This window comes from Patagioenas fasciata, chromosome W (assembly GCF_037038585.1).
Source record: "Patagioenas fasciata isolate bPatFas1 chromosome W, bPatFas1.hap1, whole genome shotgun sequence".
Lineage (NCBI taxonomy): Eukaryota > Metazoa > Chordata > Aves > Columbiformes > Columbidae > Patagioenas > Patagioenas fasciata.
In genome coordinates this window covers 61,070,924-61,143,012 of record NC_092559.1, presented here as the reverse complement: position 1 = coordinate 61,143,012, position 72,089 = coordinate 61,070,924, and the positions used below count along the sequence as shown (strand labels likewise).

Below are 72,089 nucleotides of genomic sequence, written 5' to 3'. Positions count from 1 at the left end.
CTGATAACACACAGGTCAGAAAACTTGTTAAAGTCTGCAAGATGCTTTCCTTATTAACCTGTTTTCTTTGTGGGTATCTGTTGAAGCATGTTGCAATTTTGGTACGTCTTTGTTATATGATACGATAAGTTCACAGTCTGTTAAATCATGAGAATCCGGTGACTCAAAATGTGCATTTTGTGATAATACAGAAGATCATGAGTAATTTAGTTCTTTCCTGTGTGAATGTGATGGTAAAATTTTGTGTGTAGTAGCTGTTATTTTTCTTTCTAGCACACTAGCTTTATTCCAGTATCCAGACTTGCACAACTCTGTGATAGGCTGTGTCTCATCTTGATGTGCTGGATTTGGCTCTTCTGTATGCACACCAAGTAAAGAATCCTGGTTTTGGGATAACAGTTGTAGCGCACCGGATGAGACACTAATAAAAGCCTTGCCCGGTCCAGCTTGCTGCGGCGGCAGGGGGGCAGGTGCCGGTTGGGCTCCAGCGCGCACTGACCTGTTTTGTCAGGGAGACCCAGCGGTACCTCTGCCTGGCTGAGCAGTAAGCAGTTCAAAGGTGCAATGCAAATATCGAGAGATTGTCTTAAATTAGTGTAACTGTGATCCATCTGCATAATTGAACTTGGTATTCGGTTTTCATATCTGAGATCAGCATTTTAATTTGCATATTTGTATTTGGTACCAAAAGAATTTTGTTTGGGGAGATATTTACAAAATGGGAACCGGTTCCACTGCTAAAATTCCACCTTGCTCCCCCTTAGGATGCATCCTTGCACATTAGTGTAATTGTTTATATTGTTAGCTAGTAATTTTGAGACCAGAAAAGAATTTAAATTGTTAAACTCTGCTTTGCATTGGAAAAAAAAAAACAAATGAAAAAAAAAGGAAAAAAAAGAAAAAAAAAAAGAAACAAACACCTAAATACTTCTATGAATGTGAACTTGGTATTGTATGAAGTTGTATTTAAAAGTTGCTGGAATGTGAACTGATTTGGATCTAGGAAAATGGAATAACGGATTGATGTTTAATATACTGTATTTTGACATCTGTAAATTGTGAAAGGTAAATGGGCCTGAGGAATGTAACAACTGTTAAGCTAATTGGAATGGTGTATAAAACTCAGGTCATTGTAACCGAGGAGTTTGCCAGAGTCTCCCACTTCGTACCAGCGATTACGCCAGCTGCGTGACCTTGGCTATGTCTGAACTGCAGCAAGAAGAGAAAGAAGAAAAAAAAAAATGGAAAAACCTGTTTGCCCGCTGCTAAGTGGAGAAAGGGGGGCTTTACTCCCCCTCGCTCCTTTTTTTTTCCTGTAGTATTGTCATCCATCCTTATTGTGGCACTGTGTTGCTTCTTGGCTTTGAATCAGGGGTTGTTGGTGATGTTTCTTTCTGCTTTTGTCTTGTTTCCTAGGTTTTGGCACATCTGGGGAAAGAGCTCATCATTTTACCTCCTTGCTGAAGTCAGTCTTTTCACACTGATCAGTTTTGGGGAGGTCAGAGTGCTCAGTACTTCTCTGGGTCAGACTGGTACTGATTTGGGTGTGGAGTGCAGCCAGGTTGGTTTGATGTGGAGTTCGAACTGATTTGTTTTCATGCTAGGCTGGAGATCCTGCCATCTCAGATGGGGGCGAGAGGGAGGTTTTATTCCCCTCCCCCCAGCAATGTTACTGCTAGAGAACTGTAATACTGCATGAAGGAGTCTGAGGGTTGAAATTTAAAGGCATTACCAGTGGGTCCATAGTTCTAATGAAGCTGGGAAATTAAACAATTTTTTTTTTTTTTAATAGACTTATTCTGTGGTAACTGGTTGTAAGAGACTTCTTAGTAAATTCACCGTGCTAGTTTTTGAGGTCATGGGAGAGAATGAAAGAAAGGCTGTTTTTTGAGACCAATAGAATGCCAAATCTGGAACAAAGTTTTAATACATGAATTCCTGTAGTTGTCAGAAAGTCCTATACCTCTCTTGGGTCAGGATTTATTAAGTAAATTGTAAGCTCAAATAACGTTTTCTGAGAATTCTGTTTAGTTGCATGGCCTACAAGAAGCTGCTTGGATGGCGCAGATCTGTTTGCTGCAAGTGAGAAATCTCCAAGGAAATTTCAAATGCTGTATTTCCACTAGTATTAACAGCCAATGTTTCGATAAAGCAAATACTACACTGATAGATCTGAAACAGGACTTCAATCCGGTAAGGGAAAACAATATCCAATAAATATGACAGCCAAAATGGAGTCAGAAACTTTGAGGAATAAATTTATGAAAACCTTACAGGCTGACTGCATTCGATTGGACTTGCAGATTTGTCTATGAAACAACCTGTGGCTATTGTGGGACAGTATGATGAGATTGCTATAGCAGATTGACATACCAACTGTTATATACCAGTTGTCACTCTGATCAAGAAAATGCAGGGAATGAATTTAAGTCTTAATATGACATGATCCTTTTGTCATATATGTACCATTTGTGAAATTTAATTCTGATTTTTTTTCTATCTGTAAGCTATGACTTTGTAAATTGCACTAGCTGGTTTTCTTAACAGCACAGCTTTTGGCATGCCTAAATGTAAATTGCTGCAGAACCTGCAAGTCTTTAACATCAGGTCACAGGCCATACTTGTATTTGGTCTGATCCTACATACTTGCACAGTTTTTGTTGATGGCTCTGGGAAGTCTCATAAAGCTGTAGTGGTTTGGTGTGAAGATAACGATTGGCATCATTCTGTAAAAATTATTGAAGGTTCAACCCAATTAGCAGAACTTGGCGCAGCTTTAAATTACTTAGAGCTTTTTAAGGAGGAACCTCTAAATTTGATTTGTGATTTTGAGTATGTAGTCAAGATCCAACGCATGTATCTGATTCTGAACTTTGTTTGTTTGTTTGTTTGTTTGTTTGTTAAAAAAGGGGGGAAGTAAGGGAAACACCACAAAACCAATTGTCAAAAGCATTTTATGTGATGAAATACTTTGCAAATATGACCCAAAACCATGCTAAATCAGAAAGAACCTACATTAGTTATGGTCAAATCACTAGTCAATGGAAAAAGACACATCAGTTGATAACCTGGGGAAAAGGTTATGTTTGTGTCATTACAGGCCAAGGATTGAAGTGGATTCCCGCGAAATGGGTCAAGCCATGGCTGCATAAAGACAACAAAGATTCAATGGATGCAGATGGACAGGAGGGAGATAAGTTGTGAGGACTGTTTCAGATGTAAACTTTGGATCCTAATTCAGTATTATAGATGCTCACAGACCTGGTGGTCTAGAAGCCTATTAGCAAGCAGGTGATGTACCTTCTGTGGAGAATGGCAATTTGAACAGTCAGCAGGAGAGCCAAAAGGGTGATATTACACTTAGATAGTCAATGCAAAAATGAGGTAAAATTATGAGACATGCCTACAAAATCTACAAAATCACGCAGTTATAAATGTTCTACTTTTAACATTAGGATTATGGTTGTGTTGTATTAACTTGTTTGATTATTCTGAATCTATTAATAAGTGCTTTAGGCAAACTAGAACACTACATTAATAAGATTGCCATAGTAAAGTTAAGGTTTGACATATAGCTTATAAGTTTTGGAATAAGTGGGTAGTTATTTGATCTTATTAAGTAAGGCTTAGCTACATTATATGTATTTGTAATTATGTTGTTAATCACATGTTCTGTGTTGCAGTGTATTTCAAAGACGATTCAGCATGCTGTTTAAGGGGCCTGACTAATTCAAGAACAAAAAGGGGGAATTGTGGAGGGGTTTCGTTAGATGGAGATATGTTGTTGAATTAGTCAGGCCCAAAGGAATCTCAAGGCCACTTCGAGAAGCTGAGAACAGAATCTGCTCTGAGAAAGAGGGGCGTTTTTTTCATTAACAGGGCCTCAGCATGACATGAGCCGTCGGACCTATCATCGGTGGGGCTCCAGCGTGTGGACTGCCCATGATACTCATTTAGCGAATCCATGCTTGGAGCATGGACGCGTGATTAGAGAATAGTTGCGTATATAAGGAGGCTTGTTTCTGTAATAAATGGCTTTGCATGATTCACATTGAATCGGAATGCTGAGTCCTTTATCGCTCCAACAACCCTCTGCTACAGGGACAGGTGCTGCATCTCTGTTACTGGGTCCTGAGTCGTGTTTGTCCAACTCATAGAAAGGTTTAACATATTTCGCAGGAAGCCACTTCGGTCCTGTTGGAAGAAGAACACAACCATAACCCTCCCTCAGGTGATTAGTTCTACAGGCCCTTGCCACTGACTGTTGTGCAGGGGATCCCAGTATAAAACCTTTGGTCTCTGAGACAGTGAATCTGGAACACAGAAGTGTTTTTCCACTGCTGTGACAGAGGAGGGAGGCATGGTATGAATCAAAAAATTTAAAGTATATGTTGCATTGTCTAGTTGTTCTCGAGGCATTATATTCCCCCTTTTTTTTTTAACAACATTTGTTTCAGTGTGGAATGCGCTCATTCAATGATAGCCTGTCCAGTGGGAAAATGTGGAATACCTCTGACACGTGAAACACCCCATTGCTGTAAAAAATATTGCATGGATCTAGCAGTGTAGCCAGGACCGCTGTTAGTTTTAATCTGTTGTGGCACACCCAGGATAGCAAAACAGCAGGTCCAGTGTTGCTGAACATCTCTGCTTTTCTCACTCGTATGAGCAGATGCACAAAGCATACCTGAAAAAGTATCTATAGAAACATGTACATATTTCAAATGGCCAAAAGATGAGAAATATGTAACATCAGTCTGCTAATTGTATTAGCTGACAGTCCGCGAGGGTTAACTCTAAGGGAGGGAGAGTTTGTAATCAGACCTTGACATTCCATGCAAGAGAGCGCTATGTCTCTTGCTTGTTCGAGAGTGAGACCAAACGTCTTTTTTAAAGCAGCAGCATTCAGATGGAAGAAAGCATGTGAAGTCCTGGCAGACTGGAAGCAGACTGTTGCTACAGTATAAGAGTCCACAACTGCATTACCTTCTGTTATGGGACCTGGTAAAGTTGTATGAGAGCATATATGAGTAACAAACAGTGGGTGTTTGCAAAGCTGTAATGCAGTTTGCAATGATACAAACATTTCAAAGAGCTGCTCTTGCGAGAATTCTTTAAGAAAAGCGGAGGGGATGCGCTGTAGGACCTTGACTATGTACTCAGAATCACAAATCAAATTTAGATGTTCCTCCCTAAAAAGCTCTAAGGCATGTAAAGCTGTGCCAAGTTCTACTAATTGGGTTGAGTCATCAATAATTTTAACAGAATGATGCCAATTGTTGTCTTCACACCAGACCACTACAGCTTTATGAGATTTCCCTGATCCATCAACAAAAACTGTGCGAGCATGTGGGATTGGACCAAATACAAGTATGGTCTGTGGCCTGATGTCAAAGACATGCAGATTCTGCAGCATCTTACATTCAGGCATGCTAAAAGCTGTGCTGTTAAGAAAATCAGCTGATACAATTTAAAAGGACATAGATTGTGAATGAAAAAAAAAATCAAAATCAGATTTCACAAATGGTACATATATGATAGAAGGATCATGGCCTATTAAGACCTGAATCCACTCCCTGCATTTTTTGATCAGAGTAACAGTCAATTCTAGAAGCTGAGTAATAGTTTTACAGAAAGAACTGGGGGAAAATAAAATCCTTTCCAAGTATATCAGTCTGTTTGCTTTTTCATCATATTGCCCTACAATAGTCACAGGTTGTTTCTGGGTTGTAGCTATAAATAGACAAATCACGCCCTGTGGTTAAACCATCCACTGATAACACTGCATAGGCTGAGCATTGTTAATGCTGGGAACTGAGAAAGCAAAATACTGACAATCATCAGGATGTAGTGGAATAGTAAAAAAGTAATCCTTTAAATCAATAATCTGTAATGTCCAATTAGTAGGCAGCATAGTGGGATTTGGGATGCCAGGTTGTAAGGCTCCCATAGGTTTCATTACTGCATTAATTGCACGTAAATCTTGTAGCAAACACCATTTCCCTGATTTTTTCAGGATAACAAAAATGGGAGTATTCCACAGACTTGTAGAAGGTACTATGTGTCCTGCCTGCGACTGTTCTTGAACTAGTGAATGAGCCTGGAGCAATTTTTCCCCTTTCAAGGGCCACTGGTTGACCCAAACCGGCCTAGCTGACAACCAAGTAAGTCTGAGCAGGGGCTTTAGATCAGTGACCCTTAAGAAAAATTTGTGCCTGCAGTGGTTAAAGTAACATGCCATTGCTGTAGCAAATCCCTACCCCAAAGGTTGATAGCAATCTGTAACACATACGGTTGAATCCAAGCTGAGATTTTATCTGGGTCAATATCTTGTAACACCTGAGCACTTCTCATAGGTGTTTGAACTCCTCCAATTCCAGCAATTGCAGCCATAGCTACTTCCAGGGGCCAGTTTCCTGGCCAGTCTTATTTAGAAATGATAGAAACATCAGTGCCAGTATCCACTAGCCCTGTAAAAGTTCTGCCCTGAATTGAAACAGTAAGCACAAGTTGCTGTGCAATAATCTCCTGGGACCACAATACTTGTGGTTGGCCAGAACTCCCAAAACCAGAATCACCTTGCTCAGCTTTAACTGTCTGAGGGCCCCAGTACGGTAAAAGCAACAGTTGTGCAATTCACTGATTAGCTAGAATTTTGCAGGGAATCTGAGTTGCTGTAACCATGATTTTAATCTCTCTGATATAGTCTGCATCAATTACACCAGGAAGGACAAATATACCTTGTACACTAGCACTAGAGCATCCAATAATAAATAAAAAAAATCCATTAGGCATAGGTCCCCATACAGAGGTACCTACTGTATATACCCGGGATTCTGTAATTAACAATTCTGTCACGGTTGCCAAATCCAACCCAGCACTGCCTGTGGTTGCAGAGGTGAGATCATAGACTGTGTGCCAGATTGCAGTACTGTTGCTGCTCCAGGGGAGAGATTGTTCTGTGGCTGAGAGGTCGGATTCCAAACCCTGTTGGATTGCGGGGCATCGGGTTTCGCGTCCCTCTTGCTGATTCCCGGCAGGAGCTTCCCTGTTCTATCAAACTGAGATTTTCAGGAATTACTCCAGTGATATCCTTTCTAACAGCAAGGGCACAACTGCGGTGAGCATCCTCTTTGCTTTTTATAGTACTTTTGAGGACAGTATTTACTGACATGACCCTCATTACCACAAATAAAGCACTTACGACTTGCTTGATTTACACTTAGCTGAGACAACGCAGCTACTAATACTGAAGCCCGATGTGTTTCAGTCCCTATATTCTGACAAACTTTAATGTATTGTGTGACATCAGTGGCTTTACCTTTCACTGACAACAAAGCAGCCTGGCAGTCAGAGTTAGCATTGTCATATGCCAGTTGAAGCAGTAAAACTTTTTCTGCATCCTCATTTTCAACCTGCCTTGCTATAGCGGTTTGCAATCTGTCAATGAAGCTTATATAAGACTCCTGCAATCCCTGTCTTATTGTTGCAAATGAGTTTACACGCTGCCCTGCCTCCAGGATCCGACACCACGCCATAATAGTAAGATGAGTTGCCTGTTCAAAAACCTGCCGCGGAAGCCCAGCCTGTGCCTGTGGAGTGGTATACGGTCCGGCTCCTAGCAACATATCCTGACTTATCCCTACTCCTGATGACAAATTTTCCATGACCTGTTCAATTACAAGATCTTGATACTCTAATTGCTACACAGAATATTGCGCTGGTGTCAAAATTGTTTTAGAAAGCAATTTCCAATCCCATGGGGCCATTACGTATGTGGCACCAATACCTTCAATAATTGCCATTGTAAAAGGACTATGTAACCAATTTTCTTGCACAGATTTTTTTTAACTCCTTAATTATTTCATAAGGTATTCCATCATTTTCTGGTGGTCGTTGTGGTTTGTAAATAACTGGAAAGGCGAAAGAAAAATCGCCGTGCTCCATAGCCTTTTCAAGGCATTTTTGCATCACCCCTTTTTGTTCCGCTGTCTTAGTCATGAAGGGGTTACTGGGTGCTGTATAAGTATCATTAAAAGGAGGTGCTGTGGGCAGAGTTTTAGGCTCCTGACCCAGCTCCTCACAAATTTCTGCCTTATCTTCACACAGCTGTGATGGCATTAATGATGGATATAAATTTTACTCTTTTTTGAGATCTACAGATCCTGACTCGAAAGGATTACTGTTGTCAGTGCTGTCAAGACTCAAATCATTAGCAACCTGCTCATTTGTGTTTTTCTTTTCATCCTCCCCTTTTTGCCCTTGCATTATTTGCTCTGCCGATGCAACTGCAATAGTGCATAGTACACAAATCTCCAAGTTACATGCAAACCATTGGGAACTGCAAAACCTAAATTCTTTTGTGTGTGTAGATGTTCCCGACCTTTTTTCAAATTTTACTGTCAAACGTGCCATCACCCCGAAACCAAGCACAATGCTCTTTCACCCATACCAGAAGCGAAGCTACCTGCTTCTCAGAAAGACGATACCCAGAAGAACGTAATAGCTGCAGTAAAACCTGCAAATACAATTTATGTTCCTGAGAAGCAGCTTGCCCCATACTAATGTAATCCTGCAGTTCTCTCGTTCAACAAGGACTGCTTGTCCCTATTATATCCCAGGGATTAATGTGGTCACAAATAAAATTTACTCACCCGTCGGTTTGCGTGGTCGCCGTCAAACACACTGCTCAATGAAGAGCCTCCAGGGGTCACACACTCACGTAAAGGGCACCACTTGCAGCGATGAGGAACAACACACACCGGGACACAAAGATGCACAGACAGGCAGAGATCTTGTTAGCAACGAGAGCAGAGCTGGGCAGAGCAGAGAGCTGAGCCAGGCTGAGGCCCTCTTTATTAGCCATTGACAGTTTATAGGATTTACAGATATGGGCCTGGACTAAGATGTTTTATCAATAATTGTTATTAAAAACACACCACACTCATGTTATGTCTGTTTCAGTTACGTTCCCACTCCAGATTCTACTGTCAACTGTCCCATCACTTGGAAACCAATCACAATTCTCTTTCACCCATATGAAAAGTGAAGCTACTTATTTCTCAGAAAGGTGATACCCAAAAGTATGTAATACTTGCAGTAAAACCCACAAATATAGCTTATGCTCCTGAGAAGCAGCTTGTCCCATTCTAATGAAATCCCGCAACTCACTCATTCAATGAGGGTTGCTATCCCTGTTATACCCAGGTATGTCTAGCCACAAATTACTACATAAAATTTACACACCCATCGGATTGTGTGATTGCCACCACACACACTAGCCGATTAAGAACCTCACGCGGGCACTACTTGATGAAAAGCCTCACAGGGCTTGCACACTCACACGGGGCACCATTTTTGGTGACTGAGAACAATGCACACAGAGACACACACAGAGTTCATGTCAGCAGCGAGAGCAGAACAAAGCTGAGCTCTCTCTAAATAACTCTTTCTCGATTTATAGTTTTATATATACGGGCCTGGACCAAGAGGTCAACAGGATGGGGTTTTATTTTTTTCAAAAAATGTTAATCCAGATACACCACATTCATCTTGTGACTGTTAGTCCTGTTTTTTTAAAAAACAAGACCAGTTTCTCTTTCGGTGAATTTTCCTTTCAGCTAAGTGCCTTCTAAGTAACTGTAGTTTTCCAAATTTTTTGCCTGCATGTTTTTCTCGGACACTGTGCTTAGTGATGATATCACCAAGGTCAAGACCAATGGAATGCTGAAGAAGCCTCATGTTCAGATTTATTGCTATGACGGTCAAGAATTCCACACATCCCATAACTGAGAGGGAATGTTTGAGGAGGGCGGACAGAACAGGTGACTAAAACTGACCAACTGAGTATTCCATCCCATAATCGTCTAACTCTCTTAGACCATGGCCGACATCTAGAGAGGACCTTGTCTGTCTGCCTGTGATCTGGAAGGCCTCAGGCCCTGCATCCCTGAAATCCAGTTTCCAGTTTGCTGTGAAGTCCCACCCATGACTTCCAGGTGCCTGCCCTACAGCTGCTGGAGCAACGCCAGCTCCACCCACCCAGCTCTGCCACTGCTAGAATGATGCCAACTCCATATCGAGTATTCAAGATTGGTTTTGTATATTTTTTATATATTCTCTATTTACTAGTAGCATTAGTAAAACCCTTTAAAACCTTTCAACTTGAAGTCTCCCTTCCTTCTTATCTTCCTTATCATCTTTCTAATCTAAAGGAGAGGGTGGAGGGAGGGTTAGGGGGTAACAGAGAGCATCTGGCACAGTTTATTCTCGCCTTGCTTTAAACCTTGACAGATTTAATTGGTGGCCTGTACAGGGAAAAAGAAGCCGTACGGGGGAGGAGACCATGCAGGGATCGAGAACATAGGGAGAAAGAGAAGTCATATGGGGAAAGATAAGAGAAACCGTGACAGGTTTTATTGGTGCCGTGACTTGGATTTGCATGAGAAATCATGACAGATTTTATTGTGCTGGAGCAGGGACGGGGTTTGAGTGAGACAGGCTAAGAGCGGTATCTGACAATTACTGTAAACAGCTTACCAGGTAGCGTGAGAGAGCATCGGGCTTTGATGTGCATGGTCTGAGTTTGAGTTCTCTGGTGGGAGGAAACTTTGGGAAATGATAGATCTGTGTGCTTTACGGATCATAAAGCAGACTGTGTTTTGAGTTTGTTTTTGATTTTAAAGGATATTGTTGCAAATCTGGTTGGATTTAATAATGCCTTTTTTGGGGTTAATTCTTCTTGTTTATGTTTTTGTGCAGAACATTACTTTTGGAAATAGAGATGAACTTGTTATAATAGCTGTGGCCCTGGGTTGTGTATCACTGATTTATGTGATTTTAGTTAAGTCCATGATGTATTTCTATTCATCGTTATCACACTTCAGGAGTATGCATTTTTTTAATTCTTTGCTAGAAGCAAAAGAAATTAAAGAGACCTGTGCCTTTTGTTTTCTCAGTTTCAGGAGTGAGATTTTAGGAGAGTTATTTAACTATTCTCTGCCTGTGTCATTAGAGCAAATTACAGATGCTTTTGGGAATTTTGAATATCCCTGGACCTTTGAGAGAAGCTTCTTAGTATTACTGGGTCTCTGGAATGTGTGTTAGTCTTCGCTGGTGATAAAACTTCGGAGGATTGTAGCGGTTCTAACTTCTGCGGCAGGAGTTCCCGCTCATAAAGCTACAAGCATTTCCGTCACTGAAATGCCCATGACAGCTACTGCACCCCCCTCGACAGACTCTGCAGCCACTCTAGTTCCTGACTTGGATACTGCAACCACTACAACTGCAACATCAGTTACTGCATCCACTCAAACCCCCACAACATGTAATGTGGCCATTCAGACTTCAGCAGTGTTAATTGCCACAACAAGGAGGAAGCAAAAGAAAGCACGATTGGAATCCATTGTGAAGGAAGATGAAGAAAGGACAGAGGAGGAAGAAGAGGGTCCTTCTACAACAGAGCAGGGAAAGGTTACTTCTGGAATAAAACAAGATGAAGAAGAGTCAGAGGAGGAAGAAGAGGGCTCTTCTACAGCTCCTTCTACAGCCCTTTTTCAACTCCATCCACTGCTACCCCTGGATAGTACAGCAAAGCAACCAGTGGGTCCTTCTAAAGCAAAGCGACCAGCAAAGGATGAGCTAATAGAACGCTCGTTATCTCTGAAGGAGCTGAGGACTGTGAAACAAGACTTTAGCCATTGTGAAGGTGAGCCAATTGTCACTTGGTTCATTTGATGCTGGGACAGTGGGGCCAATAGTTTGGACTCAGTATTTACCAGTCAAACAGATGGCCCTCAGGATAACTGGCCTCTGGAGATGGTTGACAGGGATAGGAAGCCAAATAGTCCCCTTGTATTCCAAGAGGAAATAGTTGGTGGCTTACTGAGCCATCTGGATCCTCATAAGTCTATGGGACCAGACGGGATCCATCCTAAGGTGATGAGGGAGCTAGCAGAAGAGCTCGCCAAGTCGCTCTCCATCATCTTCCAACAGTCTTGGCTCACTGGGGAGGTCCCAAATGATTGGAAACTGGCAAATGTTACCCCAATCCACAAAAAGGGCTGCAAAGCTGACCCTGGCAACTACAGGCCTGTCAGCCTGACCTCGGTGCCTGGCAGGGTGATGGAGCAGATCATCCTGAAGGCAATCACACAGCACCTCCAGGATGGACCAGGGATCAGACCCAGCCAGCATGGGTTTAGGAGGGGCAGGTCCTGCCTGACCAACCTGATCTCCTTTTATGATCAGGTGACCCACCTAGTGGATGAGGGGAAAGCTGTAGACGTGGTCTATCTAGACTTCAGTAAAGCCTTTGACACTGTCTCCCATAATATACTCCTTCAAAAGCTGATAGCCCGTGGCTTGGACAAGTGCACTCTCTGCTGGGTTAAGAACTGGCTGGAGGGCCGGGCCCAGAGAGTACTGGTGAATGGGGCTGCATCTAGCTGGCAGCCAGTCACTAGTGGTGTCCCCCAGGGGTCAGTGTTGGGTCCAGTCCTGTTTAACATCTTTATTGATGATTTAGATGAGGGGATTGAGACCATCATCAGCAAATTTGCTGATGACACCAAGTTGGGGGGCAGCGTCGACCTGCTGGAAGGCAGGAGGGCTCTGCAAAGAGATCTGAATAGACTGGAAAAATGGGCTGATTCCAATGGGATGAAGTTCAACAAGGCCAAGTGCCGGGTCCTGCACTTTGGCCACAACCACCCCCTGCAGCGCTACAGGCTGGGCACAGAGTGGCTGGAGAGCAGTCAGGCAGAAAGGGACCTGGGGGTACTGATTGACAGGAAGCTCAACATGAGCCAACAGTGTGCCCAGGTGGCCAAGAAGGCCAATGGTATCCTGGCCTGTATCAAAAATAGTGTGGTCAGCAGGACAAGGGAAGTGATCCTTCCCCTGTACTCTGCATTGGTGAGGCCACACCTGGAGTATTGTGTTCAGTTCTGCGCCCCTCACTTCAGGAAAGATATTGAGGTGCTGGAGCGGGTCCAGAGAAGAGCAACAAGACTGGTGAAGGGACTTGAGCACATGACCTATGGGGAGAGGCTGAGGGAGCTGGGGTTCTTCAGTCTGGAGAAGAGGAGGCTTAGAGGTGACCTCATCGCTCTCTATAACTACCTGAAGGGAAGTTATAGCCAGGTGGGAACTGGTCTCTTCTCCCTGGCAGTTAGCAATAGGACAAGGGGACATGGGCTTAAACTCTGCCAGGGGAAGTTTAGGCTGGATATTAGAAAGAAGTTCTTTACGGAGAGAGTGATCAGGCATTGGAATGGCCTGCCCAGGGAGGTGGTGGACTCACCGTCCCTGGAGGTTTTTAAACTGAGATTGGACATGGCTCTTAGTGCCATGAGCTAGTAAATGGGCTGAAGTTGGACCAAGGGTTGGACTTGATGATCTCTGAGGTCTTTTCCAACCTAGCCAATTCTGTGATTCTGTGATTCTGTGACTTAGATGGCAATGAAGCCAGTCAGTTGGGATCCCTGGCCAGAGATGGTGGCATTAGTAAGGCAATTGCAAAGAAGAAACGAAGTCAAAGCCTCTGGAGGAGAATTTTGTCAGCAGTAAAAATCAGGTACCCTTTAAAAGATTATATCATATGCCGCCCAACTAAACGAACTACTATGGAGAGAGGTATTAGGCATCTGAGAGAACTGGCTGTGCGAGAGAGAATTTACAGTGACCCACAGACAATTATAGATCCTGATGAAGTGCCATGTATCCGAGGTATAATGCGGAAGTTTGTGCAGAGCACACCACTGTCTTATGCCCGCACTTTAGGATTACTCACCCATTCAAAATACAATCAATCAGCTGTGGGTAAAGTAGCAGACATGTTGTGGCAGTATGAAGACACTTTCTTCTCCCCTACAAGCCTGTGTCGCAGCTGCAGAGAAACTGTGTGACAAACTGTCCAAGAGGGAGGATAGATCCTACTTGTCACATACACAGGTCCGAGCCACAGCTATTAGGAGAAGATGTCCTTCTGCAGCACCAGCTCGAGAGAAACGCCACATGTTACGAGGTGAATTATGTTTTTTCTGCATGACCAGGGAGAAGATATGAGTAATTGGCATGGAAAACCCACTGCTGACCTACAAGAACAGGTACGTGAGTTGAAAAAGAAAGCTCCCAAGAGAAAAGCTGCTCCAGTTTCCAGTGGGAGGCTTTCCAGACAGAGTAGGAGGGATTCTTGTGTCTCCCTACTAGAGACTGTGCAAAGCACCAATTACTGGGGCTCTGCCTCCAGCCAGGTGGAGGAGAGGGACAATGACAACAGAGTTTATTGGACTATGTGTATTCAATGGTCTGGTACATCAGAACCACATGAGTATAAAGCTCTGGTAGACACTGGTGCACAGTGTACAATGATGCCATCAAATCATAAAGGGTCAGTATCCGTTAGTATTGAAGAAGTGACTGGGGGATCCAAGGAATTGACTGTATTAGAGGCTGAAGTGAACCTAACTGGAAAGGAGTGGGAAACACACCCTATTTTGACTGGCCCGGATGCTCCATGCATCCTTAGTATAGACTCCCTAAGTAGAGGTTATTTTAAGGACCCAAAAGGGTATCAGTGGGCCTTGGGTATAGCAGCTGTAGGGACTGAGGACATTAAACAGCTGTCTAATGTGCCTGGACTTTCTGATGACCCTTCTGTTGTAGGACTGCTTAAGGTCAAAGATCAACAGGTGCCAATTGCTACCATGACAGTGCACAGACGACAATATGGCACCAACCGAGATTCCCTGATCCCCATTCATAAACTGATCCAACAACTAGAGAGTCAAGGAATGGTCAGTAAGACTCGCTCACCTTTCAACAGTCCTATATGGCCAGTGCCTAAACCTAATGGAGAATGGAGACTGACTGTAGATTATCGTGGCCTAAATGAAGTTACGCCACCATTGAGTGCTGCTGTGCCGGACATGTTAGAACTGCATTATGAACTGGAGTCAAAGGCAACCAAGTGGTATGCCACAACTGACATTGCTAATGCATTTTTCTCTATTCCTTTAGCAGCAGAATGCAGACCACAGTTTGCCTTTGCCTGGAGGGGTATTCAGTACACCTGGAATCGACTGCCCCAGGGGTGGAAACACAGCCCTACTATCTGTCATGGACTGATTCACACTGCACTGGAACATGGTAAAGCTTCAGAACACCTGCAATACATTGATGACATCATTCTATGGGGCAACACAACAGCAGAAGACTTCAAGAAAGGTGAGAGAACAACTGAAATTCTTTTGAAAGCTGGTTTTGCCATAAAGAGAGGTAAAGTCAAGGGACTTGCACGAGACATTCTGTTTTGGGGAATTAAATGGCAAGATGGGCATCGCCAGATCCCGATAGAGGTGATTAACAAAATAACAGCTATGTCCCCACCAACTAGCGAGAAGGAAACACAAGCCTTCTTAAGTGTTGTGGGTTTCTGGAAAATGCATATTCCAGATGACAGCGAGATTGTGCGTCCCCTTTATCAAGTGACTCGAAAGAAATGTGATTTTCAGTGGGGCCCTGAGCAGCGACGAGCCTTTGAACAAATTAAACAAGAGATCGTACATGCAGTAACTCTTGGACCAGTCTGGACAGGACAAGGTATTAAGAATGTGCTCTATACTGCAGCTGGGAACAATGGTTCTATCTGGAGCCTCTGGCAAAAGGCACCAGGTGAGACTTGAGGTCGATCTCTAGGGTTTTGGAGTAGAGGATATAAAGGCTCAGAGGCCAATTATACTCCAACTGAGAAAGAGATACTGGCAGCATATGAAGGAGTTCGAGCTGCTTCAGAAGTGATTTTTACTGAAGCACAGTTCCTCCTGGCGCCCCAATTACCAGTACTAGGCTGGATGTTCAGGAGTAAGGTTTCTTCCACACATCATGCAACTGAAGCTACATGGAGTAAGTGGACTGCATTAATCACACAGCAGGCTGGAACACGGAAACCTAATCACCCAGGGATCTTAGAAATAATCACAGACTGGCCAGAATGGAAAGATTTTGGAGTATCGCCTGAAGAAGAGGAAGTGATGCGTGCTGAGGAAGCACCACCGTATAATGAATTACCAGAGACTGAAAAGCAGTATGCCCTGTTCACTGATGGATCCTGTCATCTTGTAGGAAAACATTGAAAGTGGAAATCTGCTATATGGAGTCCTACACGACAAGTCACAGAGACTGATGAGGGATTAGGTGAATCAAGCCAGTTTGCAGAGATAAAAGCCATACAGTTGGCATTGGACATTGCTGAAAGAGAAAAGTGGCCAGTACTTTATCTCTACATGGACTCATGGATGGTGGCAAATGCCTTGTGGGGGTGGTTAAAGCAGTGGAAGCAAAATAACTGGCAGCACAGAGGCAAGCCTATTTGGGCTGCCCCATTGTGACAGAACATCACTGCTCGGCTAGAGAATCTGACTGTGAAAGTACGGCATGTAGATGCCCATGTACCTAAAGGTCGAGCCACTGAGGAACATCTAAACAACCAGCAAGCAGATCAGGCTGATAAGATTAAAGTAGCTGAGGTGGACTTGGACTGGCAACATAAAGGTGAACTTTTCCTAGCTCGGTGGGCCCATGATGCTTCAGAGCATCAAGGTAGAGATGCAACATACAAATGGGCTCACGATCGAGGGGTAGACTTAACTACGGATGCTATTTCACAGGTTATCCATGATTGTGAAACATGTGCTGCAATCAAGTAGGCCAAAAGGTGAAAGCCTGTGTGGTATGGGGGGGGCGGTGGTTGAAATATAAATATGGGGAGGCTTGGCAGATTGATTATATTATACTCCCTCAAACCCACCAAGGGAAGTGATATGTGCTTACCATGGTGGAAGCAACCACGGGATGGCTGGAAACATATCCTATGCCTCATGACACTGCCCAGAACACTATCCTGGGCCTTGAAAAGCAAGTCCTGTGGCAACACGATACTCCAGAAAGAACTGAGTCAGACAATGGGACTCATTTTTTGAGGAAACAGAGCATACTATCAGCAAGTTTGCTGATGACTGTATGGGAATGCAGCACAAGATTGGCGAGGAGGTTAGTTAAATGTAAATACGCTCAAGTGACTTGCACCTGTCTGTAGAAAAAGCACATACATCACACTAATTGTTTTACTGACCTTGTACTGACCTTAGATCGTAGCAAAATATAAAGGGCCTTGGACAGATTGTGCTGAAGTACGTTTCTCATAATTGTAAAGAGTGATAGCCCAGACGCGTGAGAATGGGCTGGATGACCGCCCCCAAGTGCATAGGATGTGTGAACGTCCTCGGGCCTGGTCTTTGAATGAGTGGGAACGTAACTGAAACAAACATAACATGTGTGGGGTGTGTTTTTAATAACAATTATTGGAAAAACATATTATGTAACATCTTAGTCCAGGCCCATATCTGTAAATCCTATAAATTCTCAATGGCTAATAAAGAGGGCCTCAGCCTGGCTCAGCTCTCTGCTCTGCCCGGCTCTGCTCTCGCTGCTAACAAGATCTCTGTCTGTGTGTGCATCTTTGTCTGCGTCCCGGTGTGTGTCGTTCCTCATTGCCTCACCAACATCAGTAAACTATACCTTGCAGTATGTTATGGGAAATTGTATTAGAATACAACAAAACTAATTGAGGAGCTGATGCTCTATACTGAGATTTGATTAAAAATTAAGAGTGAATTTACATTCTATTTAGAAACAAGTGACCCAGCAATGTGAAATATGTCTGGAAAACAATCTTAATACTGTAAATAGGGTACAAATAAGAACAATTAGAAAAGGGACATGTATTAAGACAATATTGGCAAATACATTTTTCTGAACTCCCTAGAAAAGGGGGGTATTGATATTTGTTGGTATTAACAGATCCCTTCTCAGGTTGGCCAGAGGCATTACCCTGCCAAACTAGTAAAGTCAGAAAAGGAACTAAAGCCTTGTTAAATGAAATCATACCCCAATTTGGGGTGCCCACTGTGATGTCCTCTGATAGAGGGCCACATTTTGTTGCACAGATAGTACAGCAAGTCAGTAAAGCATTAGAGATTGATTGGCAGTTGCATACTCCCTACAAGCCTTAAGCAAGTGGGCAGGTAGAAAACTAATCATATAATCAAACAGCAATTAAATAAAATTTGTCAAAAAGATAATTTGAAGTGGAATCAAGCACTACCTTTAGTGCTGCTCAGAATTAGAGTCAAGCCTTAAGCCAAGGAAAACTTAAGTCTGTTCCTTCAAGCCAAGAGATTAAGTTTATGTTAAAGCTTTTTCAGGTCCACCTGTAGAAGAGAAGTGGAATGGACCATTCCAGGTGTTGCTGATGGCCTTTACTGCAATTAAAGAGCCACCTGCCTAGATTCACTATTCAAGAGTGAAGAAAGCACCAGATAAGAAACAGATGTTGTAACCAGTAGACCTACTGCTTCACAGATCTCTCAGCATTGATCTTAGTGACTCCAAAAAGTAAAACTGCAGTAACAAATGCTTTTATTTCTAGTTAGCTTTTACATGAATCTTTAGTGAAAACTATTATAGCCCAAAATGAACTAAAAGAAATGTCTACACAGATCGAATCTGAAACTGCAAAATATCCCTTGTTAGCAATATTGGTGATAATTATAATCCTGACAACAGTGAATTTAACAAATAGCTATGCCGTGCTGCAACACGAGATGATAATATTTTGTAGATCTGTATTGCAAAAGAATTTGCAAGTATCTTGAAAAAGGGTGAATTGACGAGAAGCTGCCAAATTAATGTATACTCTGATTAAGTTATAAAAGACGTACCCATCATTAACCAGTTGACATGAGACAAATGCTTTCTGACCACCTGCAAAACGAGGGGATATTTTTCAAGTTTTAGGTCCTTCTGCATGACAGGAGGGAGACAGAAGATTGAGTAATACATTGTTTAGGACCAGCATGCTTAGTTTATATTTAACTAATAATTAATAGATGTATTGTAAGTAAGAAACTAAACAATTATAACTAACATCATCAATTATTTTTTAGTATAGATGTATTGTATATATTTTTTTTTAATTGTAATGCATATGTACTAATTATGCAAGAGCATCCAGTCTTTGGAGCACTTATGGAGGATGATCCTAAGAGCTCCCCGCGCTGTCAATAAAAGAATGCCGCTTAACAGTATAACTGACTCTGCTGTTAAGTTTATTTCTTCATTTCACTTTATTCATTATTTGTCCCCTACTGAATGACAAATCTCATGTTACCAAAATTAATTATAAGAACAGCTTAATTATCAACCAAAAGACTTAGCAAACTTATAATTCTCAGCATTAAATAACTGCATTACATAAATACTACTCTCCCTTAAATAAGGGTTTCCACATGAGATGTGAAAGGACAGCAGTGAATGCTTAAACATATGCCACCAAGCAGAATTCTCCATCCTTGTGGAAAAATTTCTGAAAACTGATTCATAAAAACAAGAAAGCATACATACACACAAGCATATAGATTTCAGTAAAATTGAAGAGTTCTCTCAGTTTCATGATGAAATTTGTGATCAACATCAAATACAAAGATTGATTCCAAACTCAAAAAACAAGGGAACTTACCTGGGACATCTGAGAAAGGACTTTGAACCTAGTTTTGTACATCCCAGGTTAACACTCACAACCAAGAGACAATTTTCTACATCAAGACAGACAGATGTCTCTTTCATTCATAGAATTGTTTCAGTTGGAAAAGACCTTTAAGATCATCGAGTCCAGCCATTAACACTGCCAAGTCCACCTCTAAACCACTGTGACAGGTGCAGTCGACCCCCTCCAATCAAACTGCAGCAGTTTGGTACAGGCTCCAAAGGAGGTAAAGGCCTGAGCTGCAGCCGGGCCAAGAACTCCTTTTAGGAAACCCACAAGGAAGCAGAACGGCAACTGAACACTGATAAGCTGTAGGTGTAACGAGTTTCATGCATACCTTTCCCACTACATGCAATTTGACTACAAGACAACCACCCTATTCCATAAATATGACAGTCTGGGTGAGCCTACTGTACGGGGATATAGCGGAAGATTTGGTGAGGAGGTTAGTTAAATGCAAATACGCTCAAGTGACTTGCACCTGTCTGTAGAAAAAGCACATACATCACACTAATTGTTTTACTGACCTTGTACTGACCTTAGATCGTAGCAAAATATAAAGGGCCTTGGACAGATTGTGCTGAAGTACGTTTCTCATAATTGTAAAGAGTGATAGCCCAGACGCGTGAGAATGGGCTGGATGACCGCCCCCAAGTGCATAGGATGTGTGAACGTCCTCGGGCCTGGTCTTTGAATGAGTGGGAACGTAACTGAAACAAACATAACATGTGTGGGGTGTGTTTTTAATAACAATTATTGGAAAAACATATTATGTAACATCTTAGTCCAGGCCCATATCTGTAAATCCTATAAATTCTCAATGGCTAATAAAGAGGGCCTCAGCCTGGCTCAGCTCTCTGCTCTGCCCGGCTCTGCTCTCGCTGCTAACAAGATCTCTGTCTGTGTGTGCATCTTTGTCTGCGTCCCGGTGTGTGTCGTTCCTCATTGCCTCACCAACATCAGTAAACTATACCTTGCAGTATGTTATGGGAAATTGTATTAGAATACAACAAAACTAATTGAGGAGCTGATGCTCTATACTGAGATTTGATTAAAAATTAAGAGTGAATTTACATTCTATTTAGAAACAAGTGACCCAGCAATGTGAAATATGTCTGGAAAACAATCTTAATACTGTAAATAGGGTACAAATAAGAACAATTAGAAAAGGGACATGTATTAAGACAATATTGGCAAATACATTTTTCTGAACTCCCTAGAAAAGGGGGGTATTGATATTTGTTGGTATTAACAGATCCCTTCTCAGGTTGGCCAGAGGCATTACCCTGCCAAACTAGTAAAGTCAGAAAAGGAACTAAAGCCTTGTTAAATGAAATCATACCCCAATTTGGGGTGCCCACTGTGATGTCCTCTGATAGAGGGCCACATTTTGTTGCACAGATAGTACAGCAAGTCAGTAAAGCATTAGAGATTGATTGGCAGTTGCATACTCCCTACAAGCCTTAAGCAAGTGGGCAGGTAGAAAACTAATCATATAATCAAACAGCAATTAAATAAAATTTGTCAAAAAGATAATTTGAAGTGGAATCAAGCACTACCTTTAGTGCTGCTCAGAATTAGAGTCAAGCCTTAAGCCAAGGAAAACTTAAGTCTGTTCCTTCAAGCCAAGAGATTAAGTTTATGTTAAAGCTTTTTCAGGTCCACCTGTAGAAGAGAAGTGGAATGGACCATTCCAGGTGTTGCTGATGGCCTTTACTGCAATTAAAGAGCCACCTGCCTAGATTCACTATTCAAGAGTGAAGAAAGCACCAGATAAGAAACAGATGTTGTAACCAGTAGACCTACTGCTTCACAGATCTCTCAGCATTGATCTTAGTGACTCCAAAAAGTAAAACTGCAGTAACAAATGCTTTTATTTCTAGTTAGCTTTTACATGAATCTTTAGTGAAAACTATTATAGCCCAAAATGAACTAAAAGAAATGTCTACACAGATCGAATCTGAAACTGCAAAATATCCCTTGTTAGCAATATTGGTGATAATTATAATCCTGACAACAGTGAATTTAACAAATAGCTATGCCGTGCTGCAACACGAGATGATAATATTTTGTAGATCTGTATTGCAAAAGAATTTGCAAGTATCTTGAAAAAGGGTGAATTGACGAGAAGCTGCCAAATTAATGTATACTCTGATTAAGTTATAAAAGACGTACCCATCATTAACCAGTTGACATGAGACAAATGCTTTCTGACCACCTGCAAAACGAGGGGATATTTTTCAAGTTTTAGGTCCTTCTGCATGACAGGAGGGAGACAGAAGATTGAGTAATACATTGTTTAGGACCAGCATGCTTAGTTTATATTTAACTAATAATTAATAGATGTATTGTAAGTAAGAAACTAAACAATTATAACTAACATCATCAATTATTTTTTAGTATAGATGTATTGTATATATTTTTTTTTAATTGTAATGCATATGTACTAATTATGCAAGAGCATCCAGTCTTTGGAGCACTTATGGAGGATGATCCTAAGAGCTCCCCGCGCTGTCAATAAAAGAATGCCGCTTAACAGTATAACTGACTCTGCTGTTAAGTTTATTTCTTCATTTCACTTTATTCATTATTTGTCCCCTACTGAATGACAAATCTCATGTTACCAAAATTAATTATAAGAACAGCTTAATTATCAACCAAAAGACTTAGCAAACTTATAATTCTCAGCATTAAATAACTGCATTACATAAATACTACTCTCCCTTAAATAAGGGTTTCCACATGAGATGTGAAAGGACAGCAGTGAATGCTTAAACATATGCCACCAAGCAGAATTCTCCATCCTTGTGGAAAAATTTCTGAAAACTGATTCATAAAAACAAGAAAGCATACATACACACAAGCATATAGATTTCAGTAAAATTGAAGAGTTCTCTCAGTTTCATGATGAAATTTGTGATCAACATCAAATACAAAGATTGATTCCAAACTCAAAAAACAAGGGAACTTACCTGGGACATCTGAGAAAGGACTTTGAACCTAGTTTTGTACATCCCAGGTTAACACTCACAACCAAGAGACAATTTTCTACATCAAGACAGACAGATGTCTCTTTCATTCATAGAATTGTTTCAGTTGGAAAAGACCTTTAAGATCATCGAGTCCAGCCATTAACACTGCCAAGTCCACCTCTAAACCACTGTGACAGGTGCAGTCGACCCCCTCCAATCAAACTGCAGCAGTTTGGTACAGGCTCCAAAGGAGGTAAAGGCCTGAGCTGCAGCCGGGCCAAGAACTCCTTTTAGGAAACCCACAAGGAAGCAGAACGGCAACTGAACACTGATAAGCTGTAGGTGTAACGAGTTTCATGCATACCTTTCCCACTACATGCAATTTGACTACAAGACAACCACCCTATTCCATAAATATGACAGTCTGGGTGAGCCTACTGTACGGGGATATAGCGGAAGATTTGGTGAGGAGGTTAGTTAAATGCAAATACGCTCAAGTGACTTGCACCTGTCTGTAGAAAAAGCACATACATCACACTAATTGTTTTACTGACCTTGTACTGACCTTAGATCGTAGCAAAATATAAAGGGCCTTGGACAGATTGTGCTGAAGTACGTTTCTCATAATTGTAAAGAGTGATAGCCCAGACGCGTGAGAATGGGCTGGATGACCGCCCCCAAGTGCATAGGATGTGTGAACGTCCTCGGGCCTGGTCTTTGAATGAGTGGGAACGTAACTGAAACAAACATAACATGTGTGGGGTGTGTTTTTAATAACAATTATTGGAAAAACATATTATGTAACATCTTAGTCCAGGCCCATATCTGTAAATCCTATAAATTCTCAATGGCTAATAAAGAGGGCCTCAGCCTGGCTCAGCTCTCTGCTCTGCCCGGCTCTGCTCTCGCTGCTAACAAGATCTCTGTCTGTGTGTGCATCTTTGTCTGCGTCCCGGTGTGTGTCGTTCCTCATTGCCTCACCAACATCAGTAAACTATACCTTGCAGTATGTTATGGGAAATTGTATTAGAATACAACAAAACTAATTGAGGAGCTGATGCTCTATACTGAGATTTGATTAAAAATTAAGAGTGAATTTACATTCTATTTAGAAACAAGTGACCCAGCAATGTGAAATATGTCTGGAAAACAATCTTAATACTGTAAATAGGGTACAAATAAGAACAATTAGAAAAGGGACATGTATTAAGACAATATTGGCAAATACATTTTTCTGAACTCCCTAGAAAAGGGGGGTATTGATATTTGTTGGTATTAACAGATCCCTTCTCAGGTTGGCCAGAGGCATTACCCTGCCAAACTAGTAAAGTCAGAAAAGGAACTAAAGCCTTGTTAAATGAAATCATACCCCAATTTGGGGTGCCCACTGTGATGTCCTCTGATAGAGGGCCACATTTTGTTGCACAGATAGTACAGCAAGTCAGTAAAGCATTAGAGATTGATTGGCAGTTGCATACTCCCTACAAGCCTTAAGCAAGTGGGCAGGTAGAAAACTAATCATATAATCAAACAGCAATTAAATAAAATTTGTCAAAAAGATAATTTGAAGTGGAATCAAGCACTACCTTTAGTGCTGCTCAGAATTAGAGTCAAGCCTTAAGCCAAGGAAAACTTAAGTCTGTTCCTTCAAGCCAAGAGATTAAGTTTATGTTAAAGCTTTTTCAGGTCCACCTGTAGAAGAGAAGTGGAATGGACCATTCCAGGTGTTGCTGATGGCCTTTACTGCAATTAAAGAGCCACCTGCCTAGATTCACTATTCAAGAGTGAAGAAAGCACCAGATAAGAAACAGATGTTGTAACCAGTAGACCTACTGCTTCACAGATCTCTCAGCATTGATCTTAGTGACTCCAAAAAGTAAAACTGCAGTAACAAATGCTTTTATTTCTAGTTAGCTTTTACATGAATCTTTAGTGAAAACTATTATAGCCCAAAATGAACTAAAAGAAATGTCTACACAGATCGAATCTGAAACTGCAAAATATCCCTTGTTAGCAATATTGGTGATAATTATAATCCTGACAACAGTGAATTTAACAAATAGCTATGCCGTGCTGCAACACGAGATGATAATATTTTGTAGATCTGTATTGCAAAAGAATTTGCAAGTATCTTGAAAAAGGGTGAATTGACGAGAAGCTGCCAAATTAATGTATACTCTGATTAAGTTATAAAAGACGTACCCATCATTAACCAGTTGACATGAGACAAATGCTTTCTGACCACCTGCAAAACGAGGGGATATTTTTCAAGTTTTAGGTCCTTCTGCATGACAGGAGGGAGACAGAAGATTGAGTAATACATTGTTTAGGACCAGCATGCTTAGTTTATATTTAACTAATAATTAATAGATGTATTGTAAGTAAGAAACTAAACAATTATAACTAACATCATCAATTATTTTTTAGTATAGATGTATTGTATATATTTTTTTTTAATTGTAATGCATATGTACTAATTATGCAAGAGCATCCAGTCTTTGGAGCACTTATGGAGGATGATCCTAAGAGCTCCCCGCGCTGTCAATAAAAGAATGCCGCTTAACAGTATAACTGACTCTGCTGTTAAGTTTATTTCTTCATTTCACTTTATTCATTATTTGTCCCCTACTGAATGACAAATCTCATGTTACCAAAATTAATTATAAGAACAGCTTAATTATCAACCAAAAGACTTAGCAAACTTATAATTCTCAGCATTAAATAACTGCATTACATAAATACTACTCTCCCTTAAATAAGGGTTTCCACATGAGATGTGAAAGGACAGCAGTGAATGCTTAAACATATGCCACCAAGCAGAATTCTCCATCCTTGTGGAAAAATTTCTGAAAACTGATTCATAAAAACAAGAAAGCATACATACACACAAGCATATAGATTTCAGTAAAATTGAAGAGTTCTCTCAGTTTCATGATGAAATTTGTGATCAACATCAAATACAAAGATTGATTCCAAACTCAAAAAACAAGGGAACTTACCTGGGACATCTGAGAAAGGACTTTGAACCTAGTTTTGTACATCCCAGGTTAACACTCACAACCAAGAGACAATTTTCTACATCAAGACAGACAGATGTCTCTTTCATTCATAGAATTGTTTCAGTTGGAAAAGACCTTTAAGATCATCGAGTCCAGCCATTAACACTGCCAAGTCCACCTCTAAACCACTGTGACAGGTGCAGTCGACCCCCTCCAATCAAACTGCAGCAGTTTGGTACAGGCTCCAAAGGAGGTAAAGGCCTGAGCTGCAGCCGGGCCAAGAACTCCTTTTAGGAAACCCACAAGGAAGCAGAACGGCAACTGAACACTGATAAGCTGTAGGTGTAACGAGTTTCATGCATACCTTTCCCACTACATGCAATTTGACTACAAGACAACCACCCTATTCCATAAATATGACAGTCTGGGTGAGCCTACTGTACGGGGATATAGCGGAAGATTTGGTGAGGAGGTTAGTTAAATGCAAATACGCTCAAGTGACTTGCACCTGTCTGTAGAAAAAGCACATACATCACACTAATTGTTTTACTGACCTTGTGTGCTTGATGAGTAGAATCTCTGTGTTAGACAACATAGGCCTGTGAGAAACTCTAGGCACCTTATCACTGAGATTCCTGCTTTGTTGTGAGAAAGAGTGGGAGGCTGCGCCTGCCTGAAGCCTTGAAATACAGGTGAGCTCAGCAGGCCCAGTGATCTTTCAGCAGGGCTGAACTGACCAGCGCCTGCGTCCCCGCTTGTGTCACCTCTGCCTGGGAGCTTAGGTGTGGCTTTGGAGATCCCCCAGTAGAGAGGTAACTAAAATAAAACTTGCTCTTTGCAATGCATTCATGGCCTCTGGCTCTTCTTGCAATGTGCCTGCGTATGTGTACACATTTGGCACTAGTCGGCAGTCGCTAGAACCAGCCATGCTGTGGTTTGCAAAAAAAACGGGGACAGGGGAGGCCTCGAGGGTGACTCCCCAAATTCTGGGATGGCCCAGTACGGAGCGCTGGGCTCCCGTGGCTGCTCTCCTGTCTGAATTTGCTCCGCCGGAGGCATGGCCTCAGCTTGATGATGGGGCGGTGATTACCCCCCAGGTAATTCAAGCAGCTATGCTAAAGCTTCCATGGAGAGCAGCATCAACTTCTTCTCGCAAATTAGCGGGGAGATTGGGATGGTTATTTGTTACCGGTCTTAGAGCTCTTGATCGTGATGTTGTTGTATTGAAGAGTAAAATAAGAGAATTGGAAAAGGAGGTTGAGATTTTACAGGATGCAAAGGCGATCGCACAAGAAGTAATCACTGTTCAAGCAGAGAGGTGCTATGAGCTGCAAGATAATGTAGACCGGTTGCTAGCATGTATTGCTAAGGAACAAAAGGAAAAATATGCCAAAAGTGAGTTTTTGTGTTCTCAGGTTTGTGCTCTTACCACAAAACACCCTTGGAATCCCAAGGAATGGGATGGAAATATTTGGAGTGAATCCTCGGACTCCAATATTGAGTCTGAATTTGATCCTGACTTAAATGGCAGGGAAGTGGTGGGAGCACAACCCCCCATACAAATGATGCTGCAGCAGGAACAAGCAGATGAGGGGGGGCAGATTGCACATACTCACTCTCCGAAGGAGTTAACGGCATTTTCAGAGATCTCTCAGCAAACAAGTGGGGAAGGAATTCCGGCACAGATTTTGCCAGCTTGGGATAGTGGAGCTGTGTCTATCCATTTATTAGTAGATGAAAAAGATTTCTTAAGCCCTATAGCCTATGATGATCAGATACAACAGCAATATGCTCAGCTGCAAACTGTCAGAGGTCCAGACAGGCAAGATATTATTGCACCTATGCTGTATCAATGTTTGTGTGCAGCAGTTTTAACAGCATATGCTGAACCTGTTGAATCTGTGTTGCCCTGTGGAAATTGGTGCACATTGGGTAGACAGACAAGGGGAGAGCGGTGGATGTTGTCTACCTTGACTTCAGGAAGGCTTTTGACACTCTCTCACAGCACCTCATAGGAAAGCTCAGGAAGTGAGTGGCCAGAAAATATCACTTACCAATAAGGCAAGGTGTCTCAGTCATCAGAGAATCCTAGACTAGCATTCTAGTCTAAGGAGGAGAATCTTCCACTGTAGACCTTCTAGTCCAAAAAAAACCAACTCACCATGAACCTCCAGCAGGCTCCATTTATACCCTAGTTAAATATGAGCTGTGGTCATTTATGGTAGTGTCCAGAAACTTATCTCAGGCAAGGCATTTCATTGGTCAAGGGTCCTGTCTGTTGACCAAGGGGCATATACATGGCCATACTGGTCCATTAGCTGGTGCTTTCGATCAGGGGGCAGGATGGGGACGGGGCATCTGCCTCAGACTCAAATAAACCCCACGCTGCTTCGTTGTTGGAAGTGTTGGGGGGGGAGACCTGATTCATCGGTTCTGAACACGTGGATTTAGAAACGCGGCGCCTGAAATCTGGGCGAGAGCCTTTAACCCGTGTCAGCCGAGCTGGCCTCCTCGACGGTGGCAGCTCTCACGGACAGCCCGCCGGGACCACACCTGCGGGCGGTAGCGTGGTGGGGTGGTCCTAGCACCCCGCGGCCGCCTGGCAGGCTGTGCTCCTCCCCCTCACGGCGGTGGGCAGTGCCAGACCCCGGTGGTGCCGAGGTTGCTATCGCGACGGGCGGTGCGAGGCCGCGAGGGGGCGGTGCGAGCCGTTCTGGGTCGCGACCATCGTGGCAGTGCGTGGGGGTGACAGTGAAAGTGAAGGCCTCGGGCTGTGGTGAACTGAGACTGAGTCGCTGGCTCTTTCCCATGAGCTCCTGAGTCACTCCGGCTCGAGCACGTCGGATAGTTTCGACCGAGGTCTAGGTGTTGTCCAGGACGGGGGTCGAGGAGACACCACTCCCCTCAGCGATGCGGGTGCGTTGGAGAGCGGCGGCGGAGCCTACCTCGGGGGCAGTGGTGCCCACAGCTCAGGTTCGGCCGAGCAACAGCCCCAAACGGGCGGCTTCTTCTTTCAGCAGGAACCGTTGCGGCCTCCGAAGACAGCGCCGCTGGGCACCGGAAACGCAGGTACTGGCCGCTATGCAGCGGTCCTGTCCCGTCCCCTCCCGTCCCCGCCCTTCTGGAGGCCCCCGGTGCCGAAGGTGTCGGGGAACGACTCCCTAAGGCCTGCCGTGTACCCCTCCTTTGCGCATATCGACCTGCTCTTGCTTCGCTTGTTGCTCCGACACCCCCCCCCCCCCCCCATCCCCTTCTCTGTCCAGCTGAGAGTGGAGCCCTGGGGCTTCCCCCCCTCCCGCCTCCTTCTGACCTGGCCATGGGAACGTGTTCTTTCTCCCATCCCCCCTCGCCTGTGGGGGATGAGGGCCTGAGAACTAAAGCTCCGTGCATCCCGGGTGCCTGCCTGTCTCCTTTCGGCACCGCTTGGAAATGAGCCGCGTAGGGGGTCTGGCAACTGCACTTCTCCTTAGATGAGTGGTTATGTTTCTGGGTTATGGACCTGTGCCCGAGTAAAGGTATGATGTCGTGTTGCAGCCTGCTTGCAACACCTCTCTATTTATCCCTTTCTGTGCCCACGCATCTGTGTGTGTTTTATCCATTTGCTAGCCTGACTGCAGATGGTCTCAGTCTTCCCCTTATTGAAGAACTCTTTAACTCAGGTCTAAAGGTTTGCAAAAAAATAAACCCAACCCAACAGTAACATAAAGCATTGTTTGTTGGTTAGGTGTTTAAGGTAGATATCAGATTCTGTTTTCAATAAATTTTGGAGCTTTCATTGGATTTTTTTTTTCAAATGTGTATGAGAACAATGATAGTGAAGAGTCTTTCAGGATTATGTGAAAAATTAGCGGTCTTCCATTTATTAACCTTTTGAAGTCTTACATTTGTGTCTGAAATCTATGAAAAACCCACAAAAACAGCAAGCATGTAATAAGACTTACTAATTTTTCAGGTTAGCTCTTTTAGAAAACATGTTTTCATAGGGGAGGAGTGGGCTCTTCCCCTTTTTTTTGGTCACCTTCACGTGAACATTGTGTTCATTTACTGTCATGTAGAAAGGCATCTAGAGTTTGCTAAAGTGAGAACTTCACCCATATTTCAGAAAACACAATAAAACAATATATTTGAAGTATACTTGAAATTATATTTATACTATAAGTAAAAGTATATTTAAAGTCCAAAAAGTGATGCATTCTGTGTGTGCTCTGTGTGAATACATTCTAATTTAGTGATTTCTAAGAAAAACTGTTAACAAAAACTTTTCAGAACACCTGCAACAGGCAAGTATTCCCTCTGGATCACAAGATAAAGTTTCAGTTCCTGATTCTGGACCGGAAATAGCTGAATCTCAGGTGGCTGTGGCTCATGTGGTACCATCAAAATTGTCTGTTAAAGCACCTGAGTTTTATCCATCAGGATACAACCATAACTTTAATCAGAACTTCGCAGTGAGTGTTTGTCTTTCTTATTAGTATACACCAATTTACTTATACTCAAATTAACAATGTTTTCTTGAGATCTTGTGTATCAGATAACTCGAATGCTGTATTTGCTGAAGAGATTACAAAAAATTGGACGATAACCTCCAGAGACACAGTCAGAATGTTAAGTGTTAAAGGGTCAATGTTATGCTGTGTGTGAGAGCCTTTCGGGGGGGGGAGGGGGGGGTATTTTGCTATAGCTTGCTGCCCTTCCCTGTTGATTACACCAAGCACTGATTGCGCTCAACATCACAGTAAGCTGTCTTTTTGTCGACTGCCGCCATTGTAGTTATTATACATCTGTACTGCATTTTAAGTGAAAGCTTAGCTGCACTTTTATTCAGATTTCACAGGTATTTGAAGCAAGTGTGGGAGAAAGAAAAGCTAAAGTTCAAGCTAAGCACAGACTTTACCTTTCCTAAATTTACTGTGCCATGGGTATGATTTCCCACAATTGCCTAACTTTATGTATCATCATTTGTCTTTTAATTCCTTCAATGATATTGTATCACCAAAGGGAAAAAAAGTAGGATTTGGCTCATTCCTAGCAGTTAACCTACCCACATACCTAGTATGAAATATATTTCCAGCCAGACAAAGGATAATTTTAGATCAATATTGTAGATTCATCATGTAATAAAAGTTGGTACTTCTTATTTTTAACTCCCCTTGTTTTCCATATTATCGCTACAGTAATTCTACTCCAGAGAAGATCTATGTGAATTCCTGGAATATCCTTTTGTTATGCAAGCAGACAAACTCTGGTACTATATAAAAATAGGTGGGAACTGTTACTTTTACACATAGAATCAAGTGAGAATAAACAATTATACTGAAACAAATAGATTTTTAATAACCTACATAGAAGTACTCAATTTGAATGCTAAACATGGTGGTTTGGCATTTTGAAGTTTTTTCCTCACCAGTAATATTGATGTTATCTGGATGTTACCAGCTTTGCCAGCTTACTGAATAAAATCAGTGTCTTGGATAATACAAGCCCATAGCAAATATACAACTGTTGACAAATATCAATATGAACATGCTTCAGTGAATGGATAATTTAGGCTAAAAATACTACTTTGCTCCAGTACATGTTATCTATAAATAAAGAAAAAATGCCACTTGGAATGGCATGTGTGTGCATGCGTATAATTAAAAAGTCTTGAGGCCAGCAACATTGCTTTTCAGCTGTTTTGCAAAAACACACAACCATGTGGGGAGTTCCTGATTGTTGTGTTGTAGGAATATGCTATCAATATAGGTAACTCATCTATCAATGAAAATAACTCTTAAAATGCTAGCAAAACCTAGAACATTTATTTGGAAGTACGACCCTAATCTAATCAGAGTATACTAGGCATAGAATAGTGATGTTTCAGACTTGTTAGTTCTTCACCATTGCAAAGTTCATTTGTTTGGGTTTTTTATTTTTTACTTTAATGACTGAATTAATTTCATAAACTGGGTCCACCTGCAATAAGAATAAGAAATTTAGCACACTTTACTATTACACAGATTTTTACCATGAGTTTTCACATTTGAATCAAAATGAAGTTTTGAGAAACTTCTTTTTTTCTGTTTTAGAATTAATACTCCTTAGCTTTCATTTGTATTGTTCCCTGGATTTTTTAGATCTAAAAGCTCACATTGTTTTTGCTATTTATTATGCATTTATTGTTTTAGAAATAATGTGTTGATTCTTTGTTTTATTGTACATTACTGTTATTACTATGTATGTCCTAATAACATTTGATTATTAGATCAGTTAATCTCCAGTTAGTTACCTGTGAAGATACTCTAAGGGGTACAGCATCCAAGGCATACTAGAATTTTCAGAAAAACTTTACCAAGACTTTGGGGAGGAAAGATCTCTATGGGATTCTCTGTTTGCATATAGTTGTCTACCCCAGAAGAAGTTGTGGATGTCTATAGTAGAATTGGTGACTAGATTTATGTTTGGATTGCCAGTAGGAAATGTCAGACTTGTTCTCTGGCATGGGTATGTGATGATTATATGGCTGTCGCTCCATCAGAAGGGCATAATATTCTCACTTCATAGTTTTAGGAGTGAGATTTGTATTATCTTGGGTGGAATCTCCCCACTGCCTCCTTTTCTTTTTCTTCAACTAATTTCAAAAAGGAGGTTAAGCAGCCTCAGTGGTGGGGTTTATACTTTTAGCCAAGCAGGAGGGTGCCACTTAACCTCATACAACATGAATAGGTGATATTTGTATGTGTAGCAGTCTTTGTACTTAATTTTGTAATAATTTTATTGTAAACTTGTTGAATACATATAATCTGAAGATGGGGGGGGGGAAGCTTGTTCCTAAGAAGTCTGAAGAAATCAAATCAATTATAAATTATTGGTGACTATGTTCCTAAGTGGAAATGTTGTGAAAACTTCTCAGGAAACTGGTAATGAGCACATGTATTGAAACAGAGCCTGAGAGCTGATTTGGCTCATGGGTATTTTCTGTTGTCTTTCTGTTTTTTATCTTTATGTAAGATAGGGATTTTAGTATCCGCTTAACCTTTTCATTGTAATGTCTTTAAACTCATGAACTGGCTTTTAGTACAAGAGAGGCATATCTATTACCTTTAAGTTAGTGACTCTTGCGTTTTTGTTGTGATCCAGTCCTATAGCCATCAAATATAAAGGAGAAGGATTAGACAGTGTTGGCCTGACTGAGGAATCATTTAAATTAATGGAAAATTTCTAGTTGACTTTCACAATTTTGAATCATACATTTGTGATGAATGTGTAAACTTATAGCCTCCTGTTAGCCAACTACTGTTTATAACCAAGAGGAATTTGCTTTACTTTCCCTCAGTTGATACAGTATATGGTACTGTCTTCTCTGTTAAATCTTAAAATCTGCCAGTGAGAAGAAACATGAGTGGTTTATGTCTAGAAGTTACTGGACTAAATCTAATTAGTTTTAAAAGTATCTAGTGTTACTAATTTAGCAATATACAACATATAATAATGTTTGAATTATTAATTTTTCTCTTCCATTTGTTCTGTTCCCTGGCATAGTTACTAAAACCTAGACTGCCTTTGGAGTTGCATATTTAGTATAGATAGATAAACATGATGCTAAGTTTAGCCTCTGTGGTTAACCTTTGTCATGGTCCACTTGGTGATGGACTCATGATGGTTTGTTTACCTTGATCTCAATGCCAAGGTGTTATAATTCAATCAAACAGTGTTACTTTATTATTTTGCTTGTAAACGGTGCGTGATAGAGAAAGTAGAGAAAAAGGGAAAGCAAAACAAAAGGGGGAAAGAGGGTTGGTTACCACCACGGGTCCAAAGGCATCCCTATCGTCCCAGGTCCCGAACAGCATCCTGCCAGTCCTCTGTCGTGATCCATGATCCTTTGGTGGGGAGATGTCAACGATGTCCAGTCAGGAACCATCTTTTATGCTTCTTCACCCTCCCTCACTCCCATGGGTCGAGGCCAATCTCCGCCTTTGTTTCTCAATTCAGACTTAACTGCGCAGGCTCAAAGAATCTCCGCTTCGCCTGCCAGAACCCATCTGCACTTGCCTGGCCTCGTGTTCAGGGGTCTCTTACTTGTCCGTTGGGTGACCTCAAGACCCTCGGCGAGCCTCTGCGCATGCTCTTCTTAGCTGGCCTTAGTAACAGGGAGGAGGTGGGGGGCAAGTTTGGCTGAAGCAGCAGGTGAAAATCCATCTTCTCGACAGCAGCTATTGTCCCCAGGTCGGAGGGACTTGTGCAACACAATTTTCTCCAAGCCATTGTCTATCTGTTCTTGATGGCAATGTTCAGGCAGATACTGTTCTTTGGACTGACTCCTACAACCTTTTAATTACAAAATGGGAAGAAGAATATGAATACAGGGATATCAGTATACTAAATGGGATTGGAGCCCCTTCCAGAAAAATGACATTTTCCTCCAAGACTGAATTTTTATCAGGTGAGGATGAGGGGAAGCTATCTTCCTCTCTGATAAAGGAGGATTTCATAACAACCTGATGCCTGTCAGAAAGAGCAGCTGCTTCTTTATACTAGCCACAGCAATTGCATCCCCTGCAGTCTGGCTGGAGAGTTTTCAAACAGGTTGTTTGAAGAGATGCCAGTTCAACTGTATGTGACTAAACTGCAGTTGTGCACAATTATGTCATAGTTCTGTGGAACAAAATAGTTTAACTTTATTGTACAGAACCTTTCCTGGGCTATTTGAAATTGCCTAGTAAAAGTTGATTTCCTTTAGAGAAATACAATATTTGGCAAGTTACATGGAGGTTTTTTAGCTTTTATTCTTTGGCTTCATAAGCTCTGAACTGTTAGAATCGTAGAATAATTTAGGTTGGAAAGGACCTCTATAAAGTTCTACTTAATTAAACATCATATTAAATCTTTCAAGTTTTTCTTCTGTTATATTGATGTGTCCCTCATTAGTTTAAGTTGCATACCCTTGCAACATGGGTCTTTGAAGAATTTTGGAAAATCTGCTTTTTTTCCCCCACATATTCTTCACAGATCATGAAATTAATGTCAACACTTGATTTTCAGCAATGTGTATCTGTCTTTTTCCATGGTTTGTATCCAGGGCTTTTATCTTTCAAAGATCCATGTTGCTTCACAGTAGCGGAGGCATTTTGAAGACAGAAAGTAAAAGATATCTCCTCATTAAGGGAAGGATGGTGGAGAGAATATAATTATAAACCTTACCAATGTATTTATGTCCACTAAGTAAAGAAAAAGTCGTTTATCATTTTTAGCTCGATTTTTCATTCCAGTAGATGTATTTTAAATATTTTTAATGTTAAATAGTAGATCAGCTGAATTTTTATTATCCTGTATGTTACCCTTATGTCTTGAATCACTAATTATAAGTCAGTTCTTTAGCAATCCCTATTCAGGCTCCTGCTTGCACTTCTGAGATATCATATGTGATACTTTTCACAATCTTTTATATAGTGTGACAAAGTGAATTATTTGTACTGTATGCTGCTTCCTATGCTATTCCTCTCACATACTATCATTGTAATCATTCAGAATAGCCTTGACTTTAGAGACGTTTACATATGTTCATTTTTGAATGGACAAAAAATTAGCCTTCTGTTCCATTAACAGGAGCATAAACATCGATAAAGTGGTATCATTCTAGTTCTGCCTTTCTTTAGGAACCAGGTGTGTTTACTGTCTGTTTTTTAACCTCAGTAACTGCAAATTAATGCAATACTATTTGAATAGTTTCATTTCATGCCTTGTAGTCTTTCATCCATTGTCAAGATATGCAAATTTTCTGACTTTGAAAGATCAGTTTTCCTGGCTATGTTTTTATACATGGGAACACTACACTGTATTGTATTTTTGTAATTTCTCCCTCTCCTACCTATTTTGGAGCAGTTTTGTGCTCAAAATATTTTGTTTCCAGTTTTCTTTTTTTTTTTTTTTTTTTTCCTTCTACACTTCATATATCTGCAGCATGGTTTGTGTGCATATCAGGAAAGGGTGTTGAGCCTCAGTTTGGTAGTAGTTTTATTCTTAACAGGTATACTTACTTGTTTAGTTTGTTAGTTAATCTTACACCCAACTTCACAAACTGATTTATTTTTAATGTTTTTTGATGTGTTTTACTGGGAGACCCTAATCTCTATAAAAACATGTTAACTAGTTCTTAAGATTATAGGACTACTGGAGCTTTCTGATACATTGAGGTCTATGCTCTCTAAAAATGTTTAAGTGAACCGTGTAATAAACATCACTATCAAGTATGTAGAGTATCGAGAGTTTCTCAAAACTAAGGGCTATATGGCTACGTCTGGAGATAGTAAGTGTAACAATTTTATTTTAGGTTCCTTTTATGTAGCTGGTATATTCTTTCACTGCTACAGGATTCTTCATTTGAAGATGGATATGATGGCTATCTGACTTTGGCAGAATATGTACAAGACTTCCTAAATCACCTCACCAAGCAACCAGGTTGTTTTGAAACTGAAATAGAGCAGTTTGCTGAAACACTGAATCGCTGGGTCACTACAGATGAAACTTTGCAAGAACTTGTTGAACTCTTATATCAGCAGGTAGCCTGTGTATTTGGTCTTATAACATGGATGTTATGCTTCTGTTACCTAGTGTCCAAGATATGCATCCTACTATTATTTGTTACATCATTGTACCTATGTAGTATTTTAACGGTTTGAATTTTTCTTTTTGAACTGAAACGTATAGGGAAAGATTTTTCTCAATAAACTAAAATGATAGCTCAAGTGTGGGATGCTTGTCTGATAAATTTCCCCAGTTTACTCTGTTTCATTTGCTGTGTGTTTGAATCTCCCGGGTCACATACTAGAATTGAAATTACAGCAGTTACTTAAAGGAGTTATATTTGAATTGCTGGATTTATATAGTAGAGACTGGAGAAACTCCTAATGTCAGTTGTATGCTTTTATTCTATCCTACAAAAAATTCTTCATAATACTTGGATATTTTTAATTCCTTGGTATTTTAAAAACATAAATGTATACCTACTGTCCACATCACCCTTTGGGAAATACTCTTTTACTGACAGGCTTCGTTTTTCATTTGAAATTATACCTGTTTCAGAACAGGATAATTGGAAAAAAGGAAAGCTAGTCTGCTAGCAACTAGGTCCAGTCCCATTGATGGCTATAGAAATGAGGACAGAGACACTGAACTGAACTCGGTACTAATTGGGGGAGCCATTGGAAAGAACAGTTTAATTTGTGTTACTAAGCAAATGAGCTGATGTTACGGTCTTCTGGGCTTGCTGCAGAGAATTAAGTCACACTTGTGCTTGCTTTTTATTACATTTGGTGTCTGTTGAGGGTTTAAATTGCAGGGTGACAATAAAACCCTGGCAGATGTATTGTTAACCTACTCTCCCCCCCCCACTTCCCCCTTTTGCCCCTCCCTCTCCCCCCTTCCCACTAAGGACAGGCGATCGGGAGGGAAAGGACAGAGAGAAGAGAGTTGGAAAAATTAAAAATGTTTTACTAATGCTACTAATAAGAATAGAGAAAAAATAATACAAAATATACAAAACCAATCTTGAAAGTTTCAGCAACTGCAGAGCCGGCACCCAAAGTCCTGGATTGGACTCTGTAGCCAACCGGAGCTGGATTCAGTCTCTCACTAGGCCTCAGTTCGCAGGGACAACTAGCAAGGTCCTCTCCTAATGTCGGCCATAAGCAGAAGAGAAAAAGGGATGAGATCCCTGTGATCTCCCACTTTTATATGAAGTATTCATGTGAATGGAGTGTTATACACAGTTGGTCAGTTTCTTGGTCACCTGTTTCTCGTTGCCCCTCTAGCGAGATGTCCATCCATGCTTATCAATAACCTCGCATTCCATTGCTATGTTTACCAAAACATGTGTCTGGTTCTCCAGGAAAATGCAGCTAATATGAAGGCTTTAGGTGAGAGGCAAATTCACTAAAAGATAAACTTGTTTTTTAACAAAACCAGGACAGTGTCTCACTTTCCCAAGTTGCTTTCAAATTCTACTTTGAAGAATGTAAACTTTATTCACCTCTTAAGTGCAGATACTTGCAGAATTTTTTTACTATGAAATAATCTGAGATATGTAGAAGCTGTGTGACTGGTCATTGTACAGAACTGTAGTCTTAATTTTCTCATTATAATACAGAATTGATGCACATTTAATTCGGAACAGTTTAGTTAGACATTAAGATTACCTGTGCTATGTTTGGCAGCATCATTTTCCCATCCTTTATTTAAACACAAAAGTAGTTAATAAAAGTAGTTAATAAAATATGAAAATATTGTATATAACTTTATTGGAAGAAAAAATATGAATTTATTCTATTTTTAACTTTATATAGGTTAAACAAATTGACTCTTATTTAATGTAACTCTTTTAATGTTGCCTCTTCTTCTTTCCCCCTATTTAAAACAAGTTGAATGTTGGCTGTGCCTTCCTTAACTGAGAAGCATTGAGTGTTATCAGTCTGAAATATAAGAGTTTTATGTGAAAAAATAAAACTTAGCTCAGTGCAAAATGCTGTCCTAGTATCCAGAAGCATATGATTTTAGCTTTCTTGTATGTCAGGATATTATAGTGTTTGAGCATCAATCAGTTATGCTTATTCTTCTGTCTTGAGCTTCTGCTCAAGTATTTGTTTCCTCATCCTGTTTTATCACAAAAATTAAGTTAAAATTGCTGAAATATGTTTAAGTATCTGCTTCAGTGATGTTTGAGCAGATTTACAGATGCTAGGTTTGTGAAGGAAAAAGGCTAAAATGAAATAAACCCAAGTCCTTTACAGTCTTCCCTTCATCTGAATATCAGGTATGTTAGCTTGTCTATAAGAACTAATTATCTATTTCCCCCTGTTCTTCCTAATCCATTTGTCATGACAGAGTGAAGTGCCAGTTCTCTTGTTTTCCAAAAGCTGAACGCTCTGACTTTCATGGCTCAACTGTTGTCTAGTTAATACAGTGGATTGTTGCTGTTAGAAGGTTCTCAAGATATGTATTGGTAGACTAGCCTTTATGCTTAGATTGTGAGTTATGAGTTGGAGATGACATGGGATTACCAAGCAACAAGAATTCAGGGAAGACATTATTTCATTATAATGATTGTTTATTAAGATGATGTGAGGTGGCTTTCTTTGGTCTCTGTGTGCTATACCAGGTTATAATACCTGAAACTGAATTGTTTCAGTATTTGATGCAACCACAAATACAAACCAACTAATGAGAAGATAATGGCTCAAAAAAATACAGATGAAGTTTGAAGAAGCTGTGGGTTTTGATTGTGTGGTGTTTTGTGCTGATTTTTGGTTGGTTTTTTTTGTTTGCTTTTAGGAAAGAGAAGTGTAATTTAAGTGATGTATTTTGCCTTACAAAAAGTGGGGGCACCTCTTCTAGTCCAAGCAACCGATTGAACCAAAGCATCAAAAAGCTCATTAGCTATTTCACATGCCTCTTAGTGGAAACTAAAGTCAATTTGACTATCTTAATTACTTAAATTTGTTGAATCTTCTAAACATCTGTTAAATTTTCTAAATATTTGTTGAATCTTCTAAAGATACCATGGTACCTCAGGAAATTACATACCAGTCAGCCTCACCTCCATCCCTGGAATGGTGATGGAGCAACTCATTCTGGATGTCATCTCCAAGCATGTGGAGGAAAAGAAGGTTATCAGGAGTAGTCAGCATGGATGCACCAAAGGGAAATCACGTTTGACCAACTTGATAGCCTTCTATGATGGTATGACTGGCTGGGTAGATGAGGGAAGAGCAGTGGACGTTGTCTACCTTGACTTCAGCAAGCCTTTTGACACCGTCTCCCACAACCTCCTCATAGGCAAGCTCAGGAAGTGTGCGCTGGATGAATGCATGGTGAGATGGATCATGAACTGGCTGGATGGCAGTGCTCCAAGTGTTGTGATCACTGGTGCAGAGTCTGGTTGGAGGCCTGTAGGTAGTGGGGTTCCTCAAGGGTCAGTGTTAGGTCCAGTCTTGTTCAGCCTATTAATCAGTGACCTGGATGAAGAGACCAAGTGCACCCTCAGCAAGTTTGCTGATGATACCAAGCTGGGAGGAAGGACTGACATAACAGAAGGCTGTGCTGCCATTCAGTGAGACCTGGACAGGCTGGAGGACTGGGCAGAGAAGAACCTGATGAAATTCAACAAGGGCAAGTGTAGGGTCCTGCACCTGGGGAGGAACAACCCCAGGCACCACTACAGGTTGGGGTGGACCTGCTGGAAAGCAGCACTGCAGAGAAGGACTTGGGAGTTCTCGTTGACAACAGTTTGACCATGAGTCAACAGTGTGCCCTTGTGGCCAAGAAGGCCAACAGTATCCTGGGGTGCATTAAGAAGAGTGTGACCAGCAGGTCATGGGAGATTATCCTCCCCCTCTACTCTGCCCTGGTGAGGCCGCATCTGGAGTACCGTGTCCAGTTCTGGGCTCCCCAGTTTAAGAAGGACAAGGAATTATGGGAGGGAATCCAGCAGTAGGCTATGAAGATTATTAGGTGTCTGGAGCATCTTTCTTATGAGGAGAGACGGAGAGAGCTGGGTCTGTTTAGCCTGGAGAAAAGAAGGCTGAGTGGGGATCTCATCCACGTTTATAAATATCTAAAGGGTGGATGTCAAGAAGGTGGGATCATACTCCTTTCAGTGGTGCCCAACAATAGGATGAGGGGCAACGGGCACAGACTGAAGCAAAGGAGGTTCCATCTGAACATGAGGAGAACCTTCTTTACCTTGAGGGTGACAGAGCACTGGAACATGCTGCCCAGAAGAGGGTGTGGAGTCTCCTCCTCTGGAAACATCCAAGACCTTCCTGGATGCATTTCTGTGTGATCTACTCTAGGTGAACCTGCTTCAGCAGATGGGTTGGACTAGATGATCTCCAGAGGTCCCTTCCAACCCCAACCATTCTGTGATTCTTTCCAGCAAACTTATGGACTTAGTACAGTTATACTGAGCGCATGTTTGCCTGTAGAAAGTAACTAGCTATAATGCATTGCCATGCTAATGGCAAGATGCCTTTTTCAAACACGTTAGAAGCAGAAGCATGCAAGCACATATATAGTGCTGAGAGATGATCAAGATGTAAAAGAAATGTTCAAAGATGATAAAGCCAAAGGAGAAGTTTAATGAATTCTTAGTATCCCTGGGTTTTTTTGGCACAGCTGATCAAGTTACTTAGACCAGAGCCTGTATCTGAGAAATTATCTCAAATTCAGTTCTTGTTTGAAGAGAGTTCAAAACAAATGAACAGTAATAAATTGCTAAAATAAGGGGATGTTCTGCTTTAAGTTCTAAGAGAGATTTAACATAGACACTAATTAATTCCCAATTACTTTTCACAGAATCACAGAATGTTAGGTATTGGAAGGGACCTCAAGAGATCATCTAGTCCAATCGCCCTGCTGGAGCAGGAACACCTAGATGAGGTTACACAGGAATGTGTCCAGGCGGGTTTTGAATGCCTCCAGAGTAGGAGACTCCACAACCCCCCTGGGCAGCCTGTTCCAGTGTTCTGTTACCCTCACTGAGAAGAAGTTTCTTCTCAAATTTAAGTGGAACCTTTTGTGTTCCAGTTTGCACCCATTGCCCCTTGTCTTATCAGTGGTTGTCACTGAGAAGAGCCTAGCTCCATCCTCGTGGCACTCACCCTTTACATATTTATAAACATTAATGAGGTCACTCCTCAGTCTTGTCCAAGCTAAAGAGACCCAGCTCCCTCAGCCTCAGTGGGTGTTACCGTGGCAAGGGTGGGTGATTTAAAAGCTGTTGTAACTCAACACCCACACTCAGTTCCTGAGATCAGCTGATCGGAGGCAGCTCAGCGGGTCCTGATTAAGCGAAATCTTCAAGGTACAGAGAAGCCTTTTTTGTTTGTTTGTGGTTTGTTTTTTTTTTCCTCTCAATTGGGCACTTTCGTTCTCGAGAGACCCAGAAGCTCCCGGCAGCCCTTGCGAGAGCAGCTGACGTGGAGTGGGCGTTACCACGGCGAGGGCGATCACACCCCTGCCCCTTGCCTTGAAAAAGCCTCCGGGAGGACAGTGATGCGTCGCTGCCCACCAGGTGCTGGAAGGGGCCATCGGCTTGTGACGCAGGTGAGTAGCATCCACACTGTGCTGCAGCAGCGGGAGTGGTAACTCGTGCACTAGGGTGTAGAGGTTGTCACTTTTTGCTAGGTAGACTCTCTCACCTATTGCTACTGTCTGCTGCTGACCATGGTCTCGACCGGAAAGAGAGCTTGTCTGAAGAAGACTGTAGTAACTCAGACAGACTGTCTGCCCCGAACCATGGCTATTCAGGTTTCTGGCTGCAGGGAGTGCCAGAGCCTGTTGCTGCTGGGTGAGGATGGCCAGCATCCCACCTGTGTGAGGTGTGAGCAGGTGCAAGATCTGCTCAGCATGGTTGCAAAACTTAAGGAGGAGGTTGAGACACTGGTGTCCATCAGGGAGTGTGAAAAAGAAACTGACAGGTGGAGTAAATCCCTGGTGTGCCACTCAGAGAGGCTCCAGGGGGATACCACCAAAAGGTGATGGGCTCCTTGCCCTGTCAGGCAGAGGGAGAAGACCTGAGACAGCCCCTGCCCCGTTGCTGTTGGGCAGAGGTAGGGGACAGAAAAGATGACGAGGGTTGGAAGCTAGTTCCGGTTCACGGCTGTGGGTAACCTCCCTCCCTACCTGCTTTGCTTCCTCAGATGCCTCTCTGTAATAAGTTTGAGGCCCTGGATCTTGAAGAAGAGGTAGGTGAGGATGTGGTGCAAGGCCCACCTACGAGGTTGCATAGAAAGAAGCAGTTGACCCCATGCCTCAAGACCGCCTCAGATAAGAAAAGAAGAAGGGTAATCGTAGTAGGCAATTCCCTTCTGAGAGGGGCAGAGGGCCCGATCTGCAGAGCTGACCCTCAATGTAGGGAAGTGTGCAGTCTACCTGGAGCTCAGATCATGGACATCACCAGGACGCTACCCAACCTGGTGCACCCAATGGACTACTACGCATTGCTGATCTTCCAGACAGATGGGGAGGAAGCTGCATCCCGTAGTCTGAAGGGAATGAAAAAAGATTTCAAGGCCTTGGGACAGATGGTAAAAGAGTCTGGGGCTCAAGTGATTTTCTTTTCCCTCCTTCCAGTTTTGGGTGATGATCTGGGATGGAAAAGGAAAATTCAGTCTGTAAACAATTGGCTACAAGACTGGTGCTACAGGCAGGGCTTAGTGTTCTTTGATAATGGCTGGTTTTATAAGACACCAGTCTGAGCAGTGATACGTGGGAAAGGTTTATCTTGCAGGGGCAAAAGGATGCTGGGACAGGAATTAGCAGGGCTCGCTTGGAGAGCTTAAACTAGACTCGAAGGGGGATGGGGTTGTAGCTGGGCTTCAATCAGTGGGGCAGCACCCTAGAATTCATGATGGCTGGGAGACCTCCCATACCCCTAGGGTGAAATCGGTGTGCCCAACTCGCTCTCTGAAATGCCTGTACACCAATGCGTGCAGCATGGGAAATAAGCAGCAGGAGTTAGAAATCTGTGTTCGAGCAGGAGATTATGACCTGGTGGCAATTACAGAGGCACAGTGGGACAGCTCATATGACTGGAATGTGGTCATGGATGGCTATGTCCTTTTCAGGAAAGACAGGCCAGCCAGGCGTGGTGGTGGAGTCGTTCTTTACATGAGAGAGTAACTACAATGTATTGAGTATTGTCCAGGCACAGATGAGGGGCGAGTTGAGAGTCTATGGGTGAAAATTAAGGGGCAGGCTGGCAGGGGTTAAACTATTGTGGGTGTCTGTTATAGGCCACCAGATCAGGGTGAGGAAGTTGATGAGGCCTTCTACAGGCAGCTGAGAGCAGCCTCACAGTCACAGGCCCTGGTTGTGGTGGGGGATTTTAACTTCCCTGATGTTTGCTGGAAGGACTACTTGGCCAGCCAGCCACAGTCTAGGAGGTTCCTCCAGTGCCTTGACGATAATTCCTGATGCAAAGGGTGGAGGAGCCGACTAGGAGAGGTGCACTGCTGCACCTCATCCTCACTAACAAGGATGGTCTGGTTGAAGCGGTAAAGGTCAAAGGCTGCCTTGGTTGTAGCGACCACGAAATGGTGGAGTTCAGGATCTTGTGTGACAGGAACAGAATAGCAAGCAGAATTGCAACCCTGGATTTCAGAAAGCAAACTTTGGCCTTTCCAGGCAATTGCTAAGGGAAATCCAATGGACAAGGCTGCTTGAAGGTAAAGGGGCCCAAGATAGTTGGTTACTGTTCAGGGACCGCTTCTACCAGACTCAAGATCAGAGCATCCTGACATGCAGGAAGTCAAGGAAGGGAACCAAGAGACCTGCGTGGTTAAACAGGGAGATGCTGGGTAAGCTCAAGTGGAAAAGGAGAGTTTGGAGATCATGGAAGGAGGGGCTGACCACTTGGGAAGAATATAAGGCTGTTGTCAGAGGGTGTAGGGAGGCAACTAGGAAAGCTAAGGCTTCCTTAGAAGTAAACCTGGTGAGAGGGGTCAAGGACAACAGAAAGATCTTTTTCCAATATGTGGCAGATAAAACTAACCCCAGAGGCAATGTAGGCCCACTGATGAATGAGGTGGGTGCCCTGGAGACAGAAGATACAGAGAAGGCAGAGTTACTGAATGCCTTCTTTGTCTCTGTCTACTCTGCTGGAGGCTGTCCTGAGGAGCCCCGTACCCCTGAGGCCCCAGAGGAAGTCAGGATAATGGAGGAGTTGGCCTCGGTTGATGAGGACTGGGTTAGGGAGCAATTAGGCAATCTGGACATCCATAAATCCATGGGTCCGGATGGGATGCACCTGCGGGTGCTGAGGGAGCTGGCTGAGGTCATTGCTGGACCACTCTCCATCATCTTTACCAAGTCATGGGAAATGGGAGAGATGCCTGAGGACTGGAGGAAAGTAAATGTCACTCCAATCTTCAAAAAGGGCGGGAAGGAGGACCTGGGTAACTATAGACCGGTCAGCCTCACTTCCATCCCTGGGCAAGTGATGGAACAACTTATCCTTAATGCCATCTCAAGGCATATCAGGGATAAGAGGATCATTAGGGGCAGTCAGCATGGCTTTACCAAGGGTAAGTCATGCTTGACCAACCTCATTGTCTTTTATGAGGACATAACAAGATGGATGGATGGTGGCAGAGCATTGGATGTGGTCTACCTTGACTTCAGTAAAGCCTTTGACACAGTCTCCCACAGCATCCTTACAGCTAAACTGAGGGAGTGTGGTCTGGATGATCGGGTAGTGAGGTGGACTGTGAACTGGCTGAAGGGAAGAAGCCAGAGAGTCATGGTCAATGGGGCGGAGTCTAGTTGGAGGCCAGTATCTAGTGGAGTGCCTCAAAGGTCAGTACTGGGGCTGGTATTATTCAATATATTTATCAGTGATTTGGACGAGGGAATAGAGTGTACTATCAGCAAGTTTGCTGATGACACCAAGCTGGGAGGAGTGGCTGACACACCAGAAGGCTGTGCTGCCATCCAGCGAGACCTGAACAGGCTGGAGAGTTGGACAGGGAAAAAATTTAATGAAATACAACAAGGGCAAGTGTAGATTATTGCATCTGGGTAGGAACAACCCCAGGTTCCAGTATAAGTTGGGGAATGACCTATTAGAGAACAGCCTAGGGGAAAGGGACCTGGAGGTCCTGGTGGACAGCGGGATGACCATGAGCCAGCACTGTGCCCTTGTGGCCAGGAATGCCGATGGCATCCTGGGGTGTATTAGAAGGGGAGTGGTTAATAGGTCGAGAGAGGCTCTCCTTCCCGTCTACTCCGCCCTGGTGAGACCACATGTGGAATATTGTGTCCAGTTCTGGGCCCTTCACTTCAAGAAGGACAGGGAACTGCTTGCTCTTGTTATATTTCATTAAATTTTTCCCCGCCCTACTTCTCAGCCTGTCCAGGTCTCTGGAGGGCAGCACAGCTTTCTGGCGTGTCAGCCACTCCTCCCAGTTTTGTGTTACCAGCAAACTTGCTGACAGTGCACTGTATTCCCTCATCCAAGTAATTAATTAATCTGTTGAATAGTACTGGTTCCAGTACCGACCCTTGAGGGACTCCGCTAGATACAGGCCTCCAACTGGACTCTGTCCCATTGACCACAATTTTCTGGCTTCTTTCCTTCAGCCATTTCGCAGTCCACCTCACTACCCAGTCGTCCAGACCACACTTCCTCAGTTTAACTGCAAGAACGTTGTTGGAGACTGTGTCAAATGCTTTACTGAAATCAAGATAGACCACATCCACTGCTTTACTGTCATGTATCCACCTGGTTATGTCCTCTTAAAAGACTGTGAGAATGGTTAAGCATGACTTTACCTTGGTGAATCCATGTTGACTGCCCCTAATGACCCTCTTATCCTTGATATGCCTTGACTTGGCACCAAGGATAAGTTGTTCCATCACCTTTCCAGGGATGGAGGTGAGGCTGACCAGTCTATAGTTACCTGGATCATTTGTCTTGCCCTTTTACTTATTCGTTTTGTTTTAATGCACTAATCGCTCCTTGAGAGAGTGTGTCCCCTTGAGAAAGTGTCTTAATGGTCTGAATGTCTACTGTTGATTTTTTTTTTTTGTATGAACAGTTTGTGATGTTCAGACATTCTTTGGTGTAGGTTACATGGAAAAGTAGAATTGATGACTTGTGGCATAATGGTGGTTTTTTTCTTAAAGCCACAAAATTACAGTATAACGAACTTATAAGTGCTGAAATGCACACAGCAAAGCGTTAAAGAGATACAAAAACTAACATGAGAAATAGTAATTATTCATCTTCTGCTCTTCAGTTGTGTATTCAGCTGGTTTTAAGCACAGTTTTCCAATAAGCTTTTAAAGGTATTTCCTGATAACAACTTCTATGAATAATTTATTTTTCCACTTTTATTTTGGAAGGCTACATCTGTCCCAAATTTTTCCTACATGGGAGCACGGTTATGTAACTATCTATCTCACAATCTAACTGTTAGTCCACAAAGTGGGAACTTCCAACAGTTGTTACTTCAAAGGTCAGTATTAGCCTGTTACTTTCTCAGGTTGTTTTTCTCTTTTGTACGTAACTCTTAATATAGCTTGCAAAGAGGTACATATTTGAAACAGAAGTTTAGATTGAGGATTATTAAAGCATAGATACATGCTGGATAGTGAATATTTTTATATTTTTTAATGTGGAAAGAGGACTCTATTCAGGGTTCTGTAGGCTCTTTTGAATTGAGTGTATTAGACTGATACCAAATTACAAGGTAAATTTGAAAGCTAGTAAATTTTAAAAGTATACTAAATGTACATATATGTACTGTCCTTGTCCTTTGACTCTTGCTAGGACTTATTTCATTGTGTTTTTTCTTTAATTACTTTTCTGGCTGGAGTTGCTGTGTAAGATTTATTCATTGGTTGGGTAACTGACTTCACACCTATGAAGTAGATGCATAAAATCCAGAAGGATAAGTTTATTCAAGTTTTAGTTACTACAGAATGTGGGGACTTATGGTTTAATAGTGATTAGACTTCAAAAAATGCAACATTTTTTAAATGCATGTATTTCCTTTTAAATCTTTCTGTATGATATTTGAAGGAGTAGTACACTTCAGTAATTAATAATTCTTTAGAAATTAGCCTTTTTTTTTTTTTTTTTAAGGACTTTTTGCTTTCTAAGCTTCAGACTTGCTTCTTATTTTAAAAGTTTCACTTAGTCCACTTATGTTTAGGAGCAAAAGCATGATAAAGTTAAAAGATCATCAAAATGCATTGCTGTTATTTGGGAGGGGTACCTTTATAGAGAAGAGCTGAATTTCTTTTCTTTTTTCCTTTTTATTTTTTTTTCCTTATCCCAAAGCAGATGAGCCTTTCTGCCTTCGAAATTTTCACTTCTATATTGTCATTTGTTTGGTTTTGTTTGTGGGTTTGTGTCTGTGTGAGTGGTTTTTTTGTGTGTGTGTTTGTGGGGTTTTTTGTATTGTGTGTTGTTTTGGTTTGGTTTGGTTTGGTTTGTTTGGGGGGGGGTGTTTGTGTTGTGTTGTTTTCTTTTTTTTACTATGTATGTTACTTGAACAATACCATGAAGGAAATCCCTGTTAATGTTGGATTATCTGATTCCTGACTTTAAAGCTAAACCAATAGATGACATTCCTTTTACTGCCCTGAAGCCATAAATTTAAAGTTGCTTACCTTTTTATTGCTAATATAGTTGGAATGGTAGGGGCAAATAAACAAGCTAACAATATGAATACAGAGAACTCCTGTTTCTCAGCCCAGTTTTCTACTTGAAAGTTTTTATTTCAAGCCCTTAGATTTTTTCAGTTTCTCAGGTATTTCTTAGTTTGTTGTGTAACCATTGAGAATACATTGGAGGTTGTCTTGCTTTCCTTTTTATTTCAAATATTTTTAATTTGTTTTTGAACTGCTATGTAAACTTGTATATTTTTGACACAGTTATTGAATACTAGAAAATTTCTTCACTGCCATGTTATCTTAATCCTCAGTATTTGCATTTGTATCTAAATTGTGCATTACTGTCACCTAAAATGGTGGGATAAAGAATTTATTGAATAAGAGTAAGGCATCTAAGATAATGTGGGCAGCACTCTGAAAGAGGGAAAATGCCTTTGAGTATACTGAGTATACCTGCTTTATTTCTGTTGATGTTTGGCTGCCTATGTTAAGCTTCCTGGACCTAATATATAAACTGTGTAACTGTCTTTTTACATGTTGCAATTTGCTCTATTTAATTTTGCTGTCTCAGATATCTCAGTGCTTGAAAACACAATCATGTAATCATATGTATTCATCTAGAAGGACAAAAATCCCCATTGTCTTTGAAGTCCTCTTACTTCCTTCACAAATCATACTTCCTAGCATTCAGCATTTAACAGTTTTAATGCAGTGAATAAGTTCTTAGCATTCTAGTAAATAAGTAGCTTGTTACGTATGTTGGGAAGTCTACAGATAATATGATTTTTGTTTTAATGTTTTCAGGTGTCAAATGGAATACGAAAACAGAGATGAAGCTGCCAAAGGAGATGAGACTACTCAAAAACAATTTCATGCTTTTGTGTTTTTCTTAGCTGAACTTTACCTTAACCTAGAGGTAAGAAGAAAGCTGCATGTCAAATGATTCTTCAGTAATTTTTGTCGTGTTTAGGTAAACACTAAAATGGAATATCATTTGAGGTGTGTTTTCTGTTTTTTTTTAAGGGGGAGGGAAATAAAGTAAAATAAATTTAGAACACTTTGATTATAATGTGTGTCCCAGAAATAGATAAAAAAGGACAAGATCATCAGAAGAAAAATGTATTAATATAAAGAAAAAAGTGTAAGAATTCATAAAAAGAATCAACCATAAACCACCTTTGGAATTAAACTTTTGGTATTTTCTTTTGTCTGGTAAAACCACCAGATTACTACACTTAACCATCATATGAAATATTACAACCTAGCAGAAGCAGATCAGGATCAGTAACCCATGTAACTGAGTATTCAGCCACTAATAAGAACTATTATCAAATGCTTGAGGGAGGTGTAGGAATCTTCAAAATGGGCAATTCAAAATGCAGACCTTTAAAGAGATTTCTTCTGAAGGTTGAGTCCTTGGCTTATGCATGAAGCATGAAATCTTGTATTTAGATCATTTTTTTTGTATCTGATATATACAAAAAATGTATATACACATAAAAATTCTTTGACTCATACCTGTGAGTTCAATAAGTTCACTGACTGCTGTAGTGTCCTTAAAAATATTTTTTTTTTCACTGGATTATTTCAAAGGTTTGATTTAAGCCAGTGCTATAAAAATGTTCTGCTGTCATGAGGAAAGAAAACTCTGACTTTTCCATTTTTGTTCATAAGTGGGCCTTGAAATTTAATTTTAACTTGCTAGAAGTAAAAAGGAAGCTTTCCAAAGGGTTTGGGGGAGGATGAGTTGCTCAGTTTGGAGTATACCAATTATTTTTAAACCATTTCCTATAATTTTTAAATATCTAGAGTGCCTTCTAGAAGTAAGCTACTCTACAGCTTTAGAGAATGCATTATATAAGATGGGAAAGAGTATGGGATTCTGAGAATTTGAGATTATGTGGACCACTTGCCAGTCATTTTGCAACTTTTCCTAGCAGTCTATGAGCAAAGGAACAAAATGCTAGACAAGCATCGTTATGTATACGTCAGAATTGTAAGGGTGCTACTTAAAGTCTGTGTCCTAGAATAGTTACAGTATTTGGCGTATTCTTCCAACTGAAGAGTTCAACTGTGTTAATCACAAACCAAATCATACAGCATTTGGGAGAAAAAATGTGACTAAATTAACTTCAAAACTTAAGTCTTTTAAATGTGTGTGGGGTTTTTTGTTTGTTCTTTAAATATGTTTTGCAGATTAAAGGAACAAAGGGACAGGTAATGTGAGCAGAAATTCTTCAAGAAGGCCTTTGGGAATTACTAAATGTGCTCTTCTCTAATCCTGTGGATAGTAATTTGATATGTGCAGTGAGACAGTAGTTGTAAAGGGAAAAAAATAGTTTATTATTTTCAAATATATCATCATAGTCCTGAATGTAAGAGGGAAGCTCATGAGCACTACTTGTTTATACAGTTATATGTAGATCATAACTACAAATACTAAGATACTTTGGTTTTTTTTTATTCTTGAGATTTTTTTCATCTGGGATAAGTAAAAAACAGAGTATATGACAGCTAACAGTGGAAAGTGAGGAAAATGAGATATGGTCATATACAGTTCCTGCTGATGAAGCATTGGGGAAAAAAAAAAAATAGAAAAAAAAAAAAGTGAAAGCCTGTTTCTTTGTGCTACAGGCTAGAATGGATTCCTGGCCACAAATTCAAGATCCAGGCTAACAGGTAGCCACATCACATAATTCCTTCTGTAGGTCAGTACTATAGTATGTGGTTAACAGCTCTAATTAAATGAAGTAATGTGGAGAGGTTTATAATTATGAGTAATTAGAAATTCAGAAATTATTAGGTAAAAGGAGCAAGGGACTGTTTTGTCTCAATCAGCATGAACATTATCAGAGTTAAGCAACTGTCTGTCATTCTTGGATGTCCAGCTCATATCCTTCCATGCCATGCAAATGCTTTAACTGGATGCCTCAAAAGAGAAATAAGTAATGCATAAAGGTATTGGGTTGTGCTTCTAGACATAAAGCGTAGGTGGCAGTGTCTTATGAAAGTATTTCTTGTCAGAAAGATGAGAATTTTTGTATATCTAAATGAAGTGCTTCAAGATTGGGAAGAGAAAGTCAAGAGGCTTTGGGTAATAGGAAGATTGGGGTTGTATGGTGAGATTTTTGGGTGGTTTTTTTGGTGTGTTTGGGTTTTTTGGTTTTGTTTGTTTGTTTTTTTCAAAAAGCCTTACTAGATGGAAAGGTATGCAGGGAGTATTATGTTTCTTTTTCAGGCAATGGATTTACCTTCGTATCTTTGGGAGCTGTGGAGGAAACAAAACTGCAAATGAGGAAATATTTATGGGGTTTTATGCATTGCATCATTAGTGGAGCAAGATGTACTTTTTTTTTCTTCTTAGTACCATTACGAAATTGAGCAAACAGAAAAGTAATGTATTACTCTCAAAGTAAAATTCAAAGCCATTTGTGTACATATAAGAGCAGTAGAACTGAAGCCAAGATGCAAAGGAGTAAGCACTCCCTTTAGCTTTCCTTCTGCCACTCTTGGTGTGGGAGAAAACTATAACCAACCTGAATTGTGGAGGTTTGGGTGTGTTCTCTGTTCTGAAGGATGCTCAGCAGTTAGGTTTTATCACTTGAGGGTTGGGGTTTTTTGCAGCAAAAGGTTCTTTATATCAGTTATTTCCTACTGCATTGTTACTACTGTAGAAATATATTTCTCTTTCATGATGAAGACAAGCCTCTTTGCTCTTAAGTTTTACTTAAGTTTCTCTGTGCATAGAGCCTGACAATTTTTTTATCTTCACAAGCCATGGTTATACTCATAGTTGGGAAACAGTTTATTTTAGGAATGAAGGTCAAAAGCTAAACAGTAGTTTTGTGGAGTTTTGTTTCTATTTTTTGTGGTTGGTCAGTTTTTCTTCATTTGTCCCTCTTTCTCCCACTCTAATTTTTTCAGACTCTTCTATCTTAAATTCCAATTCTGGGAGCTTCTTTTGATATGGTGAGTAGGGAAGAGAGGTTTTGCAATTTAAACCCTTCAAATGAAGTTTGGATGTTTAAGCACATTGCTTTATAGCAAATGTGAGGTTGTGTTCAATGAGCATATTCACTACTGCAGTAAATCCTTATGTTGAAAGTCCTTCCCTGAGGCAAGGCCTGCTGAAGGACCTTTAAAAAAGACAGTAGATAAATCAGGAAGCTTTCCAGTGCTGCTGTGTTTTCTGATTGTTCTCCAAAGAAGATGGAGGGCTCACTATTTCTGTGAATATTCACAGAAATACTTATGTAGCTGCAGTGTCCATTCCAGAAAAAAAAAGGCAGTTTTGTGGTTTTGTTTTTGTGGGGGTAAATGGTTGGTTTGTTTATTTTAATGCATGAGGTTTCTGATGTCTCAAAGTATCTACAAATGTTGGAATGTATATGTAGCTAGACTGGGCTACCTCATGAAACCTTGATTTCACTACTGAAGCAATAAATGTCTCCTGTTGTCCTTTCCATTTAATATAATGATAGATACAGTTTTTTTACCTATTTGCTTTACAAAATATTTATTTTTCTTGGTGCTGTTATTTAATTACCTAGGATCAAGACAGGACTGCAGCAGAAAACTGGGAATGTGAAACAAGTGCTGACCAAGATGCTTGCTTTTATCTTTGCATTTTATTCCTTTGTATCATCAGATGCCATTCCAAACATTTTTGGATCATGTAATATTTATGCTGAGTAGATCAGGAATTGCTATTAATTTCAACCATAGTGGCAAACTAATTTTTCCTTTTTTCTTTTCCTCCTGTGCAATTATTGAACTTTCATCCACAAGAGTTTTAGACTGTATGCTGCTAAAGCTTTCTCAGCAGCAGCTTCAGTGTCCCATCCCACATCAGTAGGGTGAGGGCAAAGGTTAACCTTTTAATACTCTGTGCAGTAACTCAAAGTGATGACAATCAGCTGTGAGGTTCTATTAAATCATGACTTTACTAGAAACCACTCAGTGGAATTTCAACGAATAGGGGTACTTCAGGGCTGTCACACAGTCTTGCAGATTTTATGTATTAAAACTCAGACTGGTATGGTTAGATAATTCTTGGCTCCTCTTGTATATACCTAGATGAAGTTCTCTGGCATGTCTGATGCTACGTTGACTGAAGTCTTTCTAAAGCTTACTAACCTATTGTTATTCTCAGGTAAGCCTGTGGCATCATCTGCAAAAATATGATCTCTTTTTTTCATAGCATGTACTTAAAGCAATTAAGTTCTGTCAAATACTGTTAGTCCTTTCAAACACAATTCAGAATGTTGCAATATTTCTGTGTTAACATGACCCAAGTAACAGTATGGTCAAATGCATTATCCCTGTCCCATTGATACACAACTTCAGAAAGATGAAGTGTAATGATTTTTAACAAGAAATCACTGTAATATTAAAAAAAATATTACATGTATCACTTTGTAATGTGACTCTTTCACAGTGTAATTAAATCACTGGAGAGTAGTTTCAAAATCATGTTTCAGGACTGAAAGGAAGGAAGTGGCTATGAACTTCTAGGCAACACAAACATTGGAGATACTTACCATACTGTCTGTAGTCTAAAACAAACTATTAGGTTAGTGCAAAAGGAATTGCAGTTTTTGCATTGTTGAAATTTGCTGTTTAATATTGAAATACATTCTTAAATAAATGTGATCATGTTATACATCATTTTCATGTGCTTTTCTCACTTTATGTGTTCTTGCTAATGACTTACTGTCATGGAGGCACCGCAAAAGTCAATTTTAGGCAGACAACAAGTTCCAAACCAGACTTTATTCTAGCTGGAAAAGTATAGCAAATAAACCAACTAGAAACAAGGTTTATACAACTATTTAGCACTCTGACAACATAAAATACAGGTTCGGATATCAGTTGAGGAGATTATTGGGGTACGACAACATAAGAAGAATGAGGATCCACAATGTGCATGCATACACTCACAAGAAACAAAACTGGAGGCCTCTCACTCCAGGGTACCCACAAGAAATAATCACTCGCCTGGGTTAGGAAAGGACTGGTTCAAGGATATATCCAGTAGAGAAAAATAGCCACTCACCACAGGAGGAGGTGAGGTGCCCTCAGTCCCGGGAAGTCTCCTTAGATGGCGTCCTAGTCTAATGAGAGAGCTCCAGTTCCCAGACCCGCTGCTCTGAGAAGACCATTCAAAGCTACACCTGAAAATGACCCAAACTATTTTATGGTAAGAATGCACTGACACTTCAGTTCCTTAATTTAATGTGAATTTAACTTGATTCATAGACAGTTGCTGAAAGTTACAAAAAGCTGTCTCTCTGAATGCATATAACTTAATGTATAACTTTTTTCTTAGAATGAACCAACATTTTACACTTTTGATGGTGTTCCTTTCACTGCAGCAGATCCAGATATGTCACAAGCTTAGTATACCTATCTTATCAATCTTATTTGAAAAGTTTTAATTAAGTTTGTCCTGTTGCAGTACATAAAAAGTTGTTCTTAAAATATCTGAAATTCATACTTCAAAGACAAAATTATGTATGAATTTCTGGCTTTGTGTAATACATGCCTTATTGTGTATTAAAAGAAGGTAAATGTTTGAAATGGAGAATGTACATTTGAGTTCATATAGTTCAGAAGTTTTTGTGCTATAGTCCTCAGCACTTGGTCTCTCCAGGAAGCCAGAAATCTTCAAGTCTTTTGTTTGTCCATTGTTAGTATTAAAAGGGTTTGTTTCTTCCTCTTTGTTTTCTATCTAATCTAAGCGCAACATGGCATGACATCATTTGAGGTAAAGACATCTGTGACTACCTTTACAGTTCTCTGGGAAGATAGGTGTCATTCTTAGAGGTCAACTGATGTCCTGAGAACACTGTAGCAGGAGTTTTTTCTATAATATGTTTCATGCCATTTATGGTTTCATTAAATATGCTATTTTCAAACTGTAGAGATGTATATTAATTTAGAGGATTAGTCTTATACATTACTTGGTCTCATTTTTACTATACCAGATTACCAAGAAAAATACCAGGAGCTGCTTGAGAGGATTTGTTTCCAGATAATGAAGAAAATGGAACAGATTTATCGAGACCTGGAGATAAGTATATTTTTTGAGTGATAGTTGTGGGGTTTTTTTAACAGTAGTTATTTTTACTGCAGACTTAGGAATCCAATCTTGACAAAAATGAAGCAAAATAATAAAATTATTATTTAACCTTAAAATGGAAGTTATGTATTTGTTCAGGTGTAAGTTGATTTCAAACAAATTTTATATTTATCCAACTGAGTAGGGCAATTGAATTTCAGATATTTTTGCACACATACAAACATATTCCCTTTTGCATTTAAAAATTTGCAAGCAAAATGAAGCACCAGACAGACATTCAAGTGTTGGTAGTAAGGCAACCTGAATTCATCTGACTGACGTGCATATACATCCTAGCTAGAGATAATTACAAAATTTTCAGTGTATTTCAAAGGGAGGAGGTTGTAAAGTTTCTCTCCTCAGGATAAGTAGTATTCCCTCAATTAAGTGGCTATTCGGTATTCCTGTAAGACAAGAAAAGCAACCTAATGGCAAAAGGGGAAGCAATGGATGGGAATATACTTTTTCTGACACTGGTTTATAAGAATTTGATAGGAAACTAATGAAAGAAACACAGTCTAAAATAAATTGCTCTGAGCTTTGTACTCATATGGTTGAAGGAGGACTTTCAGTTCATGATTTGATACCCAAAAACATTTTCATTGTTGTGTTTGTGTGATAAGAGTGCTGGCCTTGATCAGTATTTTTGTTGGTAAATTAGAAAACTTTTAGATGGCACCTAGCCGAGGGGAGTTGCAGGAACTTTAGAAGACAGAGATGTCATCAGAAGTCAACAAGCTCATACTGTGGAAAAAAAAATACCCTTGTGTATTGCTGTGCTTAAAACAAATTTGGTGCAAAATGGAGACAGACAGGAGTTACACACAGCAAATGTGAACAGTGACGTGTGGAAGACTGCGAGTCAACCTTCATGCAAGATGACGTGGAACCTTCTTTGTTGAAGATTTAAGAAAAGCTTAAACAAATCTATCCTGATTCTCTGTCAGCTATTTCTTTTCTGTTCGTATATTTGAACTTGGTATTTGGTTTGTGTGTCTGAGCTCAGTATTTTAGTTTGTATATTTATATTTGGTACCAAAAGAATTGGTTTGGGGAGATAATTACAAAATGGGAACCGGTTCCGTTACTAAAGTACCACCTTGTTCCCCCTTAAGATGCATCTGTACACATGAGAGTAAATTAGTGGGGGAAGTGATTTGAATGTGAAATTCTGGGTTAGCTGTATTGCAGTTAGTGTTGTTCTGTGGATAGACTGAGTTGGATCTAAAATTAATGTAAGGGATTGATGCTTAATATGCTGTTTATTGACATCTGTAAGAAATTACAAAAGGTAGGAGCTGAAGGATGTAATTATTGCTCAGCTAATTGAAATTGCATATAAAGATTATAGTCGCAGGAATTAAATGAAGAGAGAAAAAGGGCAAAAGGAGCCCAAGCCTATGCTCGGCAGCTTCCCCTTGATAAGCTGCGGCGAGAAAAAAAAAAAAAAGTGAAAAGCTGAGTGCTTGCTAAAGCGGTGAAAAAAAGGCGGGGGGAGGAGAGCGGCGGCTGCTGGAGCTGGAGCTGCAGCTCCTCTCCTCCGGGCTCGCTGCCCGCGGGGGATGAAGCCGGGGGGGGGGGGCAGTCGCCGCCTGGCCCGTTCCTGCTGGGCTGCTTGGTTGTGTGTAACGCGCACAGAGCACGTGGATTTCCCCTTAGATATCCACCTTCTGACCCAGGTTCAGAAGTAGGAATTCGGCCAGTAATAGAGAAATTCCTGCAAACAGGGTTATTAAAGGAATGTGAGTCCAGTTATAACACCCCTGTGTTGCCTGTCCGCAAGCCAGATGGGTCATAGTGGGTGGTTCAGGACTTATGAGCTATAAACAAAGTAGCTGAGGACCTCTACCCAGTGCTAGCAGACCCATACACCCTTCTGAGAGTATTAACACCTAATTTGACTTGGTTTATCGTTTTAGATTTAAAAGATGCTTTCTTTTGCCTCCCTCTCCATGAAGCTAGCCAGACAATATTTGCATTTGAATGAGAGAACCCTAAAAATAAATGTAAAACCCAGCTCACATGGATGGTGTTGCCACAAAGATTCACGAATAGCCTGACAATATTTGGAAATCAGCTTGCTAAAGATTTTGAATCCTGGGAAGCCTTGTCTGATGAGGGACAGATGCTACAATATGTGGATGACATTTTAATCGCTACTAGAACCAAGGAGATGTGCATGACCTGGACCCTATGGACCAGAAACACCTGCAATGGAATAAGGAAGCCACATGAACCTTTAAAGAACTTAAAAAGGCTTCGATGTCACCCCCTGCTCTAGGACTCCCAGATGTGAGTAAACCATTTTTCCTATTTTTTCATGAGAAACATGGAATAGCCTTGGGTATATTGGCACAGGATCTTGGCCCATATCGACGAGCAGTGGCCTATTTCTCCGAACAGTTAGACACAACTGCAAAGGGGTGGCCTGGATGCCTGCAGGCAGTTGCTGCAGTGGTACTGAATATACAGGAGGCCTGGAGATTTACCATGGGTCAGAAAATGACTGTGCTGGTATCTCACACAGTGTCTAACAAGATGGTGTAGAAATTATCGTCACTAACATTGTCAACTCAGCTTCTTTCCTCAGTGGTAATTTTGGAGAACCAGTTCATCATGACTGCCTGGAGACCATCGAAGCAACATAATCCAATCGACCAGATCTAAAAGACATTCCTATTGAAAATTCTGAAAACTGGTTTATGGACGAAAGCAGCTAAGCGTGAGGGTTGTGCATGTGCCCAGAGCAATTTGGAAAGAAAAGGGACTTTTGAACTCTCAAGGCAAATATATCAAACCTGTGGAGGAGATATTGAAACTACCAGAAGCAATTCAATTTCCTAAGAAAATGGCAATCATGCATATTAAGGCACACCAGAAAGTGAGCTCAGAATCAGAAAAGGCTGGCGGACAGAGAGGCAAAACAAACGGCTAAGCAAAAGGTAAAACCAGAAAGTGCTCTGGTCCTTGGCGGGCAGGTCTCTTTAAAAGGTAAGCCAGAGTATACTAAAGAGAATCAAAACTCATCATAGATTTAGAGGAATCATATAATAAGGAAGGGTGGGTTCACACGCCCCCCCCCCCCCCCCCCAGGGAAAACTTATTGTCGCCTTTCATCTAGTTTGGCCTTTAGTAAGGGAAGAACATAGGAAAGGATTTTGGGGAGTAGAACCACTGTGCAAACATTTGATTAGGGAAACAGGAGCTAGAAATTTGTATATCACTGTAAAACAGGTGGCAGCAGTGTGATCTTTGCCTCCAGACTAATCCCAAAAATATGCCCAAGCTTGAAATGGGTCAAATGGGGAAGGGGAATGGGCCTGGACCACAATGGCAAATTGAGTTTTCAGAACTCCCAGGAAAAGGGGGGTACCGATATTTGTTGGTATTAACTGACACTTTTTCAGGTTGGCGAGAAGCATTCCCTACCAGGACAGCAAAAGTTTAGGAGGTGACTAGAACATTGATACATGAAATAACACCAAGGTTTGGAGTTCCAACTGTTATATTCTCTAATAGAGGGCCATATTTTATTTATGTGTATGTGAAGTCTTTTGCAGAGAACTTTGGAACCATAATAGGAAGGTCCGTTTCAAGACCTCCTGATATCCTTTACTGCCACCAATATTAGAGAACAGAATGCCTGGATTCATCATTCTAGAGTGAAGAAAGCCTATGAAACACCATGGAGGGTAACCCAGGTGCAACCTGGAAAACTGTATTTTTCACAATCACCTTTTAGTCCTTATGGGTGACCAGCCTGGGTGGTGCTTACCGCATTGGTAAGAAGAAACCCAAAAGAACAAAACAAGTAGAATTTTTGGTAGATATGGGTGCAATACCAATTAAAACCTGGAAAGAAGAAACTCCATCCCCATGATGGGAGGGGCCTTTTTCCTGTTTTTTTAACTACAGAAACAGCTGTTTGGACTGCAGAGAAAGGATGGACACACGTCTCTCAAGTTAAAGGACCACTGATGGACGAAAGAACCTGGAAAGTAACTCAAGAACCGGGGGAATTGAAATTGGCACGGGATCGGTGATGTAACTATTATTAGTAGTATTAATGTGAATGGCCAGTATAAATGAAAATGAGAATCGTTTAATAGTTAAATGTGTTGAACCGAGTTGTGTATGTAATTCTCTTTTTATATTCGATGTTTAGGTTGTAAATGGACTGTGGTATAAGCATATCCACAAAGGGAACTTACCAACAGGATTGCGTAATAAATGTCTAAGAATAGAAGATAAGGAAACCAGACCTAGGTTGAGGATTCTAGTCGTCACTGGAAGAACAGAAAAAGAATAGCGAAGAATGGTGGGAGGTATTTACTGAAGGGGTGAATGGGAATTTAGAGAGTCCACCAGTGATGAGAAGAACAGAGTGTAGAAAGAGAAATCAAATTCCGTGTTGCTCCTGTTGTTCCTAGGAAGTGAAGGCCAAGAGTTGGGAAATGATAGTCGCCACGCTAATGGCAAAAATAGGAAAGGCGGGGACACTACCCTTGCTGCTGAGAAGATGACGAACTCGGCTGCCAGCTGCAACCTGATAGGCCAGAGAGGCAGAGGCTGTAGAAACCTGGACTTGATCCTCTTGCTAGGAGTGGTGACTTATTGTTCCCAACTTAGTCTGGCTAATCCCTGTACCAAGTGCTACGAGCGTGTGAGAATAGGAAGACTAACCCAATATGTTCTAAATTATCACGCTCATATTAACTCTGGATGTTATGATAGAATGAAATTGGAGAAGTGTGAAATCCAAGGGCAGAAATTATGGGTAGCAACTAACCTAGGGAAAGGTGGACTCGGTGTAGGCTCTGTCTCCTGCCCTAGGGGAGAACAGAATATCTGTTTTACACAAGCTGGTATGTGGGGCTATTCAGATGGAGGGGGAGTGCAAGATCAGTATAAGGAGGAGATAGTTAAGAGTGCCACTCAGGAATTAAAAAGAAAGCAAGATAAATAGAAATTGGTACAGAAAAGCAGTGATTGGTATGAAGAAATAAGGCAAAAAGACAAGGGATTACAATTACCAACAGTAGGGAAAAACCTGTTTATAGATCTTATGGAAAAATAGCCCGGGAATTAAATGTCACCTCATGCTGGATATGTGGGGGGTCTCAAATGACTGAATACATTGGACAAACCCCTTGTAAGTTAGTGTTGTGGGCAAATTCATCAAGTACCTCTATTCCTCCCACTTGGTTCCCAGGTCCACCTAATGGATATTGGTCTCGAAATGGTAGCCTGGTGGAAGAAAATAGGGTTCATGATAGTATGTGCATTTCTGGGTTTACTGTTTGTGCCATGTATGATCCCGTGCTTTATTCGGTTAATATATTCAGTAGTCCAAGGCATGCAAATCTCAGGCATGCCTATAGATCCTGAAATGGCAACAAAAAGAACGGGGTATAAATTAATGATTTTAAAAGATAACACCAAACTGGACCTAGCTGCCGCTAGGCAAGTGCTAGCTAACTTTGAGGCCAAAGCACGAATCAATAGGATAAAAAGAAGAAGGGGGAATTGTGAGAAATGCAGTTGTGATTCGTGCTAAGATGTTTAATGTTTACAGATAAAACCAAATGAGGCACGGACTCTGAACCTGGAAAAAGGAAAAAGGTGGTTAAGTTCTATGTAAAAAGTTATGAAACTTGTTTATGAAGTTATACTGACAGAGGGAACTAACATTTTAAGGGTTAACTCAACATATAATGGGTGCCTACTAACGAACTAACACTTTAAGGCTTAGCCACACAATAAATGCTTAGTTTAGAGCTTTATGTAAACTTATGTTAAGAAAAACAGAACCCCATCGAATGCCAAGATAAGAAGTTTTACTGCACCTAGCTGTAAACTTGAGGAGACAAGATAACGAAGATTTACAGCAAAAGGGGGCGCCAGTCTGGTTTCAATCGACTTGGCAGCTTGGGTCCCAGTCAACTCAACATAATGAGCCAAAGGTAAAAAGTTCACTGTGACGAAGCTGAAGGAGCCTTCATCCGAAGACCCCCAAAGACCCCTCCTCAAATCCACCAAGTGACACTGCGCAGGCGCAACAGGGGAGGGTCAAGGAGGGGACTATGGAAATGGTTATCTGAGACTCATTTTAATAAGAAGCGGGGAAAGGTTATGAATATGTATAGGCGTTCCTGGGGTTATTATGAATATGTAATACCTTACTGTATTTAAGCACACTTCTTATTGTTAAAAGGTGTGTGTGTTGGGCAGAGCGAATCCCCCGCGCACCCAGCGCTGTTTTGCTTATGCTCTAATGAACACGTGTTTAAGGAATTGGATTAAACGTTGTTTATCCATAGAAAAAGCATAAGTTATTTATTTCACTTATGACTGACATGAGGGCGAAGGATTCTATGTTGAGTTCCTCCTCAAGACTACAATTCTGCAGGAAAGGAGGAACAAATAAAATGTAGACTGCTTCTTAAATGCCAAGGCACAGAAGATAATAAACTGGGCACCTGAAACTAATACACACTTTTTGAGAGTCAATAGTTGCTGAGTGTTTTTAAGGTTGTTTAGAATTCTATATACTATTGTGTTCAATCTACAACTCCATTGTCCTAGTTTATGGTGACGAACGCTCCAGTTGGACCTAGAAAAAACAAACAACACTCAAGATATTTCCCAATAACTGTGAGGAGAAAACTGTTAAGTGATCCCCATCACTTCCCAGCTTTATTTTGCAACTGTGGTAGTCTTCACTCTGCGTATGTCGCGGGAAAGTAATTTAGGGTTCTGCTTGCTGCAGAACAATGTTTAGATTTCTTGAAGAGAAGCGTGACTTAAAGAGTTTGGTGGCGGGTTTACTCTATTATTTACTGCATGGGGGAAATATGTCAAGCCAAATGCTGCTTACCTTCTCTCCAGGAGCCTGTATCCATTCATGAAGCAAACCTTCAGGTGTCTTCCCTCCCTGATAAAAGTTCATTCTGGAGTCTGTGTCTTGGAGCACCGGAGACAAACTTTCAGGCGAGGCCTGTATCCATCGCAGTGCAAACTTTCAGGATTCTTCCCCCCTGATAACTGTTCGCTCTGGAGTCTTAAGTTTAAAGCTCCAGTGGCAAACTTTCAGGTGAGGCCCGATAACCATGTGCAAAGCAGACTTGCAGGAGACAAAATTCTTAGGAAAAAAAAAATTAATGGAGTAGAATAGCAGGAGAGCTGGCTCAAGTTGGGTACCTGCGCAGAGGTTCCCTGAACATGGAAAATCATAGACCTTTATATCTTTACAAACCATTCATACCATGATTCAGTCCGATAGCTATGTTTAATTTGGGGTCTTCTTGCTTCTCATCGGATCTTCTCTGATTCCACGTTGGCCTTTGTTGTGTTCAGCTGTAGACATTGTTTATTGTCCATAACCTTGCAGGTACTGTTTTGTCTGAATAAATCCTTTCTTCTCAGCGAAGCGCAAAATAGACCTTATCTTGCAAGTGTTCAGTGTAATTTGAAGTTGCTTTTGGCAAATATGAGCAGAACTTTACAGCTTAAAATTTTAGCAAATGCAGCTTATCAAGTAACATAAAGCAAAGAGTATATTAAAAATCATACAACCTTATGTCTCTAAATAATTAATTATATTTAGTGTGCATCTACTGAAGCTAAATTAATATTGAAGTTAAATTGGGCTCATCCACTGGCCTCTGAGTAGTAAAACCATTGCCATACAGCTCACGTATTTAGCAGGGAGAGCTCAAAGTGGGCTCATCTAGGCTGTCGTATTTATAGAATGAAGTGGTTGACTCGTAGTCAAATTGCATCCAGTAGGAAAAGCATGCACGAGACTCCCTACGCCTACAGGTTTTTGGCGTTCAGTGTGCCATTCTGCTTCCTTGTGGGTCTCTGGGAAGGAGTTCTTGGCCTAGATACGTCTCAGGCCCTATCCTCCTCTGGAGCCTGGACCAAACTGCTGCTGGTTTGGCTGGGGAAGGGGGTCGAGTGCATCTGCCACAGTGTAATACTGATTATCATTAATGGGATCCAGTCTTTTCTCTGACCTAAATGAGTCAGAACTTTTCAGAAATGATGGTTATCATGTAATAGAAGGTAACATAATGCAGATGCAAAGGGAAGGTGAATTAAGGTTGCCTTCTTTCATATATCAACAAATAGGAATACAGGTTTTCTATATAAATAGGGCTCATTGACAGGGCTTTAAACTAGATATTATGAGGGAGGGGGATGTAATCGGGTTCACCTGTGACACGCTGTGGGAAACATCACTTCCTCAAAACCCAAGACCGATGCATCCCTATGAGGAAGAATTCAAGTGAAAGGAGTAAGAGGCCAGCATGGATGGATAAGGAACTTGAGTCAAAACTCAGGTGGAAGAAGGATGTTTATGTAATGAGGAAAAAGGGACAGACCACCTGGGAGGACTATAAGGGGGCTGTTAGAGTATGCAGGGATGCGGTGAGGAAGGCTAAGCTCCGCTTGGAAGCAAATCTGGCCAGGGATGTCAAAGACAACAAGAAGGGCTTCTTCAAGTATATCAGCAGCAAAAGGAAGGTTAGGGAAAATGTAGGTCTGCTGCTGAATGAGGAGGGTGCCCTGGTGACGAATGATACAGAGAAGGCAGAGTTACTGAATGCCTTCTTCGCTTCTGTCTTTACTGCTGAAACTGGCCCTCAAGTATACCAGACCATAGAGATAGAAGAGAAAGTCTGGCAAAAGGAAGACTTTCCCTTGGTTGAGAAGGATCAGGTTAGAGATCATTTACACAAACTGGACATTCATAAACCCATGAGCCCCAATGGGATGCACCCACAAGTGCTGAGAGAGTTGGCAGATGTTGTTGCAAAGCCAATCTCCATCATCTTTGAAAGGTCTTGGAGAACAGGAGAGGTGCCTTAGTAGCGGAGGAAAGCCAATGTCACTCCGGTCTTCAAAAAGGGCAAGAAGGATGATCCAGGAAACTACAGGCCAGTAAGCCTCACCTCCATCCCTGGAAAGGTGATGGAGCAACTCATTCTGGATGTCATCTCCAAGCATGTGGAGGAAATTAAGGTTATCAGAAGTGGTTAGCATGAGTTCACCAAAGGGAAATCATATATGACCAACTTGATAGCCTTCTATGATGGTATGACTGGCTGGGTAGATGAGGGAAGAGCTGGGTCTGTCCAGCCTGGAGAAGGCTGAGAGGGGTTCTCATCAATGTTATAAATACCTGAAGGGTGGATGTCAAGAGGATGGGACCAGACTCCTTTCAGTGGTGCCCAACGATAGGATGAGGGGCAACGGGCACAGGCTGAAACATAGGAGGTTCCATCTGAATATGAGGAAAAACTTCTTTGAGGGTGACAGGCTGCCCAGAGAGGGTGTGGAGTCTGTGGAGTTTTGAATGCCTTCTCTGGAGGCATTCAAAACCCTCCTGGATGCATTCTTGTGGGATCTACTCTAGGTGAACCTGCTTTAGCAGGTGGGTTGGACTAGATGATCTCCAGAGGTCCCTTCCAACACTAACCATTCTGTGATTTTCTGATTTTTCTGAATAATGTTCAACCAACACAGTTTTGCAGTATTTGAACTGGGATGTTAACTAAACAAATTTTCCTATGTGTTCTATTTTTTTTTTTTTTGTAAATACATCATCGCAAATGCATTATTAAATTTTTGAAAGCTTGCATTGCATTATTGCATTTTTCTTTTATCTTGGAAACTACTTCTATCTTTAACCTGTGGACAGCATAAGATCTAAAATGGTGACAAACACTTCAACAATTTGTACATATCTATGCTGCTTTGAGGTTTCTGTTTGGTTTCCTAGTACCCGTAAGTTTTTTTTTCTTTTTTGTCCCATTTTATTAAATGTTATAATCAACTACTGTTTATAAAGCTCTGGTTTATTCTTGACATCTACATAAATATTTCACTGTTTCTGAAAATCTATGCATAAGCTTAACATTTTTGGTGTGGTTTTTTTTTTTTTTGTTTGTTTGTTGGGGTTTTTTTTAGGTATTTTGATGACCTTGATGACAAGATGGATCCAGAAATTGAAGAAGCTTATGAAAAATTCTGTCTAGAATCAGAACGTAAGAGAAAACAGTGAGATGTTACACATTAATGTTAGTTTATTAAACAAGTTCAGGTATGGTTAGAATACAGAGGGATGCAAAACATTTGTACCAAAATAAGGAAGTTTAGTTTCTTCAAGTACTAAAGTTATACAATTTCCATTTTGTTAAACAGAATCTGCCAAAAATTGTAAACTTATGTCCTGTAACTTAAAATGTTGTGTATATATCATAGTTCATTTTATGTACAGGTACATGAACAATATTTTGGCTGCAATAAAATTGATGTAAAAAGTATAATGGAAATGAAAATTTCATGTGGAACTGTCCCATAAAATTTCCCTTGGGAATAACTTGATCTAAATTTAATTGGTTATTTGGTTTAGTATACGCTTGGACATATCCTTTTTGCCATATACAAGATTTGGGTTGGTTTTCTGGGGTTTTTGTTGTTTTTATTTTTATTTGTTTGTTTTTAGCTAAGGAACATATGATCCACATATGGATTTTTTTTTCTGTAGATCACAGTCATGAGAAGTGGTTTGTGTAGGGTTTGTTTCGTGGGGGTTTTTTTGTTTATTTGTTTGGGGTTTTTTGGTTTTGTTTCAGTTTTTTTCAGGTTTTGTTTGGGTTTTTTTGGTTGGTTTGGTTTTGTTTGTTGTTGTTTTTTTTTTTTCCTTGTCGTTCCTCTTCCAAAACATATGAGTGAGGTCTGGACTCTTTTTCCTGGAATAAACATGTTATATGTTGATATGTGAAAAAGCAAGCAGTATTTTGGAAGTTGGGTGCTTTCAAGACCCTTGGTTCAGGTAAGCTTATTTTCAACTTTTACAAGCAAAAACTATCCTTTACTTTGCTGTGTTCTTCAAGACTACATGAATATAGTTGTGTTTTAACCCATGCTTATCCAAGAGTATGTGCAGTGCTTGATATATTTTGAGGGTATTTAACATGTCTAACCTTCCAGCTACCCTTGTAACTTTCTCCATTCTTCTAGTTATTTTATATGCTTTGTATTAATTTTTTAATTTGAGTAAATTCATATATTTTATAAATGTTAACATTCTGAAGCCAACTCCTCTTTTTTGACCCCATATAATGTTAGTCTTTCTAGGATACACCATTGTTGTTGTTGCCAAACTCAGTTGTACTTCTTCCTGTTACTTGTTTTTGGTTAGACTGAGTAGAACCCCTGTCAAGGGTTTAGATTGCGGGGTGACAATAAAACCCTGCCAGATGTATTGTTAATCTCCTTCCCCCCCCCCCCCCCCACCGCCCCCTTCCCCCTTTTGCCCCTCCCTCTCCCCCCTTCCCACTAAGGACAGGCGATCGGGAGGAAAAGAAGGACAGAGAGAAGAGAGTTGGAAAAATTAAAGATGTTTTACTAATGCTACTAATAAGAATAGAGAAAATAATACAAAACATACAAAACCAATCTTGAAAGTCTCAGCAACTGCAGAGCCGGCACCCGAAGTCCTAGATGGGACTCTGCAGCCAACCGGAGCTGGATTCAGTCTCTCACTAGGCCTCAGTTCGCAGGGACGACCAGCAAGGTCCTCTCCTAATGTCGGCCATAAGCAAAAAGGAAAAGAAGGGAATAAAAAGGGACGAGATCCTCGTGATCTCCCACTTTTATATGAAGTATTCACGTGAATGGAATGTTATACACAGTTGGTCAGTTTCTTGGTCACCTGTTTGTCGTTGCCCCTCTCACGAGATGTGAATCTGTCCTTATCAATAACTTTGCATTCCATTGCTATGTTTACCAAAACATGTATCTGGTTCTCCAGGAAAATGCAGCTAATATGAAGGCTTTAGCTGACAGGCAAATTCACTAAAAGAGAAACTTGTTTTTTAACAAAACCAGGACAACCCCTTACCAAAACCAAATGGGAAATATTTCCCAAAAGGTAGCTGCTGTAAAAAACACATTATAAATGAGCATGTAAATAGTTGTTATTTATTTGGTGAAATAACTTGTGTGTCTGCTAATACAGTGAGCAATGACTGTTTTCTGGAACTTTATTTAACATATTCATTTAGGTTGGAATTTTGGAAAAGAAAAATTAACTAGCTTTGTTTCCTTTTGTATAATTTCCACCATCTTGTCGTTTTGCTTTTAAATAAAGTTTGGTTGGGTTTTTTTTGCATTCAACTATGCATTGTATTAAGGTAATAGTGTCTTCAAAGGACTTTGCCTTACATGTTTAGTTTTGCATCTTTTATATAGTGTCATCTTTTGGTGAAAAGTAGCTGTCAGACTCTAGATGTATACTGTGTCAGCTTGTAGAGACACTATGTCTTAGATGTAGATAAGAAATACACTAAGTCATCCCATACAAAAATTCGGGGAACTAGGAATTGTACATTTAAGGCAATTCAGAACAAGGTTTGGAAAATTAACTTACTTGGTCAGTTTTAGTCACCTGTTCAGTTTGCTCTTCCTTGCAAATACACGATGTGCATTATCAGGAGCCTTGCATTCCAATGCTATGTCTACCAAAACATGTAGCCAAATTCAGAAAAGTGCAGTTACTTAGAAGAACTCAGCTGAAAGGAAAATTCACTAAAAGAAAAACTGGTCTTGTTTTTTACAGAACCAGGACAGAGGGGAAAGGTTTGTGGTGTCTGTGCATATGAAGGTCTGCAAGAGCTTTAAGCCTGTATTACAGTAAGTAAAAATTGGTTTTAACCCTGTTCTGCTGACTAAGGAAGACAGGATAATCTTTGCTTTAAATGTTTAACAATCTGTCCTACTTATCTTAAATCTCCCAGGAGTCTAATACCAAATTAGTGATGGTGGAATGAGATGTGAGCAAACAAAAGAAAGAAGCAGGTTTTGCTCTGTCACAATCACCATTTGCTGCTTCTCTGCCCACTTTTAACTGCCAGTAGTTTTGTGTGTGATAGAAGTGAGTCTTGAGAGGTTTAAAGATTATTTCACCTGAATTTGAGAATTTACAAATCTTAAGTGCACTGTGTAAAAGTGTTGTTCATCTACAAGTTTCAGAACAATACTTGACAGATAAACAACCCTTTAAAAATTTATTTTCTTTGTGGTATAATGATAAGCCAGTGAAGGCACAAAAGCATGGAAAGTAAATTTTAGGGGAGAAGTGAAGCACACTTCTTTAGCACTGGTTCTGAAAAGAAACATCCTTTTCATTCAAATTCTGTCACACGACCAAGCTTCACACATCAGTAAAAGTATGCACAATATTTTGCCACTCTTGACAAATCATTTGTGATTTAAGGAAAATGTTTAGTATGTGAAAACCACACTTTGCTTAAAGTTGTTTCAAACTGGATTGATTGCAAGAAGTGCTGCTTTGCATGTGGTTTGGTTTTGAATGAGAGTTGCATATGAAGAAATTATTTTTTTTCTCAATAATTTCTTTTCAAATCAGCTAAGAACCTCTTGCTATTGGCCTTTTTTAAATTACGTATTTATTAGGAAAACAGATGGTAACTGGGTTTTTTAATGTTGGTTTAGTTCTCTCTGGGACAGTATTTCATTATCACGTTCTGCCTTTCTTTCCTACTGCACAGAACTCATTCAGTTAGTGATAGTTCAAGTTGGCAACTTCTGTCGGACTCAATTTATAGTTCTAATCATCCAGTTTATGCCTGTGGATCCTAGTAGTTGATATAAGAGCAGAAAATGACATTCCAGCCAAAAGTCAAGGAAGATACTACACTGTTTGCACTCTGAATTGCTGATTTGCCACTTCTACTTTAGCCTACTTGACCTACTTCCACAGTTCCTACACTTAGGGTTCTGACCATAGTAGTGAAGTTGCCAGCAAAATATAATGCATCTTCCATAAATAATAAAAAGTAATAAAGCAGAGAAGTACCATTATTTGTATTTTTGATGGATAAAATAGAAATACTTCAAAACTCAGCCAGGACTAGAACATGCATTTCTGAACCCTAGTCTAGCCCTATAAACATTATACTTGCTTGCTTTAAAACCAAGTATCTCTGCTAGATTACATACAAAAAAAAAGTTATAAAAGGAGGATTCATAATCCAAATATATACAGTGTTTCAAAAAGATGGACCCAATTTGAAATCACTATATCTCTGCAGCTACAAACTACCCATGAATGCAACTCTTACCACTTGAAAAGGCGGGGCATAGAGTTTCAAACAATTACCACTAGATGCCTCTCCCAGTGCACAAACAGCCCCTAGCCTCAGTCATTTGCAAGATGGCAACCCTGCAACACAAGGCATTTCCAGTTTGAAATTGGGTCCATATTTTTTAAACACCCTGTACTTTGAAACTAGCTTCAGGCAAATATTATGCAGAATAATTATAATTTTAAAGGGTATTACAAATAGAACCAGATTTCTTTTGAATGCATGTCTGTGTCTGCAATCCACTTGACTGGATGTTGACCTACCCTCTACTTTGCTGAGAAAGCAGTTGTAGAGAATGGAAATTTGTACTGAATGCACTTCTTCCATGATTACATACTGATATAAGAAACCGGTACTTCTGTAGGTAAGGAATGATTGTTACAGCTAGATGAGACCATATGATCTAGTGTGGCCTGTATAGCAAAGGATCTTGAATTATATTTGCTTAGTGCTTTAAGCAGGAATTGATAATAAATTGTCACTTAACTGTAAACTGTCAGTCCATTTAAAACAGTTTTGATTAAACTGTAAATATTAGGGAAGAGAGTGTATATATCTTCCAAAAAGGCAACTAGGCTTAATTTTTAAATTGGCCTTTGGGAAATTAATCTTTCAGTCCATTCAGCTGGGGCTTCTGAGAGCCTGTTCTAAGTATATGGATATTTGTTAGATTTTCCTGTTCTATGAATGCATATGTAAAGCAGCAGTCACAAGAGAATTATTTATCCATAATTTGGTTTAGGGATATGTTGTAGATCAGCAGTCTGCCTTCTCAGATCTGTCCCCTAAGCTGCCTCCTCATTTTCCAAAGATGCTAATGTGGGGAGGCATTGAATGGATGCCCTCTTAAACAGCTGCTTGCATGCTGCAGAGGGGAGGGCAGGAGGAACGTGCTTATGCTTCCACAGAAGTTCTCTAGATAGCTGTGCTCTTTGTCAGTGCACGTACTGAAAGATGTATATCTTAAAGAAGCACAGTTACGTAGTTCTTTTCTATAGTCTAGGCCTTTATACTGATAACTTTCATTTCTGAAGCAGCAAAAAAAGACATCCCTCTTTCCAGCAGATAGTGATAAAAGCTAAAAAAAGGCCTATGTTATCTTAATCACAGAGGTTCTACTTGTGAAGCACACAAGGCTAAAGAATGATTACTGTGATTTTTGTGTTTTTCTACACCCCAGCTGCAGTCACTTGAACCTATTTACAATTCTTCTCCTTGCAAATCTTCTGTTATATTCCCACATTCCACCCCCTTGCTCAGGAGACTGCTGCTGCTGCAGCTGGCAAATCTGGAGGCATTTGTTTGGGTTTGTAAGGTGTAGCACAGAGCAATTTACAGAGGCATACAATAAATGTGTAGAGAAAAAGGAATACACATATCTCTACAATAATGCTTTAAATCAGGTGTCCCATTCATCCAATCAAGGAATTAAATGAGTCATTCAGCCATGCATTGTCAGTAGATTGTTTCATTTGATGTTAAATGTTGTCTTCCATGCTGGCTGATTAGTCAGGTAGGTTGAAGCAACAGATGGGTTCAAAATCAAAGCAGTGTTTATGGTGTCGAAGGAGGAAATAGTCCACCATCAATCAATTTTTTAATGTTTGTTGGAATACATTAATATCAAAATCCTTTAGCACAGTATAATTCTATAATACAGCTACCAGGGTTGTCACGTTAATAAAACATGTTGTTAAAAGATCTGTAGCTGTTAATCTTCCCTTAATACAAAAGGCAGATGAGTTAGTTACAGTAGAGACTAACCAAATATAAGTATTTACATGTTGATCTTACAGAAATATATCCAGGGTATGTGCTTGTAGTACAAGATTGCAAAGCACAACAAGCCAGCCTGTGATAGGGAAGGAAAACAGGGGTATCATCACCTTCCAGTAATACATACACATTGCTCCAGTTCCTCCAGCTGATGTTACTCTGGGTCTGATAACCTGATGTAAAGTAATTACCCACACACTTTGGAGAGCTCTGGCTTGCGCTTCTTGAGATTGAACTTCAATGTTGGGTCTGTGACACCAATAACACTGTTCCAGTGCTGTCTCCTCTAGATAAGGTATGGGTATTTGTCAAAGATACCTGAAAAACAAGAACTCAAGAATCTAAGAAAGGATGTAAAATAAGAAGAGAAGTCAGGGTACAGAGCCATACACCATTCTCTGGAGTTATTATATGAATTTTTACATCTAGATTAAGAGGCAGTAGCCCCACTTCACAATCCGATGGTGTGAATAATTCCATTTCCCCTGTAGTTAGTCCTGACACTGTATCCACAGCAGTGTATACATATTGCCACTCCCTAGATGGGGGCAGGGGACCCATATAATCAACCCGACAGGTATTCAAGGCCCACTGACCACATTTTATCTTTCCCCATGGCCTACATAATGCCCTTAAATGTAATTGTGTACAAGTAGCACAATGATGTGTGCATGTTTTATAAGTATGTAATAGCAAAGGGTATTGATTGTGAGGCATGTCCCATGTGTGTGCAGTATAAGTTGATCAATATCCACAAACTACATGCACAGTTAGAGCTTGAGCATGCAGCTCGGCAGAGGTCATATTATCTACTTCCCTACTGTTTTGTGACTCAAGTGAATCAACTTTATTGTGCTCTTCTATTAACCCTTCACAAGAGGAAGCCTCCTCCACAGAAGATTGTGCTGGTTTGACTGAGAATGAGTTAATTTTCTTTGTTCAGTTAAAACCTTTCTTTTTCATATCTAGCACGCTCATTATCTGGACTTAGTCTGAGAAACAAGAGAGAACACCCCAGCAGAGAGCTAATGTTTTAAATTGCTCTGGTCTGAGAGCTAAAGACATTCTGAGCGCTTTGCCCACAGGTGTGAGGCATTGAGGAAGGGGGGCACGGATGGGGCAGAGCTTGACTGACATCCAGACTGATCAATCAGAGCATTCCATCCCATTAACATCATACTAATTATTTAAGAAGGACCTTCCAGGTTCTGCTCTTCTGCTTTTTCTCTCTCTCTGGGGCATAGCCAAGGGAGTATGGATCAGGAGTTTTAGTTTGGCCTT

The 72,089-nt window shown here is 40.7% G+C and overlaps 1 protein-coding gene across 2 annotated transcripts; it reads left to right on the top strand.

The window, feature by feature from the left end:
• Nucleotides 1–28,288: 28,288 nt before the first annotated feature.
• On the top strand, nt 28,289–56,220 carry LOC139826349 (polyadenylate-binding protein-interacting protein 1-like). Of its 2 annotated transcripts, XM_071801644.1 has the most exons (6): nt 28,289–28,646; nt 35,930–36,118; nt 46,458–46,570; nt 48,537–48,648; nt 52,809–52,884; nt 54,719–56,220. In XM_071801644.1, exons 1-6 carry the CDS (start codon nt 28,488–28,490, stop codon nt 54,823–54,825), a joined length of 756 nt encoding a protein of 251 aa, XP_071657745.1. In that variant the 5' UTR covers nt 28,289–28,487; the 3' UTR covers nt 54,826–56,220. The 2 variants fall into 2 exon arrangements, 1 of the variants encoding a protein (XP_071657745.1); XR_011736288.1 differs by lacking the exons at nt 35,930–36,118; nt 46,458–46,570; nt 48,537–48,648; nt 52,809–52,884; nt 54,719–56,220 and adding an exon at nt 29,844–35,488 and having other exon boundaries at nt 28,289–28,493; nt 28,595–28,646.
• Nucleotides 56,221–72,089: the final 15,869 nt, after the last annotated feature.

Bases quoted from the DNA above. Each gene is read 5' to 3' on its own strand.
- LOC139826349 (XM_071801644.1), top strand. From the start codon at position 28,488: ATGCGGGTGCGTTGGAGAGCGGCGGCGGAGCCTACCTCGGGGGCAGTG. The intron at 48,649-52,808 runs GTAAGAAGAAAG...GTATATACCTAG, and splicing joins AACTTTACCTTAACCTAGAG to ATGAAGTTCTCTGGCATGTC. The intron at 52,885-54,718 runs GTAAGCCTGTGG...TTACTATACCAG, and splicing joins TAACCTATTGTTATTCTCAG to ATTACCAAGAAAAATACCAG.